The sequence below is a fragment of the Cupressus sempervirens genome, chromosome 10 (assembly GCF_028749045.1).
Source record: "Cupressus sempervirens isolate cs-2001-9-10 chromosome 10, ASM2874904v1, whole genome shotgun sequence".
Classification (NCBI taxonomy): domain Eukaryota; kingdom Viridiplantae; phylum Streptophyta; class Pinopsida; order Cupressales; family Cupressaceae; genus Cupressus; species Cupressus sempervirens.
This window is the reverse complement of record NC_143127.1, coordinates 466802794-466874882: the sequence shown is the minus strand read 5'-3', so window position 1 is coordinate 466874882 and position 72089 is coordinate 466802794. Positions and strand designations below refer to the sequence as shown.

The window sequence follows — 72089 nt, the reverse complement described above, 5'->3', positions numbered from 1 at the left end:
TTTGTGCGAATACTTGTTGTCCTACTACTTCTTCATGTAGCTTTGTCCAAGTTCTCATGCAAACAGTTGCACATCTCCATGCGAGATCTTTATGCTATCCAAGTTAACCTTGCACTACTTTGCGTGGCCTAAAGCACATCCTCGTGTGAAATCTTTATGCTATCTTGAGTCTTTGCATGGCCCTGTGTACTTTCTCATGTGCTTCTCAGAGGATCTTCATGTGAAATCTTGAGTCTAAACTATCAAATTAGTTTGTTAGAGCTATCTATGCTCTGTACCAAGTTTATTCCTTGCATCAGTTTACTGTTTTTCTGTCTGCAAACATTCCTCAAATAGTGGCATCTCGCTTAGCTAATGATTTTTGATCCATACTTTAACTAGTCTTGTCTCTCAGTTATCTTGCTCTTGTCCTTTAGTGCTTGTTGTACTCCATGTTATGATAGTCATAATATTTGGCTGTTCTAGCCTTCAAATCAGACTATTAATGCCTTACTATACAACACTCTTATCTTGTCCCATTGAGACTAAGTTCTAGTGTGGTCCTTGTCTAAGCTTTTGCTTTTTGTCATTATCTATGACTGTGGCAACTTGACTTATGTTCTAAAACTTGGCTGTCACAACTTGAAACATAGTACATCAAAATGGATAACAACAAATTTGTTAAATCCAATATTCCTAGTGAGGAAGAAGGGATTCTAATTGCAAACATGAAGCAACAAATCCAATCAATGACAGCTCAACTTCAAAAGCTAAAGGAGGAAGATGAAATATCATCGAACAAATTCTCCTTGAGAGAAAATGTCCCTTCCTTCTATGACGACCAAAAATCACATTCTTGTGATCTTGAATCCAAGATATTTGAGAACACTTCACAAACACCCAAGAAATCTAGAAATATCTTTGAAGAAAAACCTTGGGAACCTAAACCAAAGCATGATTTCACACCTTTGGGAAAATCTTATGAATTAACCTTGGAAGAAAAACTCATTACTTTACCTAAGCTCACTTTGGCGGGAGTTTCCTTTATGAGTAACTATTGTGCCTATCATAGACATAATTTACATAAAACTTCACATTGTAAGGAGCTGAAAAAAAAGATTCAAGATCTCTCTGATAATGGCATAATTCAAAAATCTAAGCTCTCAGCTACTAAAGATTCTACTCTCAAGAAGGATCAACCTCATGAAACCATGTCTAGTAATGGTTCAAACACAACTTCTATTGCCTCCAACATACATCCACCTTCTAAATTGCCCAATCTTTCCAACACATATGTACCAAAAGAACTCACTACTCTCCTAGTTGACTATGTGTACCCTCAAGGACTACCTTTAAAGGAAACTCAAGCTAACCTTGACTTAGCTGCAAACCTCTCCCATACTACTCAAACCAAAGATCCAAAACCTCCATGTGTTGCTCCTCCTATTATCCCCACTCCAACTATTCCTCCATTGTCCCTTCAAGAGCTTGTTATGGAGACTCTAGAAATATATTTGAGTACAGATTCAGATACTCACTCATCCTTGGATTTGGTTTCATGTCAAGAGGACTGCTTAAATGATGAAGAAACAAGTGTTGATCAAGACCAAGATTCCTTCATCCCCTTTCAAATCTTCCAAGATCTTGTGCCTCCATCTCAAGAGCCACATAGTCCTCCATCTCCCATGTCATGCACCTCTACTAAGCAAGATCAAGATATTCCTTCCACCATCCTTAAGGAGATTATAAAAGACCAAGAGAAGGATACTTTTCCTATGTTACCTAAAATTCCTTTTGAAGAGAAAAGTGTTCCCTCACTCTCTTATTCTACCTCGCTACATTCACTTCCAAACTATGCTCAAGCTTTAAATACTCCTATCAAAGGTATTGCTCCTATAACAGTTACTCATAAATCTATTGATGACTTTAGTCATATTGCTCACTCTAAAGATGCTGATATCCATACTCATGGTCTGTTCACATCTTCTAAATCTATCCTTGGTCCCTACCCATCTAAGCTAAAACCTTCAAGTCTTCCATCCATATTGGGACTTTATGTTTGTCTATCTCCGACTGCCACTATCAGCTCATTACACATTCCTCCTACCCTACCACAAGATCAACAAAGATACACATACTTGAACTCTTCACGTTCACCTTTCCATCTAAACCAGTCATGTTTGCCTCACTCATCCACAAGTCCTAAGTCCTTTGGAAGCAATTTGGATGATCAACTCAAACACAAGTGCATGAATCCATCCTCAAAAGTTCACTATGTCTCCCCTAATCAACATGTGAATGTCAAGAAGGAAAATATGCAAAAGAGACCGCAAAGGTCCACTATTCAAAGAGCTCAACCAAAGAAAGTATGGATTCTTAAATCTGTTATTGAAGAAATGCATTCCAAAGCATCTAATGAAAAATCAAAAGCTATATGGATTCCCAAGTCTCTTTTGAAGGACTTGAATATCGAAAAAAAATCAAAGTTGACATTCAAGCTTCCAAAGGCTTCCACTCCATCTTCTTCCCAACATCTTCCTAAAAAGGTTTCAAAACCTTCTACTCCACCCCTCTCCAAAATGGCTTTTCTACCTCATATATCTAAGCCTCAGTCTATTTCATCCATATTTCCTCCATCATTCCACTACCCCTCAAGGTGTGTGTCAATGTTGATCTTTCCTAATATCTCATCCACCCTCATGAGATTCTCTAAATCTTATGCCTGCTTGTCATCCTTGCTTGTTTCAGTCTTCCAAAACCAACAACCGTATCCTCCATCTACCTCTCATTTTCCTATCTCCCTCCATTACCTTATCAGCATCTTTGAGCATACCTTGCTATGGTCTTGGCTTATCATAACTTATCTTTCTTATAGGAGCACTATTCAAATTGAAGAAGGCTTGAATTCTTTCCAAAAACTCTAAAAATCCAAAAAAAAAAAAAAAATGAAAAAGTGCCTTGGTGAAAACCACTTCTTGTGGCACCTTGGTAGCAAAAATAAAGAAAAATAAATTCGTCCTATGGTGAAAACCACTTCTTGTGGCACCTTGGACAAGTACCATGATGAAAACCTGGTAAACAGGCATCATGCATAATTCTTCCATCCATGACATCCTATCATGATCTGGCTTATCCTTCAGACGTTCTCATTCCTGAAGTCATTCACTCATAACCTCCATAACAAACTTTTCTATCCTGTTTGGTTAACCCTTTGGTCTTGATCAACGAAAGAAACAAGAAAATTTAGTTCTTAGCAATCTCTTGACATGGTCACTTTCTTGGATTACCTACATGACACCCTTCACTACACCATGAGCTTATATTGTTATCCTTTTCCCCAGCTTGGGTAATCTTGTGAAGACTTTCCTTGAGGGTAACATTCACCACTTCATACTCCTTGTCTTTCCATCTCTGCTTATCCACCAGCTTGCTACTACATCTCGTCCTACACCTTGCTATACACTGGAACAAAATCAAGGTGATTCTTCTTGAGAGCTAGTAATCTCTGAAAAAATCTAAAAATTGGAAAAAGTCCTGAAAAAAATTGTTACCTTGGTGAAAACCTAGCAATAGGCGTCTTGGTAACACCAAAAAAATTGAAAGATCTCAAAAAAATACAAAAAAAGAGAAAAAAGAGAAAAATACAAAAAAAATTGAAAAATAGAAAAGTGCCATTGGTGAAAACTTGGAAACAGGCATCATGGTAGCAAAAAAAGAAAATCTTGCCAAGAAGGTGAAAACTTGGTAAACAGGCGCCTGTTGTTCCCAATGCTCCATCTTGCAGCGCATCTTCTAGCTATTCTGTACAGTCACTTTCACGCTTTTTCTTTCCTGCTTTTCCTGCTCATGTATCCATGGATTGAGTCTTGTCCCAGCTCGGGGGCATCCCCCCTTAGTGTCACTCTTTTCAAGGTTCTCCTCATAGAATCTCTTTCGTGACAATCACCAGTTGTTTCAAACTGCGTCTGCCTACTGTCGCTAGTGTCATGCTTTTCGAGATTCTCCTCATAGAATCTCTTTCGCAACAGTCACCAGTTGTTTCAGCTGTGTCTGCCTACTGTTGCTTAGGTCACATCTCCAGCTTCATTTATGGAAGATCTCTATTGCGTCAGTCACCGATCATTCTAGTTGTGTCTGTCTACTGTCGCCCAGTCCTCTTTAGGTTCTTCATCGTGAAGATTCCTCTTTGACATCAGTCACCAGTCATTCTGACTATGTCTTCCTACTGTTGTCACCCTACTAAAGAGATTTCTTTCGAATGTATTTTGGACATTAGCACTTGACATCAATCCCAAAACATTGAACTCAAAACTGATATACTTGTTTGGATATGCTGAGCATTTTCTTTGTTTTCTTTGTTTTGCTTTATCATATCTCCTCGAGCAACTTGATGATGTCATCTTTGACTAGAGAAGTAATGACTGGGGGCATGATCTTTTTCTTTGCTTGGTGTTTGCGGTTTAGTTCCAATAAGTTGATCTACTCCTATAAAAGGGGTGTCCACTATAAGAGCCTCCATCTCATATTGGATGGTCGTGTGTACCTCGACTCTTTTTATAAGAATACATCAATAACGTTGGTGCTTCTCCTTGTTTGTTGGAGTGAACTCTTCATGCTACAATAAATACTAATACTCATCCCGCTAAGTGAATGTACGGGTCACTGCGAGTATATTTAGCACACTTATGTCTCAAGTTACGAACGCAAGGGTTTTTGCGGACAGAATGAATACTGAATGCTTAGCATAAGAGGGATCTCCTGTGTGTTTGGTGTGCTTGTCATGCAAGCAACATTTTGGTCATCCTAGCATTTATGCTTTGATGCTTATGTTAACTTGCTACATTAAAAGGGACAAATGTTTTGGTCATTCTGGCTTCTTGTGCCTCGAATGCTTACATTTAATCCCGACAAACCAATAAGGTATGTTATATTCATATTTTCATGATTGCAATGTCAGTGGGAATTGTATGACCTATGAGCTTTGTTCTATATCCGATGATGATTAAATATTGAGGCTTGGTAACCAGACCTAGAGTTGCATTTAACAGAGTCTCGCATTGCATACTTCACTTGTATAAGCATGCGATTCAATTGTGAATCTACTTTCACTTTCTCTGATGAGGGATTGTTGATCTCTTCAAAGTATCATGTTCTTCACGACTACACAAATGATCGATTAATCACTCTTTTGGCTACTTTGGCTGCTTAGAACCCTTTTTTTTGGGGATCAAATTCGAAATCTAACACACTTAAGTGGCTCAAAAATGCATTTTAGAATTTTGGGCAATCCAAATTCTTTTGATACTTTGCAATTCTTAGAATCTTTTCAAATCAAACTTGGAATTTTGGACCTCAAAATCACTTTGGATCAACTTCCACATTTCTTCAGATCGTTCTGATCTCTTCAATTTCTTCTGATCATTCTGATCTCCTCATCTTTCTTTAGATTGTTCTAATTTCTTCTACATTCTGTTGAATCTCAAAATTGATATACTGCTTCACATCATATTTTTGGTGTGTCATCTTTCGATTTCGCTCCCAAGGGGGCGGGATGATTACATCATTGAATACTTATTGCTCGGGGCATCTCGTTCCCATCTGATGTCCTCGTCACTTGGGGCATCTCATCACTCGGGGCATCTTGTTCCCTTCTATCTGGCATCTTTGCTATCTATCTTATTTTTTTCATCAATTGATCAACCTTATAATAGCTCCTCTCAGAGTTCGATGGACAAGTATTGGGACAGTCTAAACCCCGACTCCTGAGGATCAAGCCTTGTTCTGGGGATGATCCTACGACTCATGATTAGACTTTGTTATCTTTTAGCAATCTCAAGTATCTAGGTATTCTATCTGGATCCTTGAAGGTTAAGCTCCGTTCTGGAGATAATCTTCTAAATACTTTCAATCTCAGGTATCTAGGTGTTCTATCTAGATCCTTGAAGGTTAAGCTACGTTCTGGAGATAATCTTCTAAATGCTTTCAATCTCAAGTATCTAGGTGTTCTATCTGGATCCTTGAAGGTTAAGCTCGGTTCTGGAGATAATCTTCTAAATGCTTTCAATCTTAGGTATCTAGGTGTTCTATCTAGATCCTTGAAGGTTAAGCTTCGTTCTGGAGATAATCTTCTAAATGCTTTCAATCTCAGGTATCTAGGTGTTCTATCTGGATCATTGAAGGTTAAGCTTCGTTCTGGAGATAATCTTCTAAATGCTTTCAATCTCAGGTATCTAGGTGTTCTATCTGGATCCTTGAAGGTTAAGCTCCGTTCTAGAGATAATCTTCTAAATGCTTTCAATCTCAGGTATCTAGGTGTTCTATCTGGATCCTTGAAGGTTAAGCTCTGTTCTGGAGATAATCTTCTAAATGCTTTCAATCTCAGGTATCTAGGTGTTCTATCTAGATCCTTGAAGGTTAAGCTCCGTTCTGGAGATAATCTTCTAAATGCTTTCAATCTCAGGTATCAGATAATCTTCTAAATGCTTTCAATCTCAGGTATCTAGGTGTTCTATCTAGATCCTTGAAGGTTAAGCTCCGTTCTGGAGATAATCTTCTAAATGCTTTCAATCTCAGGTATCTAGGTGTTCTATCTGGATCCTTGAAGGCTAAGCTCCATTCTGGAGATAATCTTCTAAATGCTTTCAATCTTAGGTATCTAGGTGCTCTGCCTAGATTCCTTGGGATTAAGCTCTGTTCTAGAGATAGTCCTTAAAAGCTTAGCAATTGGTCTTCATATCATCAACTTCGAAACCAATCCTTAAATTAAATCACTTTTAATAAATACGCCTATCTTGATTAATTAAATGTAATTATTTAATTAAATGAGGAAGGTATCTTCATAGTTGCACTTGTGACTAGTGATGATTGTGTGATTTTTTTGATGTCCGTTAATAATGGCCCAATAATGAAAATGAGTTCTTTACATTCTCTAATGAATGATGAACACAAAATCCTATGTTATAGTTACTCTTTTGCAAGTACACCATTTCATTTTCATGTAGCTTGCATTATTAGACTTCATGTTAGTTTGCATTTTTAGGCTACATTATGAGTTTGAGAGGGTTCTCCCTTCATCTTTATTGTGGACTTTTAATCAACTGTGGTCATGTTTTGATCTTCATTTCCTTATCTTCTTTCATGATCTCAATCAAAATTTCTATCTTAAACAGTTGATTGATTTTGGGGCATTTTCTTTTCTTCTTTCTATTTTCTTTCCATATCTTTCAAACTCCTATCTTCCATTTTCTTTATCCCCCACTTCTTTTCTTCTAAAATCACCTTTGGGGCATAATATTTCATGCTTGATAATCTACCTTGGTTCAATGATTCTTATATCTTTGATCTTACATCAAGAACCTTATCTTTTGTTCGATTTGATCAAATTTATCAATTTGTTGTCTCTCCTCTATCTCATTTCGATTTCGATCATGAGGGGGCAATAATTATTAACTTCAATCTTTGATTCAATTTCTTTCTTTGACTACATGTGTTCCCAAATCGATCACACATTAGTCAAAGAGGGGCAAATGTATACACCCTAAAATGGTCGCCTAGACTATGGGCCCCCATTATTCAATTTATCAATTTATCAAATTTCTTGAATCAATGGGTTGCAATATTTTATTAAATCAATTCAAATCAATCAAATTCGATTATTTTATTTCTAAGGTTGATCATTTTATCCTAAGTCTTATTTAATTAAAAGAAAATCTCCTCTTTTAATTAAATAAAATAAGTCCCCATTTAATTAAAAGGAAACCTCTCTTTTAATTAAATAATTCATCCGTATTTAATTAATTAAGAGAAAAACCCCTCTTTTAATTTAATTAAATATCTCCTATTTAATTAAAAGAACTTTCTCGCTTTTAATTAAATAAAAATCCCACTTAAATATCTCTTGTTGATGAAAGGGAAATAAAATAAATTCTTTTATTTAATTTCTACACTTAAATGCACATATTTCTAAGTGGGACTTATCTTTTCACTTTCTTCTCAACCACGCCTCTTTTCTCATTGGTGGAGTTTCGTCTCACATGGATCAAACTCTATTATCCCATATTGGTTGTGAGAAGCTCACCTCCATAATTTCCTTTATAAGGAAGAGCCCTCTCCTCATTTTAGACACGGATGATGTTATTGTTATGCTGCAGGTTTGGAGAGCAATTTTTGAAGGAGTTTTTGAATGCTAAAGCTTTTTGTGGAGAACTTCTATCTTCTTGTCTCATTCTCTCTTGCACCCATGGCTTTCATCATGGGCTTTTATCATTGCATTTGCATGTTAGTTTAGAGTCATATTTTCTTTCATAAGATTAGATCTTGCTTTCATAGATTAGATTTTGCATTGTTCTTGCATTGTTATCATATAGATTAGTTTTCATCTCCATTTGCATGAATTTTGGATCTTTGAATCTCTCATTTCATGGTGTACTTGCATGGGAATGAACTAGGTCAAACTGAGGGCCTCCATTGCAAAACCCTTGCACTCCATGACTAGAGAGCTATGAGTCGCCATTTGAGACCTCATTCTTGAGTAATCTTGAATATAATGATTCATAGAAGTGTGCTCACATTTTAGGCATACAATAGTTAATCAACTAATGTTGACTAGTCAATATTCAAATGACTTTGACTCTCATTGAATTTTTTGCATTTTATGGAGATTGTTGATGTGGCATTGGTTTTGAAGGGGCGGTCTTTACAGTTATTAAGAAAAAAAATCTCCTTTGTGCATGACTTTATAGTAGCAAATAATAAAATGTTGTGCAATCATGCACTTAATTATATGAAAGGAATTCACTAACCCTATAAATGGGAAGCCTCCATGCATAAAGAATACAAATTGTTTCACAAAATGTTTCCATAAGAAGTGTTTTCATGGATAGATTTGTTGAGTCTTTAATGAGTTCTTTAAAATGTAGGAGCAGATTTAATGGTTGTTATCATTGACATCAGTTAATAGAAAAGAGAGGGAGATCGAAACTCCTTTCATCATGTTCAAATTTTTATTTTGTGTTTTCCATCGTATAGTATTCTCCACTAGTTGTGTTTGGCAGCTCCATAAGCTAGTGGTTCCATGAATTTTAGAGTGAAAGTAGGTAAGAAAGTCATAAGCTTGTGCGGCTATTTCTAGACCCATCCTATTTTCACATGTTTAAATTGAGAAGGTTACAAAGTTGGAGGTTCTATTTTGTAGGAAAAGACTTTGAATAAACTTTTACCTTGAGGCTGCATAAATGCAAATTCTACTTACTTTTAAGCAGGGGGTGTTCCCATGCAAAGATTTAATTAGTGGAAAAGGATAAATTAGAATCTTTTACTATTTTCGTGGAGCTATTACTTACAAATGAAAAATAAGCTCAAAATGACATGGGGTCTGAAATAAGCAGTAGCTGCTTATTGAGAAAAAATAGGACAAAATCAAACGTGGCATCACAAATTGATTTCCCTCTTTTTTCTTCCTATTTTTCTCTTTAAATTTTATTTTTGAATTGTATTATCAAAAAAATTATTTTTGAATAGTATTATAAATAATTTTATTCAAACATGTTATTTGTGATGTCTCCTACAAAAATAAACAACAAAATATAATGACTATGGGGCCATTAGCTTCATAATTTGCTCCTAGCCACATGGGTACCTGCTCTTAGAGCATGTCCCCATGCGACTACTTAGTTTATTTTTGTTAGCAGTAGTTGCTCATTGTTTTGTGGCACAATTTGTGGAGCTAGTGGCCCCATGGATTATGATATTTGCTACAGAATTTTAAGCAGTCTTCTAAATATTATTTTTAAATTAATTCTTTATCATTTCTCTTACAAATAATTCTGAAAACTAAAATATAGGCAAATAAAAAGGATATGAAAAAATGTGGTCAAAACATGTGTCACTTTTTTCAATAAGCAGTCGCTACTTATTTCTAGCCCCCCTCTTTTCCCACAACTTATTTTCATTTGCTAAAAAATTGTCACTCCTCAAAAATAGGAAAAGATTCTAAATTTTCCTTTTGGTACAATTTTTATCTTACATGGGAACACTTTACTACTTAAATTTAAGCAACAGCATGGGGACATTGTGTTAGCCCCCGTAAAAATTATCATGTTACCTCTCACTCCACAAAAATAGAGCTCGCTCTACCTTAGTTCATGCAAATTTCATATTATATATATTATATTTAAGCTGATAGGCTTAGAAATTTGTGTTTTTGGCTGAAATGTTGCAAGACTTCCTAGATTTTTTTATTTTCCCAATGATTTTATGATGATGTAAAAAACTCATTGTTAAGAGTTTCTAATATTTCTTTCTTATTGACAAGTTTCTATTTTTTATCGTATTTCTATAAAATGTTAAAGAGAGTTATTAGAGATGTTATACTTTCATATTATTGTAGCAAAGATCTAAGTGGAACCATTTATTTTGTTGTGGCTTTATGAATTCAATAAAAGAATAAATGAGAATTTTTTTGATGGTGTTTCATCTCCCACCAATGACAACTTTTCCATGAAAAGTTTTAATTCCCTTTATCTTTATTAAATGCAATATATTACTTCCCACGTCATAATTTCAAATAGATATTTCTTAAATGCTAACATGTGTATTCATTTTCCTCTTTTAATCTAGCAATACACTTTTAACCTAACATTAATTTGGAACAAAAATTGCAGCTATGACAGAAAAGAAATTCATCACCTATGGCATTCTATAGGTGTAGCATTAAGGGCTTATAGGGCACTCTTTATGCCCACTCCCTCTACCAATTCTACTATCACGGTGATATCCACAACACCATTGACTTCATCTTTGGGAATGTGGTAGTGGTTCTTCGAAAATGTGATCTCATGGCACGTAGACTAGTAACAAAGAAAAAAATAGTGTACACTAAGCTCAATTTTGGGAATTCACATTTATTTTGTATGTTCGGTTGTATCTACTTGCTACAAGAAGCACTAATGAAATGAAATTCAATAAAAAAGGGTTGTTTTGCAATTATGAAGTAATTGTATTGTTGAGAGACTATGTGGATATACAGTTATGCCAAAAAGTGTTATGAGAATTTGAAAAATAATAAAATCCAAATCGTAGTCCTTTAAGCTAAAAAAATGACACCTATAAATCTATATGTAGAAAATTTTGATTATTGTGTTCACATAATTTGTCTTGTCAAAGTGTTAAAAATACGACAGATTTATTTACAAGGTTTATTGTTGTAGAAGAGGTGCATAGGTTCATTTATTTTATTCCTATGCCAATAAAAAGGAGTGCATGAAATTCATTAAAAAGATGAAAGTTTATATTTCAATTATACACTTTTAAATTGCATGTATATAAGAAATAGATATTTTATTATCTATTGTCAAAATATGTTTTAAAAGTTCATGACTTATGCATCCATTAGATACAAATAGGTAATTAAATCAAACACCTTTTATTTTAATTGAGTTGCATTCATTTCTATTGTCTAATTATTGCACATACATAAATGTGCAACTCCTAGTAATATAAGATTTTAAAATAGAATATATTTCCTTATATGAACTTAGATGTTTAGTTAATTAAATTTTTTAAATGTTTATAATAAGATTATCATCTTAAGATAAAATTTGATTTAAAATATTTTCAAGATAGAATATAGTTGTAAACTATTGCTTGGTATGAATTGAGAATGTTACTAGATTTAAGATTTTTGTATATATTGTTAATTTGCCATTGATTAATTTTATAGAATTAATAATTTTCTTAAAACATCAAATAAAGGTGTTGAAATGACCAAACCATCACTAAAAACAATTAGATGAAATCAAATTTCAAACTTACGTCCACCCATCCCCATGAATTCTTTTTCCACCTTTAACTTAGCATTCTTCTATCCCAATTCATTAGCATGGGCATAAGATTGATCTCATACCCACAAATATGAGCTATGCTATTAAAGAATTAGACTTAATTTTTTTTGTAAAGTCTCACCATTCTTTTCCTACTAGTTCAACAAAAATGATGTTTGTACAATTTATTGTCATATTCTTGTAATCAAAGGCTTTCAATTGCATTCATTTATCATAATTGAACATTTTTTTTAAATAGTAAAGGCACACACTAAGAACACTTGAATGCATGTCCTTAATAACATTGATAGTTTATGCAACCCTTGGAATTAGATGGTGGGTATAATTCGATTGACTATCTCTGTTATGAGCAAGTGATGCCAAGTAATGCATGAATATATGTTATTGATTTTTTAAATGTAATTTTGTCTCTTTTCATTGAATTTTTTGTCCATCCTTCTAAGTGTTCATGGCAAGACAAAACATCTAACTTCATGATCTAGCAACACTATAAAGGTATTATTAAATCCTCCTGGTTCTCCTAACAAAGTATATAATAAATCATGTGAAACAAGAAAAAGAATGCTCGAGTACCATGCACACAACACATTATGACATCCACACCATAGGATTGTTGCATTCAAGTACAACTTTTGACATCATCAACACCATTTTCAATAAATTGTGTTCTAGAGGAGAGACATATCAACATGCTTTGAGTATCTTGTATCAAACTCATTACAATCCAAATAAATGAAATGAGATGCATTATCCCCTTTTCATTACAAGAATCCTAATTCTCAACCTCCTTTGTCTCTGTGTATTTTAGCCTAGCGTACCACTGGATAGAATTTACTTTATTTTGCTAAAAAAATCTCACAATTTGAATGTATATTGGTGTTCCACATCTTGTTGATTTTAGCATTCATGGATACAATGACCTTTAAAATGCAGCTATTAAATTGAAATACTGAGTTTATCTTCATTGGAGCTCAATTGTTTTTATTCGTAGCCTCCATCTCATCTTCATCTTCTCCTTCAAAATTGTCATCCCCCTCTTCTCATAATTAATCATCTTCCACTTTGATATTATATTTTCGTTCTCCATCTCAATTGTTTATTTCATCAATCATTGTCGCTCTCATCCTCGCTATTTTCTTCATCTTACTCATCTATGAGAAAGCATGTATAATTTCCTCCCAAGTTCTTTGACCTAGAGAAAATGGCATGCCCTTGATTCATCTTCATAATGCCATGAAATCTGCTAAGGCTCAATGGCCTTACTACTTAGGTCACTACATGAAACTTTATAGTTTGAAAATCATGCTTTCAGGTAATTGTTTCCACACGAGACAAAAATATAGCTTGATGCAAGGTAGATCTAAACATTTCCTTTCACATTTAAAAGAAAACATAAAAAAGTAAAACTCAATTTTTGCGACAAGTTGCAAGAGACGACACATTTTATTTGACTATTCTATGAAGAGAATAGAACCTGAAAATTTGACTTTTCTATCCCTAGTTTTGCACTAAATGTTGAAACATATATATTCATAGGGTCCACTTTTCATGGCCGAAAAGAGCAGAATGGAGTAGAGACCTAGTTCCAATATAAAACAACTCAATACCTAATATCATTTACTACATAAATTATCCATACAATCTAAACCCATAATATCATATATCTAGGTACATAGCAATTAGTGAACAGAACTACTAGTTTAAAATGACATGTAAAAAATAGACACATCCATCACTCCTTTATCCTTACTAAGTCACTAAATACAACTGATTACTTTCAGTATTTCTTTCATTCACCAATTACATTTTTGTTTGGTCAATATTCCAGAATGGTATGCTTTTGGTAGTCGTGGGCGAGTACTTAAAAAGAGTAATAAACACAGATGCTTGAAATATCAAGAAAACAAGGTTTGCATTACACATGCTACATGGACACCCGTCATCACTATTCAATTTGCTGCAGAAGTTTTGTTGAGGATGTAATATAATAATCTAAAGTACTATGCTATAATCATGTTTTTGCATCTTCAAAAATTAACTTCCACTCAACCATGTTCTATGAAAAGTTCACTGCCAAACATGAGATAATAATGAGCAGCAAAAACAAGAAAATCCCTAAGAGTTTCTCTGTAAATATTGGTCACTCAAAAATATTATCTTTACATATTTTTTTGATAAAAGGATATGTTACACTGGAAAAATTGTTGTCAATAATTAATGATATCTTTTAAGACAGAGAACTCTGCTGGTCATTCTCCATTCTGATCCACCATTGTAGTATCATAAATTGACTGCAATTGAATAGTAAATCCCATGTGTACCTTAAATGCCACCACTAAATTCTCAGAAATCATCCAAAGAAGAAGATAATAGCATTAGAATTACAACCATGATTTTCAACTTCATCCTAGTCCTACAAATATGGGAAAAGGATGAATCTAATAATGCGTATCATGCATAAGGGGGCACATAAATCTTTTTGTACTGTAATAAAGGTGCTCATAACAGTCTCCACAAGCTTACTCAAATCTTCATGTATTCGCTTGCCTTACTTCATTAACCTTCCAATTTGTATTAAACAATATGCACATTGCATGTATTTGAAAGTCGTTCGAAAATATCATCTTTTAGATCAATCCTCCTCAATTTCACCTTCTTCAATCACTTCATCTTTTATCTGTTCCTGCAGACTGTTTCCATCAAAAAGCTCCTTGCTTGCCTCAGCCAAAAATGCTGCAGCAGCAGCAGCAACAGATTGTCCTCCAGATAAATCAGTTTTTCTCTTCTTTTTGTTACCACAAGCCTCCTGGGACTTTTTCCTAAATCCATCTCCTCTGCTTATTTCGCGCATCTCACTTTTTTGCTCTATTATCAATTATGCAAAAAAAATAGATAGTTTAATCATAAAATTGAAACAAAATATACAGAACAATCTCAATGCATGTACTTGATAGGCCGAATTGGCAGCCAGAAATAACTTACGTGGGGTCAAATCAGGTAAAGAATGCTCAAGAAAACGAGTTGCTGCTTGCGCATTTATCTTGGTTTTAGGACGGGCTGTCAAAACACAAATAAAACAGAACCAAGCAGTCAAAAAGTGAAAGAAAGATGCTTATTGTATGTAATGCAAAAACAATGCACAATTGGAATCTGCAAATTACTTTGAATAGCAAGCCCATAACAAATATCATTTATTTTGGCTATTTCGCTATCATTAGCATACAAGACATTGTTTTCCCTCCATATAAGTACATGTAAAAGAAATACACATCTACCTAGCCTGTCATATACTTATGATTTTATTTGCAATAAGAAAGGCTGTAGCTTTTCAAGGATTTTGGGGAGATGCAATTAATGTACATAGGTTCACAGACCTGGGCTTCCTTTCACATAGGTTCACAGACCTGGGCTTCATTTCACAGGCAAGGCACCTTGTAGTGACCAAAGGGATTCCTTGAGGTGAGGATCCAAAATATGCCAATACATGGACCAAAGCCTACCCCTATGTATTGACATGAAGGTGCCTTCAGCGTAAGTTAGGTGTCAACATATTCAGCATCCAAACCCAACCCAATTTTCTCAATAAGTTCTATCCCAATATTTAATCTAACATTCAGGTTTAGGATGAGTGGTATGGAATGATGAGTTTCACACCATAGACCAAGTTCCACTCCCAAAAGAAGGGTAACTCAAGGGAGCACATTGAGATAGAGGTTGAACTTATACCACTGCATGAATCTAGCACCACACCAATACGATACCTTTGCGATACCTTTGGGACAACTTGAGGTACAATTGTAAGTGATTGTATTATATATCCAATCCCAACACCATGCTCACTATGAGCTCCAGAGTTTGCTAATATTTTTCAAATGGTACATCAGCTTTCAGGCTAGAGACCCATGTTCAAAAGAATCAAAACCCTAGAAGATGTGTTACATATTAAAATTTAAAAAGGTAAAGTCCAATCTGATTAACTACAACATCCAATTGTGGTTGTGCTGTACCAAGAGATAAAGACACACGCAAGTCCTCTGCAAAATTGACAAAAGAGATACCCAAGTTGTGGCACCTAAGTTGAAAGCCACCCTACAAAGGGATATATTAAAAATTAAAACCTAAGATGTATTAAACTATTGAATGGTAATAAAGGATGATGATGTGCATTTAATTAATGCCTAGCATCTAGGTTGTGCCAGGTCAAATTGGCACACCTTCAAATGGTCAAGTACAAGTGTTTTTGAAAAAATATGGCTTATAAACTCATACTTTTCCTTTCTTTTAATACTCTAGTTTTTCAGCTTTTATGGTTTAATTATTGTTGTTTTTTGTCACTTTGAACCTCTGCAATTGAATTCAATTTACACTTTCAGTTTGCCATCTCAATGCCACATAATTGCAATGCTACTATGATTAAAATTTAATACCATAACTATTCAAATTTATAAATATTATACACGGACAGTCACCATTAAATGTACTCCTCTGATTGGTTTTGGTATGGTTTATGTCTGGAGTTTTGAGTATTGCATAAATTTGTACAAGATTTTCAGGTCTCAATAAAATTGTAGGCATCCCTCCTAAAAATAATAATCAATGATCATACAGTTATTCACGATATGAACATGGTTCCAATAGATAGGAATTAACTTATCAGTGCACTTATTGCAGTACATATCTTTGGTTCCAACCTATTTAATAATACCAAATAAACATGTTTACAGTGTCAAAATGTATACTCTAAAAGTTGGCATCCATTGCAAATACCAGAAAAGAAACCCGTCTCTAATTGGTCTCCCTTACTATCCATTACTCTCTTACAATAAGACACATCCTCCAAATCTCCTTATATGTATGTAGCAGGAGATGCCTGGAAATGCAGGCACATCTCTGAGTCATCTCTCTTGCATCCTCCAATGTCTTACAAAGATGAATCACAGATAAACTATTAATGTACCACAAAGGAATAAAAGAGAGTTTTACCGAGTCATGAACAAAAGAAAAACTGTATAAAAGTTAGAAAAAATTAAAACAAAATTACAATATCAAATTGAAACATTAAATGTGTAACTATGTGTATGTGTCCATAGCAGTCTTTGCCAACAGAAGTTTTAAATATGAAGGGCAGACAAGGGGGAAAATGGTCCCAAATAAGTGTAAACTCTAAAGAAATTTTTTTGCATCAATGGGATTTATTTCCTTTGACAATCACCAGAAAGCTGAAAACTCAAATTTAACCACCAAGGGGGGCAAAATAATCAAACTTCAACTCTTCTGCAAATTAGAAGATTCAAGCATGCCTTTCAAAATTATTCCTATTTGGGAAGCTGGACAAAAAAGAGGAAAGCACACTTGGAGAAAATTTCTTTACCAATATTTTGATATCCCTCTCTTCTTTATACCTATTGAATTTTGAATGACTATCATTTTTTAATCTTTACCATTGTTGCATCTCAACCATTTCCATAGATAAATAATGGTAAGTACACCAGTTAACTGATGTTGATTTTGAATTTTGAAATACATACCTTCTATATGCTAATACTTCTATACCAAATCTGATAAGTACTATTATTATACACATGTACTTTATCACCCAACCATGCCCAAAGTTCCAAAATTGTCTACAAAGTAGAGTTAATGTGCACTCTCATACCTTGTTACCTATACTAGGAATACAATTTGCCTTGTCACCCATAAATCTGAGCACTATCAAATATGTCAACCATAAAGAACTCTTGCAGATGAAATACTCATTTAAATGGCAACAAAATGCAGAAAATACTGGTCACCATGGTTTAACTCTTGCAGATAAAATAGTTACTTGAATGGAAAGAAAATGCTGAAAATGCCGGTCACTATGGGATTAGATTTCCTGCATAGAAATTCTGAAATATTTAACAGTAACTCATGGATAATTTGAGATGCAATTTACTCTTTGATGCTAGCAACTTCTTCCCAAAACCCATGAAACAAGATAAGAATGTTACTTCCACCATATGATAAAGAGACAGATGATCAAAGCATCGGTATATTTTTAGCAAAAAGTTATGTCATAAGCGTGCTTAGAAGATACGTAAGCAAAATTACCAAAATGTGTGTGAGATTGGTAACTTCCACACTTGCAAACTCTTATCAAGTATTACATAGATGAAAACATGTTGCACAACAACTGCAAGAGAAAACTAAAAATAATTAAAAATTTAAGGTTTTGCAAGGCTAAACTAATGCTTTGAAGGTAAGGAAGACAAAAAACTGTGAAGCTCAAAGCATCCTGTGTCAATGTAATCTACTGGATTCAAACGGAAAAGGAAGACCATGAAAAAGAGTCCTAATTTAGGGATAAGTCCAATACTGAAGTGGTACTAACATCTTTGGCTACTATCATGACATTGGAAGCTGTGCACTTCAGTTGGTGCATTACAACAAGATCTTCTTGTAAGTTAACAACCAATCTGTCCATTTGGGGCCAGTTCTGTGGTTCCATAAGAAGTTATTCACGTGCAAGAGGCAAAAGAGCTGATGAGAAAATATCATACAAAACTGATTGGTAGTACAGTAGCACACGCTTCAAAAAAAAACAAATCTTGCGCACAAGCCTCCAGGCTGTGTCAGACCAGGGCAGCATTCATACTGACATAAATTTGGCCTGAGTCAATAACCTTAGCCTCTCAGAATGTTATTCGCTATCATGAAATGTTTCATCTAGCCTTCTCTTTCACATCTCAGCTAATCAGGATATGAACCAGCATGAGTTAGATCAGTATTCAGACACTAGCTTAGTGCATAATCCCAGGGATCTTGGCATTCAAAAATTTCTACTTAAGTCTGCACCAGATTTACATTTGCACTTGAAAGCAATTTGAAACTCAACTATTCTTCAAGACTTTTGCATTTCTCCAATTTTCCAGCTGTAAAGGTCTAGACTAAATGCATACAGAAATCGAACCCAGAAAGACTCCAACAGCATATAATTTTCCTTTTTATCATCTTTATGCAAACATGCCAATTGAAACAGAAATCACTAGCCTATTACAATGCAACAGACACCCCCAGCATGACTGACTCCCTTGATGATCCTAGAGCCCCTGTAACATGCTAAACTGAAGCCTATTGATTCAGAACACTTTACACAACTCTGCTATCACCCTGCACTGCTGGCTATTTCTTGAGGGTTTTCATCCCCGAAAGAACAAGATGATACACCTGAAATTTCTGTCCTAAACGCTAAAGCTGTTGTAGCAGCAGTACCTCCATAAAAGTGATATTTTTCTGTTAATTCTCAAAAAAGTTGTCACTCTCTTTACCCCTCAGCACTTTCTTATTGTCCCTGTTTCCTGAAATCCACAACCATGGGAAGTTATCCCTTAAACAGTGACATCTAACCGACCCATCTATCCCTCAATAGCAGGGGGGGTAACTAAACAGTCTGCTCACTCAGTAGTAGGTAGTTAACTCACCAAAACTGAAGACTGTTGACTAAACAGACTTAAGGGGTCAACCTCTTTCTAGAGGCTGAATCGGCAGTTTGTTAACTGATAGGCACAGCTGCCTTAAGCCATTTCAACTGCATTCTTCCAATTTCCAACTATATGATATAAAAACTACAATTGCCTATTCAGCACTATACGTCTTCTGACAGAGCACTCACTTCCTATCTAACCAATGCAGTCTACTCAGTGCTGCAGAAGAAGGGTTAAGTATAAATCAACCTTATTCTCTAGGGTTGGTTCCTAAAGCACTCTGTGACAATCTTGTTCCTTACTTTCTTCTCCCATATGTCAATAATGGCATATGGAACAAATTAATTTTCCGCTCTTGCCATCAACATGCTTCTCCATCAGTCCAAGAACCACAACAGGGTCCAGGCTTCTTCCATAGCTATGAAGGATATCTGTTTAGAGCATTGCAACTGCTGCTCAAAGTAGATCAACCACAACCTTATTTACTGCCACTCCTTGATTGAGATGTTTTAAAATGATTGAATGTGCAGAATGATCCACTGGTAGAACTTGGTGAGCAAGCTGAATCTGCACTGAGAATGTTAAGAATGTAACACAAAGTTTCTCCAACAACCTTTTGATCAGTAAAACTTAATCATCAATTTCCAAAAGGCTATGCAGAATGCTGATCATTGGTAGACCAGCATCAACACCTGCCTCATTAGTGTAGTGTGCATAGGATCTACTTTGAAGATCCCTCAATCTTAGGTTGTCGTTAAGCAGTCCTCGCACTTGCATCTTTGTTTGGAATGACTATGAACAATCCATTACCATTTGTAGTAGTTCTTAACAACATCTAAAATCTATCATACAATCTACTATGACAATATTCATCATAAAAAATTTTATAAGAAAAACAGGTTTTGAAGGGAATCTAAAACCCTTTACAAATCATGAAACTTTCAAAGAAGCCCAAACCAAACAAAACTAGAGTCCAAAGGTGTAACAAGTCACCCAACATGACACAGTGACCAAGGTGGCATCATAGATAACACAGTACTCATCAACCATACAAACAGGTTTTGACCGGGCACCTAAAACCCCTAACAGGTTTTTAAGGGTGCCTATAACCCTACACAAAACAACAACTCAAGGTGGAATAGGTCACCAAACAAAAGGTGACCAAGGTGGCAACACATATAAAACAAAACACTACAGCCACAAAAATATGTTTTGACCGGGCTCCTAAAACCCCATGGTGAGACACACTACAAAGAACCATAGGCCAAAAGAGCCAGGGGACACTACAGACGACAATAGGCCAAAAGTCAGGAGATCCAAAAAAGGACAGCCACTTCAAACTTTCCCTTTTGACCCCTTCTTTTTGGACCGTAATGCCATATAAAAGAGGGATTGGAGGGCTTGACCTTTTTTCCTTTTACTGTAGTCCATCCATCCTCCACCAAACCAGCAGCCTTTTGCCATTGAAAATCAGCACCATCACAGCCAGAACCTGAAACCCCTGAAGTCGGGGAAAAGGCTGCAGCAAAGGAAGTGACAGCAGAACCTGAGACGGAGCAACAACACCCTAAAAAGGAACCATAGTAGAAGCCACCTTAGAAACACCAGAAAACGGGACAGCAGTATCCAGAGACGGACCAGATAGCACCATAGGAGCCAAAGGCGAATCCACCATCAATATGCCAAGAGTGGACAGAATAACAGAGACAGCAGCCAAGTTCATACCAGAAATTGGGAGAGACGGACCAACTGCCAACACAAAAGGAGCCAAAGGAGTGGACGGACTAACAAAAATAGCAGCAGAATCTACACCTAAAACTGGGACTGCAGAATCCAAAGACAAACCAAAAGCCAGGGCAGGAGAGACAACAGTATTATCCACCACCATAGGGGAGACATGTGGAACAACAAAAGAATCCACCTTCAAAGTATCCTGAGAAGAAACACCCAACCCATCCCCAACAAAGGGAGCTTTCTAAACAAAGTAGTGATCATCCAAAACCCCCTTCCACCAAGAAGGTGACTTATTCAATCTAACCTTTCCAGTGGAGCATCTCATTACGAGGTGGCCAGTCTTTTGGCATATCCGACATCTGAATGGGATACCCTCATAATCAAGAAGCTGATTCCAAGAGCCACTGGGAGAGAACAATTTAATCATTTCTGGGAGCCCCTTAGATACATCTATCTCCACAAGGATGCATGCATATATCCTCTAAAACACATTGCAAGACACAAAGTCAACCATCAAAAAATCCCCTAGGGCATCCCCCACGGCCTCTAGAACTAACTTGATCCATAAGTGAAGGGGAAGGTTAGGCAACCTTACCCACAGAGGAATCTTGTTAAATGATTCAATAGATGGATCAAAACCCGCAAACCAAGGTTTAGCCATCAAGGGGAACCTCTCCTCCCAAGAGAAACCATGCCTTAGGATGGCATTTTGATCCTCCATAGAAGTAAATTTCATAATGAAAAAGCCCTTTGCCATAGGGAAAATCTGGACAATACCTAAAACTAAAGGCTCCCAAAATTTGGAAATCCAAGCATGCAGATCCAACAGAGAGGGCCAAAAACCCCTAAAACGAAATATGGCAGCAGTAGAGGAGTAGTCCTCCACTTGAGTAGAAATCTCATCAACAATATCTAAGTCAAGAATAATCACAAGGTTACTGTAACAAGGACAACAGCACGAGTCCCTGGACGCACAGCCTGACCACCAAGACCAACCTCATAGGCAGCCACATCAACATAGAAAATGGCCGAACCACCCACAGCTCCTAGGGAACGAATATCCCCACCAGGAATAGGAGAAGCCCTAGCCCGAAAAGCCACAGCGAAAACCACATCAGGATCGGAAGCCAGAGCTACCACCATAAAGTCAAACGCAAGAGCCGAAGCCAGACGTAGGAGCCAGATGCTGAATATTAATTCATCATAAAGTTGCTTCCATACACATGCTGAATATTAATCTCTAGATTAAAAAAGTCAAATTTTTAGAATTTTTTATGATCAAGAAATCTACCCAAAAAAAACCTAGTTGCAAATTACAGTACAGGTGCTAGTACTAGATGCAAGTTTGGGTATGGCGATAGAGCAATGTTTCCCAAGTACGGATACCACTATGGATACATGCACACGCGCGCGCACACGCACACAAAAATTATTAATATATGATGTATAGATAATAAATTGATTTACTATGTCCAAACTCCTTATTATGCACAGTAAATTGTATGCTATATATTATGCAAGATATATCATTCACTCATCATGTAAATTTATCTCCTTTCTTGCTTTATAGCAATACTACAAAGCTCAGTTAAAAACAATATTTATATATTATGAATATTGGACGGAGGCAATCCTCGTGATAGATTATTATGCATAAGAAATTGTATGCTATATATTATAATGGAGGTTTAATAATATAGAGATTGCAGGTGGAGGCAATTGTCATGAAATGAGGAAGAAGGCCAAAGGAAAACGGAAGACATTTTTGTTTATCCAATGCTGAACAGGTCATTGACCCAAACCCAGATCAAACTTGGCCCAAGTTCTAGCCTCAAACTATCAAACCCAATAATGGGCCAAGAACAAATGCCTATGACCTAGTCACAAATTCACATGAACCAAATAAAGGTATTCTATATTCAATATTATGAGTCAAGTTACAATGCGTAGCATACATATATACAGACTTTTTGGATACATGAATCAAAGAGATCACATACAAGAGGTATGAGTTAACTCTTAATCTCTCAATCAAGAGGAAAGTTAAATTTGTCTATCTGAGACAAAGGTGGCCTTGACTAAATACAAGTGGCACCCAGCTACCATCAATCGAGGATTAATGAAAAATAGTGATGCCAATTTTTTACCTCAAGTCAACGTACACACATCATTATTAGCTACTTGTGTGAATAAATAAATATCACACACTTAGGAAAGAGTCTCTTCAAGGTGAACAAAATATTACAACCCTCCCTTCCCCCCCTCCCCTTCATAAGCGCAACTTTTGAGAAATGAGAAATGGGTTCCAACAACTAAGACTAACCAAGAACCCATATACAACTATATAAAACCCCCCAAACTAGGGAGAAAACCTAGAAAGAATAAACTTGATCCCTAGGAGAGAATGATGAATCAATCTAAAAGTTCCCAGAGTGTCTCGATGCTGATGCTGAATTATTGATTAAAACCGACAGGAAGGAACCGTAAGAAATCGGGAAAAAGAATCATAATGAATGGCTCTCAATTTGAGATGTGATCTGGTGCAAATTAAATACAAGATTCAAGATCAATTACAACAGCTCTCAAACTAAAATGTGAAACAATTGGATGCAAGATTCAAGAATGTTTACCATTGAGGCTCTCCATTAAGAAAAGAAATTGTGAACTAATGAGAATCAAATTGAAGATTCAAGAACATTGACCAATGACAAATGGCTCCCCAATGGAGATGTGAACCACTGTGAGTCAAGATGTGTCAAATTGTAAGAAAAATGTGCAAAGAGAGAATTAGAAGATCCAAAATAGCTAATGCAACTCAACATGAGATTTGATCAAGAAGGTAAAATCATAGTGCATGTCACTCAACAACACTCACATATCTTATTATGTCCTATTGTGAAGAAACATTGGAAGCCTATGCATGAGGCACCCCAAGATGAAACTTTATTGTAGTTTATAATTACAAAATGGCCACGTGTAAGTCCCCCCAAACAGCAAGCGTATGATGTGATGCCACTTTATAGCTTGAGTTCCACATGTTAATTGATCTGATAGATCCACGTGAGGATCCACCGTACCCTATTACTGTTCTTCTCTGTTTTACCAAAAACTGATACACAGAACTTCATAACTCGAACACAACCTAAAATTAGACCCCACAAATCTGGAATAAGATAGATTATACCTTCATGAGTCTCCCTCTAGGTTTGCACCTCAACATACGAAACTGGGTGTCTGTACCGGACCATATACCAAAACCTGTCAAGGGCTCTGTCTACTGTCACACTCGGCCAAATCTTCATCAAAACCAAAATATGCCATGCATATCATGTACCCCTATATTAGAAGTTGGCAAGTGGGCCAAGTAACCCTATAATACCTCATGCCCCCCAAGTACACACACTTCTAAAAACAATTGTATGATTTTTTGTCATAGCTTTTTCTTTTTTCAAACTTTTTATTTTCCTTAAATCAAAATGTTCTTTAAAAGCAACAATGTAAAAAATCATTTTTCCTATACCTACCTATCTTAGCCTCTATAGGCAGTCATACAACTTTGGAAACAAAACAAGAAATGCCTCATCATGCAACTTTGTCCAAATTGGACAAATTTTATATGAATATGGGGGTTGTCAAATCTTTTGGATACAATGTCAAGGTCTAATTTAACCTCGGAATATCCTAAAAGATCAAACACCCACTAGATTCAACATGCTCCTCCATAGAGAGACCCTTTATAGATCTAGCTTCTAGTGTCCAACAAGGGCAAAATGAAAGGTTAGATTGAATGTCACATATGCTTTGAGCTCAATGATGGGCTTAGATTTTCTCTAGGAATCTCTCACTGAAAGTTAAAATTGAAATTGAAAAACTACAAAGAGGAACCCCCCCCCCCCCCCAACCAAAATCTGATATATTTGCTCTCAGAATCCCAGAATACTCTTATACCATGTTAGAATTTATTGATTAACAAATCTAACCAAGACTACATGCATATAAGCTAATCATAATTACACATGAACCCGTGTTGTGAAACAAGTAAAATTATATAAGCCTCTCGAATACACGAACTAAGGAGATGACAAGTCCAAGAGGTATGCCTTAACTCTCAATCAAGAGATGAGATAACTCAATCTAACTAGGATAAAGGTGGCCATGACAAAATAGAAGTGGCACCCAACTACTACCAAATCAAGAATTAATAAGGCAATGGTGGCAGTTGTTTACCTCAAGGCAATGTATACACATGAACTCTCAATCAATAGGTGAGTTAACTCAATCTAACTAGGGCAAAGGCGGTCTTGACCAAATAGAGGTGGCACCTATTAGAATAATATTGTATCATTTACCTCATAATGGTCATTAAGTCACTTGATGTATCTGATCACTTCATTAAATCAATCATCATTTCATGGTATCAGAACTCAAATGTTAGTTTTCATAGCTTCATACCTAGAATTAAATTCCAGAAAATTTTAACATTTTTTTACGAAATATTGTGTACAATCCTAGAAAAAGATCTTCAAAATTTTTAGAAGTATTTTTTCAAATTTTCTTACAAAATATGTTTCAAGAACAAGGTTTTTGGGATGACAAATTTTTTAAAATTTTGAACATTTTCTTTGCAGATTTTGAAGGGTTTTCTACCGAGGTTGAGGGTTTTCTATCTCAGATCTGCATTTTTGGATATTTCATTTGCCATATTTGAGTGTTTCCATGTTAGCTTATGGGAGGAGTGATTTTTGGTTTTTCCCCAAAAAAATCATAATGGACTTTCTGATTTTTCTCCACAAATCAAGGGAGGTTTTCTTCTTTTACTCCACAAAAAAAACCATGATGGGTTTACTGATTTTCTCTGCAAAAAAAAAATATGACAGGTTTCCTAATTTTTTTCCACAAAAAATGATGGGTTTTCTTCTTTTACTCCACAAAAAAATCATGATGGGCTTTTCCTTTTCTTCCAAAAAAAATTTTATTTCCTTTTTGGGTTTTGCTCAATTTTTTTCACAAAAATCATGATGTTCTGTAAAAGGCTTTTTCCTTGATTTTTTCCAAAAAGTGTGGTTTCTTTGCCGTAGGGTTTTTTTTAACACGTTTTCCAATTTTTCCTCAGAATGAAGATTTTTGACCAATTTTTTACATAAATCGTGGCTTTCCATCTTTGACAAGATTTTCTAGCGATTTTTTCTTTTAAAAGCTTTGCTTAGTGTTTTGGGTCGTACCTAAGGCTTCAAGAGTGAATATCACTCCTACAAATGTACCGGTGTTTGCGGGTGTTGTTGCTTCTAAGGATTTTTGGCAAAATCACCATTTTCAAAGTTATGAAGTTTTTTTAAGCTGATCTTGGTATCTTTATATAGAGGGATAGCTTTGTTGCACAACATAATGCTAGAAGGCTTATGGTAAACTTGGTCATACCCAAAAGTTCAATATCACCATGGAGAGTCTCAACAAAAGGCTCATGTTGTAGAGCATTCTGATGAGAAAAGGCAGCGTTCTATATATTCATCGCCAAATGACTTTCAGATTCAGTCTTTTGTCGGGTAGTTAGTTAATAAATTGACCATGAATGAAGGATATTAGAATTATATTGTATTGTTTACCTTATATTGTTAGAGCATGCATATTTGTTGCATTAAGCATACTTTTGCAAATGTTTCATTAATTAATTGTGTACATGCTCAAAAATATTCTCATGCATATTATTATAATATTATGCATAATTGATCACATGTTCGCACATTCATGCTCTGGCTTAAGTTCACTAAGTTGAGCCTAAATTTTGGTTAGTATAGTCTAGTTAGGCTCTAGTTTGCGTGTCTAGCTCTAGTTTGCATATCTACCTCTAGTTTCTATTAGATTTTGGATATTCAATATTGTTGTTATCTATAAAGAAAGTCATTGTCCAAGGAATTTTATCTTAGTTGGTTGAAGCAAAGAGTTCTCATTGTGGACACACTAGTACAAATTCCAAGAGGGACATCTTTGTGGAACTCTAAGTTGTGAGTCTTGGTCCTCCATTGGTTTGTATTTGTCTTATTGTAAAAGGTGGATGCTAAGTTGTGACTCTTGGTCTTCCAATTGTTGTTTCTAGTGTGGTAGCTTGTAAGGACCTTGTATTTGTCTTAGTTTGATGATTAAGTAAGCTTGTAATGGTTTCATGTTGTTGCTCGAATGAGTCAAAGAATTGTAAACGATCTATAATAAAAAATTAAGCAACTCATTCCTTCATTGTAATTGTATCCCAATTCATTATTTGTGCAATGAATACAAAATTCTAGGGTTGTCTATAGGTGTACTATCTTGGCTTGATCTCTATAGTGATAGCTGTTTCGCTTGCACATATCCTTGCATCTTATGGTTGGCCACAAAAATAGTCATTTAGGTCATTTTGTTGAGAATATATGGCATTTTTGTTGATGTTCGGTAGCTTCAGTTTGATAAACCTATGAATATATATAATTATATATGAGATATAAATTTATTATTATATGAGAAATTAATATAATAATGATGTATGACTATAATTAAATTTGTTATTATATTTATTATCTAATTAATGAATAGACATGCCCCATAAAGGGACATGTCTCTTCATGGCTTATGCTCATTATAAATACAAGAGGTTGCTGCATTTGGAAAACACATATCAAAAGGATAGTGCCATTACATTTGCAGCGATCTTCATTCCTTAATATGGTATCAAAGCTAGACTGCATATGTAATGAAATTAATATATAGGAGAAAATCAAAGGTCGGGACTCATTAATATTGCCAACCTCAAAGATCCATTGAAGATGGTGACCCACTTGGTGTACATAAAAGTAATTGAAAGAAGGTACAGACGTAAGTACGTCAATTCGCAATCTATAAATTAAGAATTGGGAAAACAAACGGAAGTACGATCATTCATGCGGCACACAATATCATTGCATAAGGCCCATGAGTCAGCAATTTGCCCGTGTTTTTTTAGCAAAGATTGCCATTCTCAACCAAGGGCATCCTTTCTAGTCAAACAAAAGGGGCCATGCCAAGCCTCTGTAATGGGGTTGTTTGAAAAGTTGAAGTGGCATTTTATTTTTTGCTTTTTTTAGAAGCGAAACCCTTAATTTGGGGCAAGCACTGTTAGCGTGGCCAAGCTAGTATATTGGAGATGTGCATTCATTAGCACTAGTAATAAGAAAGAGCTTGTGATTTAGCATGGGAATGCCATGTGTATGAAGGTTTTGATGTTCTCAAATAGAGCCTACGAATATTCTCAATGAAAACTCAAGTGGGGACCACAAGAGACATTATATCAAGATGGTACCAAGCAGGTATCCAACCCAAAATTACATATGTAAATTTGTACATGTCAAAGACCAAGTAGTATTTTAAGAAATACAAAATAAATACAAAGGCGGCTCTTACAATTGGCTCGACCCATTAAACCAAGTCTCATTCATGGACAAGAATGATAGAACGATGATAGGCCCACCAAATTCAAGTGTAGTTATTGTGTCTTACCAACGACATTGTCTCATTGGCTTATGCACAGTGACATCAGCGGAAAAAACATTCAACACTTTTACAAGCACTTAATGGAACTTCATAGCATTGTCGACCTCTTAGGTTTGAAGGGATTTATATATATGTTAACAAGGTGAATCGCATGTTTTAAGGGGATATTCTCCTATATAAACACAACCAAGGTATGTAGAACTATGTGAATGTCTTTCATTTTTTAATAATTTAATTTATTAGTGATATCATGAATTTCTAATATTCCCATTAGAAATATAGATGAAATGAAATGAAATTTAAATATAATTATAAATATTGAACTTCTAGGAGAATATGTCATCTAAAGGAAAGTCATATACATAAAAATTAAGTGTTGTGTCATCTTAATTCTATTATTGAAAATAAAGAGAGACATTATAATCACTTATGTTGTTAGTAATGGAGATGAGTTAAATTACTAACACTCTAATTAATGTTGACATTCTTACTTATACAATATAAGAGACATTTGCCTTGATCTTTTCCGAGAATGTTATTGCAGGAAAAGGGAGATTGATTTCAGACTCAAAGGGAGTTTGACACTTCTTCAAAAGCAACTTTGGATGAGGAGTTCAGATGATTTATATTGAGAGGGAGTCTGACACATCCGTCTGAAGGAGTGGATAGAGGATATGTTTCAGTTGATCTTTGAAGATCTTGATCATATCAAAATCAGATGGAGTTTTGACTTCATGTAAACTTTTGGTATCATGTCTGTGACTGCATGATTTAATGGGCCTACCCACTATGTACATCATAAGGAAGTGACGACTTCCAAATGATCATCACTTGTATGTGCAGAAGTTATTGGAAGGTGACAATCTTACAATAACTTAAGTCATGATATAAATTTTATGTAAATGTTGAAAAAAATCATGATGGATTATATCTTATAAATCAATAACTAAGTGTTAGATATCATTCATTTGACGGTCTATGAGTTGTTTGTATAGATATATAATAGGTATTTGGTGAATATCGTGTGTTGATCTTCTGTAGACCATTACCTTGTTGAGTACTTGGTGAGTATCATGTGTTGATAATCTGATAGGCCAATACTCCTAATATCAAATGCGATACCAAAATGGTGGATATCTTTTGATCAAAGATATCCTTAAAATTTGTCATTCCTAATATTACCAATGGTGTAATATATATCTTGTGTTTATCCTCCCTAGCTAAGAGGGAGTGTTGATGTTTGGTAGCTTCAGTCAAATAAACCTAAGAATATATATAATTATATATGAGATATAATTTATATATGTGTGTTCATTATATTTGAGATATAAGTTTATTATTATATGGGAGAAATTAATATAATAATGATATATATATATATATAACTATAATTAAATTTGTTATTATATTAATTATCTAGTTATATTTGGAAAACACATATTAAAAGGACAGTGCCATTAAATTTGCAGCAGTCCTCATTCCTTAGCAATTTTGTCATTGATGTCAAAAACTGCGATCCACAATGTTGTTCTGGATGATGAGTCTCATTGATTTATCCTATACAGTGTGTTGTGATGATGCATAGTGTACATTTCATCCTTGATCTAGATATGGTAGTACTTCTTTTTTGGACAAATGGAAGATAGTGAGGAATAATGAAAATTAAACCTTTGATATTGGTTATAGTGTTCAAAGCTTATTCTGGGTGTCTTTGCTATCTAGACATTCATGCAGTACATTACATGATTTTGATATGTCACTTCCTTTCAATAAATGATGTTAATTTCGTTACTTCGGTAGGTACTAAATTTAATTGATATCAAGACTTGGTCTTGGTTGTGGCGTTCCAATCAGCTCCGGAATGCATCTTACATGCTTCAAAGTTCTTTATCCTTCGATAATTAGGCTATATAATGAATCTATCTTTGTATGACCTATTTATGGGTCTTGTGGTAGCGTGGAAAGAAGATCTTTATGTGCAATATATCCTCTGGGTCTGGTAATAGCATGTTGAGCCTTGATGATTATTTCAAATACTGAGTCAACATATGTGCTAGGCCAACTTATTCTATATATATATAACATTGTTCTGGGTCCAAGCATTACGATGTGTGCATGAACTGAAAAAGGGATGTGAAGGATGAGGAAGTAATGCAACAATGAATAAATAAGCAAGTGGAAGGAAGAGATATGTGACTATAATATGAAGCAGTAAACTCTTTTGCAGAGCTTGTGTGAAGTCAGTGGATGTAGACAGAAGATTCCTAACCAGATCTGTTGCAGACAATTATTGTGCTCTTAACCAAAACTGACTTCATGCATATGTACATGCAGCTCCATCAATTCATGTTTGACGGTGAGACTATTTTGTAATTAATTGTTTTTGTATTGTTTGTGATGGTTGGGCAATGAGCCTACCTCTAGTGAGCAACTTGGCACTGAGTCACCCTTTGTAAAAATCACCTTAACAAGTGGTTCATAATTGAGAATTAGTGTTCTCTGTGGTTTTTCGGTTTCCCATCTTGGGTTTTCCATGTAGAATATGGTGTCATTATCTATAATGTTCTTATATGCTCTCACTTTCATATTTGTTTTATTCATCTGAAGTATTTAAGATTGTTTTGAATTAATTAAGATTAATAAAATTATTTTATAATAATTGATTCAACCCCCATCTAAGTTATTCGGATTGTTGAACAATGGATAGCAAAGCTTGGTCCCTTGCAGATAGAGCTTAACTGCTTGAGGGAGATCTTGACACATTGAACAAATGGCAGGAGAATATTACCTCAATGAAAGACTGGAGATAATGTTAGATGATATGGAAAGCATAGAAACTGAAAATGAAGAATTAAAAGAAAACATCAAGCAGGCAAATGATTGTATCCCCAAGTTATGGAAGCAAATCCGGAAATTCAAAGCAAGACACAAAGACGTCAGCTAGGAATCAAAGGAATCAAAAGAAAATGTCGTTGATGTGAAGCTACGATTGGAAGAATGCAATAAGACTGAGGGAAATCTCAAAGATACCATTATACGGAAATTGAGAAGTTACATCAAGAGTTATGGAAGCTAAAATCAGGAGCAAGAGTATGTGAGTAGCATAATTCTTGATCAACATTGGTCCCTGCAAAAATGCCACAAGGATAAGGAAGGCCTAGATTTCTCTGGTGAAAGCTCAAATCAGAACATCAAGGGTAAAGATAAAGTAGTTGAAGCTGAAGCAAGATCTGAAGTAACAAGAAAGGTTCGGAATTCTGGAACACCTACAAAAAGACCTTCGGTCAGGCAACCAAATCCTCGAAGGCCCTTATCATTCAAAGGTTCTTATTTTCAATGCATAAAAATTGGACATAAGGCTGCAGCAAGAAGGAGCAGAATATTCAACGCTTTAACTGTCACAAGTTTGGTCACAAAGCAAGTGATTGCAAAAGTCAATTATCTAATCCCGCTAGAATGAATGGAATGAATAATCTCTTTCTCAGTCATTGCTATTTATGGCATGGTCATGGAAAAAAGCTGATCAGTGCAGATCTAGAGTTCACTCAGTAAAATCAGGACAGAGAAATATCAAATGTTACAAGTGCAGTCAATCTGAACATTATGCTAAAACATGCAGATATGTAGCTACTTCGGAAAAGTCTGAGAATGAAAAGAAAGTTGTGGAATCAGATGAATCTAAGAAGAAGACAGTAATGGTGTGGAAGAACAAGGAAACATGTGAAGGGAACTCGTCTGTGGCACCAGCAATGGGTGCATGTACTTCCAGAATCTGAGCCAACTACCTTGGCTCAAGGGAAGTTTTGCAAAGCATATCCTATTGGTTCCCCCTCTCCGAAGTAATGTAAGATGTGTCTTTGGCATGACTAACTTTGATTCAGTTGATTAAAACACAAAGTACAGTTTCACAGAATCAGATGAATCTAAGAAGAAGACGGTCATGTGTGGAAGAACAAGGAAACGTGTGAAGGGGACTCGTCTGTGGCACCGGCCCTCGATGCAGGTACTTCCGGAATCTGAGCCAACTGCCTTGGCTCAAGGGGATATTTGCAAAGCATATCCTATTGGTCCTCTCCGAAGTGATGGATGATGTGTCTTTGGCATGACTAAATTTCATTCAGTTGATTAAAAATGTGAAGTACAATTTTGCGAATCAGATGAATCTAAGAACACAGTCAGGGTGTGGAACAACAAGGAAACATGTGAAGGGAACTCGTCTATGGCACTGGCTCTCAGTGCATGTACTTCCGGAATCTCAGCCAACTGCCTTGGCTAAAGGGGAGTTTTGCAAAGCATATCCTATTGATTCCCCCTCTCCAAAGTGATATATGATGTGTCTTTGGCATGACTAAAATTGATTTGGTTGAATCAAACACAAAGTACAATTGTTGGCGTCATCAAATTAAGCACTTTTTGGCGACAAAATTATCATGAACAATTAAGGATAAAATGGTAGGGTTTCAAATCATTTCTCACAATTTGAGAAGAAAAAAAGTGTTGCAGAGCGTAAAAGGATTGAAGAAGTTACATCAAGCACGAATATTGAATCCAAGTTAGTTATTAGAGAATCCAGTGACAATATTCCGTAGAGACTGAATAGGGCCAATGTGGATGAATTCGATCATCAGTAGATAAAGGAAATGGAACTATGGTTGAATACTAATGTTGCAAAACATTAGAACCCTGGGAATGGATCTGTGGGGAAAATTTCCCTTGTTTCTTGACAAATAATCTATCTGAATTCTATTGAGTTGTTTTAAGGATGGTAGCATCATTCTGCCTATCTGATCACTAACAAAGCCATGGAAGCTATTACTAGTTTGTGCAACTTTGGTGACCTCCCTAGGAAGAAAAAGGTGAAATACAAAGATGTTGAGGAACTTACTGGGATCGACAAAAACCCCTGATTTTTACTGATATATCACCATTATCAATCCTGCAGTTAGATATCTTGATTACGGTATCACTCACAGAATCTTTTTTCAAAATCATGAAGGTTCTACATCTATTATTGTTGTCTATCTTGCCCATAGGATTGTGAAGGAAAATTAACAGCTTGACTTGTGTAGTCCGATAATGGAGAATCTATTTGAGAATATCAAAATGTCTTTGGCTGAAGGCTATTATCTCTGGTTTGAGTCTCTGCTCAAGTGTTTAGTATTTTACTTTATAAATCTATTACCATCAAAAAAAGATGTTATGTGGAAATCCAGCATCACTGTTTAAAAGCAAGTTTACAGATATTTAGATTATATGGAAGATCACGCAAATGCATGCAAAGTTTATTTCTCACCCTTGCAGATGGATCTATGCTCTGATTTGGTATTTTCTAGTGCTATGCCTATCAGCAGTTTTGAGGAAGGTTCCTCCTCCAGCAAGAAGGGAATTGGTAGTTCCCCTCCATAACCTCAAAGGAGGAAGACAAGCACAAAGGGAAAAGATGTTATCACTAAAATCTCAGAAGAGAAGAAGGAAGAAGTGCCTTTCGTCTGGATCTGACTCTTTTGATTTAGATGAGATTCATTCTATGTTGAATGAGGGTGATCTAAAAAATTTGGTGAAAAGTGGCATGCCTGCTCTCTAGTCTGGAGGCCTACTATTGAAGATGCTTTAATCCATTATTTTCTCAAAACATAGAATGTTGTTTCTACTATTTCTAACTCATTATCGAATGATTTGGTATAAGTTATTATAGAAAGGTTGCTGCAGGAAAGATCTAAAGGACATAAAATCAAAGCTATGATTGAGACTGATGCCAAATAAAAATTGTTTAAACACATTGGTGAGACAAAATAATGCATTAAGGAGATGTCGAACATCTATGGGTACTGTATCTGGTGGCCTGCTGTTGTTGATAACTTCAAAAGTAAAATTGAAGCTATTGAATTCAAACTAAATGATATTTGGAAGTGTTTTGACTTTTTCAAAGATAAAGATGGAAAACAAAGAATGTGAGTCGATGCTTTACAAGCTGAGCTTTTGTCTATTCAAAGATAGAGAGAAGATTTGGTCAGGATTTCTAGTTGGTTAAAGAATTTATCAAGATTAGATTGGATCATCTCTCCAGGGTTCTTTCTAATGCAGAGAATGGTGAACAACAGTGTCGTCTCCACCTAATCTTGCTCTGCTATCTTCATTTGATTTGTTGGTTCTACATGACAATATGCGTGCTATAATGATTTCTACAACGCAAGCTTGGAAGACGATTCTTCAATTTGTGGAAGAAAGGTACAAGAAATTTTTTCTTGTGACAAGTGTCATTTTTACTTGATTCCCTTTGAATGTTCTTATTTGGCCCTTTGCCTTTGATGGCAAATAGAAGAAAAAATGTAGAGAAAATAAAAAAGGAATAAAAGGAATTGCTTGTCAAAGGGGGAGTTTTTCGAATTCTTGGCAGTTTGAGATTTTTCGAGTGTTTTTGTTGTTCTGTCATCAATGCCTAAGGGGGAGATTGTTAAGAAGCTATGGCATTGTCTCATTGATGTCAAAACTGTGATCCAGAATGTTGTGCTCTGAATGATGGACAACATTGATTTATCCTATATTGGTTGCTATGATGATGAGTAGTGTGGATTTCATCCTTGATCTGAATATGGCAGTGCATCATTTTGGCAAAACAGTGCAAGATAATTCGTGCAGAATAATGAGGATTAAACCTTTGATACGGTTGCAGTGTTCAAAGCTTATTTCAAGTTTCTTTGCTATCTGGACATTCATGCAGCATTTTACAGCATTTTACAAGTTTTTGGGTATATCAGTTCCATTCAACAGATGTTATTAATTGTGTTCCTAAGGTAGGTTCTAAATTTCATGGATATCAAGAGTTGGTCTTGGTTTTGGCGTTCCAATCAGCTCCGGAATATATCTTACATACTTCAAAGTTCAAAGTTCTTTATTCTTCAGTAATTTTTATACAAAACAAAACCTATCATATTTATGATCTATTTATGGGTTTTGTCTAAGTTATCAGATCTGATTTGGGTTCAAAGTCGAGTTTGAGATTCAGGTTCAAAATTCCTTCAAATTTTTTAGGGGGTGGGTTCGGGTTTGTTTTGGGTTCGTCCGTCCAAAAACATATGTTTTTTAAAATACATATATGTGTGTGTATATTTGCAGCAGCAAATAAGTTCATACACCACTATACTAATAGTAAAGCAACATAGCAAAATACACTACCATATCTATGTTTCAGTTCAATTTGACTTAGAAAGCCAAGATAGGTTATCGGGGGTTAGAATACTATAGACATACTGAATCTTAAAATTTGGTTGAGACTGGAACTTTTTTAAAACCCCAAAATCTAGAGTTTGCATCTTAACTCCTGTGAAGTTGAAACCTATCTCAAACATCCTAACAGCATTTATATGAATATAACGGAAAGTATAAGAAAGGAAATAAATGAAATGTTATATTTGTATAAATCCTCCGCCTCCTGAGCTGAAAATGATGGAGTGTTGAATTGCAGAGTTTGCAAGCAAATTTCCAAACTAGGTCAGACTTTGCCCCTCTTTGGAAAATAATTCCCAACTTCACCTAATTTCCGCCCCCTCCAATCAAACCTTCAAGACATAGCATGACAACGAACTTTGAGATTTGAGTGAAATAGCATGGGATGGGCAGATTGAATGATTTTAAGTACTTCGCAAAATTTCAGGTTGTGACTGAAATTACCCAAGTAGGGGTGGAATCCACCCCATCTTCGGTATTAATACCCATCATCATGAAAATTCCCCTGAACTTCAAATCGGCCTCAATGCATAACTTGAATCTTAAAATTGCAAATTTGGAGTGAAATAATGTGGAAAAGGGGGCAGATCTAAGAGTTTGGCACTTTGAAATCTCTGTGAGATAACTGAGAATACCCAAGTAGGGGTGGAATCCACCCCCGTCTTGGGTAATTTTACCCAAAAATCAAAGATTTTGACCCCCTTTATTTTGATATATCTTTTGGTGCCATAAAGTTTGTTCATGATTTCACCAAATTTGAGAGGAAATAGCTAGTGGGATGGGAAATTTTATAAGAATGACTGATGTGTTGACTGAGAATACCCAAGTAGGGGTGCAATCCACCCCTTCTTGGGTAATTTTACCCAAAGGTGAGTGGAATGTACCTGTCTTGAGTAATTTTACCCAAAAACATAAGATTTGCACCCTAGGTCTAGGCTTGTAGTTTATGATTCAGATTGAAGTACAAGAGGGAAATGAGTAAAGTTTTGGAGCCAAAATCTCATTGAATAGTGGATTGGATAAGTTCATGTTGGAGGCATTACCCAAGTAGGAGTGGAATCCACTCCACCTTGGGTATTAATACCCAAACTTGTCCAATTTCTACCCCCCTTAACCATACAAATTTTTACTCTATAGATCATTCTTTCTGAAGGTGGGGGGCATGATGAGTTGATAGTCACCAAGTTGGGCATCTTGGGGCATGTTTTCTCTTGGCAACCAAGGCATTACCCATAAGAAGGCGAAATCCACCCTCTCCTAGGTATTCTTACCTAAATTTTGACGATTTCTGCCCAATGATAGAGCATGAGCCAGGTCAGCCAGCAAGGAGGGGGCCAACGCATTTAATTTTGGTCATCTAAACGGCCTGGTTGGCCTTCTAGGGAGATGTGTATTTTGGCCCCAGCAATCGCCAATATAACAAAGGCCTTGCAAATCATTTCACAACCAATTCATACCTCTTATTATCTGCTGAGCAAGGCAGCGAATCAATTTGTTAAGCAGTGAATTTCCCAAATATTGGCAGCAATTTTGATCTCTAATAGGACAGCCACTTTGTCAACATCAAGAGAACCAGCGATCTGCCTTTGACAAGCCGTGAATTCCTCTGTTTTGAATGGCAAATTCTTCCTTCATACTAAGTGGTGATTGCATGGAGTAACTTTAACAAGGAAAAAGACAAAATTCTGAGTTTTTTCTAAGGCAAATCTCTCTGAAGGAATGAGAGATAACAAAGGAAGAGAGGAGTAAACTCTCGAGTGTGATGTATCGAACTTAATCATTCTTTTCCAGATTTTAGCATGATACTATTTTATCTCAGATTTATAATGCAAAATCAAAAATTCAGGTGTTTAATTTCCTAACTTTCTTAGGCCAAGATAATTAACATTTTACATGGAAAGAAATTAGGATTGTATTTAGATCTAAATGTAAAATACTGAGACTCCTTTTGCATCATCTTTGTGAACTCTGTGCCTCTTTTCTCTTTTTTTGCAAGGTAGGAATCCGAGTGGATGCTACAGAGGGCTGGCTTCTGCTTGAAGGTTACAAGTGAGAGGGAATATCCAACATTAAGAACACCAAGTGCAGATTTAGATCAAGATCAAAGTACAATTCCAATCATGAGGGCTTCAAGCAATTCAATCAAGTTTACAAATGCACATTAGAGTTTGAAAATGAGGATTAGAAGGTTCAAGTTTGCAAAGCCAAGTCAGGCCATGACGAAAATTACAAAGGGATGAAGAAGATTTGAAAGATGAAACAATTTGAAAGCAAGAGACATCACAATCATCCTCAAGAAGTTGACAAACTTCAAAGAGTTAATCAAAGTTACTTTCTAACAATCGTGCAAGACATATTTGCAGGTTTAACAAGCTGTTGATGTGAGTTTGATTCCGCTACAACATGCAAAATCAAACACCCGATGTTCCAAGATGAAACATCAATTACTCAATCGTCTCTTGATATAAGGTCATCTCTCATGCTAAGCTTGCAAAGTAAGATCATGAAATGACTCCAAGGTTCCTTTAATGGTGGGTACTTGCTCAATGAAATAATGTGATTTGTCAGTAATCACTTAGAGGACTTACGCTATTCATTCAACAGATATCAACTCTTGCACTTTGAAAGACTTGGCTTCACAATGTGTAACGAAAATATACTTTTGATCTTCCAACTTTCCACTTCAACTTAACTTATACTACTTCTAACTATGAATGCAAGGAATCGTGGATGACTTGGACTCTACTAGATGCAATTGCATCAACAAATTCACCCATCAAGTACAAGCTTCTAAGCAACACTCAAACAGTTTTCAAATTGATATATGCTCCCCAATCCCATCAAACGGATGCAAACTAAAGAATCAACACCAATTAAAGTTAAGTGCATTCAATCATTGGCTTACTACACAAGGCACTCCTACCATCAGCAAGAGGCTAGTGGCCTGGATTTGTTCGAGTCAAGGAAGAAAACATCCACAACTTTCATCCAACTAACTACTTGAATAGGAAAAGAAATCCAATCCAAGTAAAAGATTAAGGAAACCATGCAGCACTCTGAAGCAGTTTTGAGTAATCCACCATGAAAAAACAAAAATGAGTTATCCATTACTTAAATTGTAATAGATTTCCACAATCCATGCTATTCAATATTTATGCTTCTGGATGAGATTGTGTGTAAGTTTGACAGCATCAACATTTCGGATCATACTCAATGATCCATCATCAGGATGAGAGAGCTAAGAGAAAAAACATAATAGGTTGCAGACTCGGGCAAAATAAAAAGAGAGAAGGAGAGGGGGGGGCAAAGAGGGTAGCACATTGGTCAAGGAGACACATGATTAAGAAAGAAGGGGAACAAAGATAGAGGGGAGAGCTAAGATAAAGCAAAACAAGAAAATGAATGAATAAATATAAGAAAAAAGGTTATAATAATAAAATTCATTATAACAATAGTAGAGAGAGAATAATTTAAGAAAAATAAGTTGAAAAGTATCAAGTTAAAGCCAAAATTGATAATAATAATAATATTAGAATAATAATAATAAATAAATATGTAACCTAAAAGAAAAGAAACTCATATATATATATATACAATAAAATTAATAGATGAATTAATAAATAGAATGACAAAATAAGAGATAATAATAAGTGAATATATGTACGTATGCATATATGTGAATAAAATACGAGCATATATACATACATACATACAAATATGAAAAGGACAAATTAAAAAATTAAAGATAAATAGATTAATAATAATAATAGATATACTAATATATATATATGAACAAAAAAATAAGAAATAAGTGAATGTACGAACGTGTGCATATATACATACATACAAAAAATATGAAGAGGAAAAACTCTCAAATCCTAGCTAAAGAAAACAATTACTATAAGAGAAAGATGAAGGAGGCGATTGAAATATTTAACCACCCCACCAATCTCAAACGAGATGAAGGATGGGCCCTCAACCTAGCCTGGCATCCGCTCTTATCCTCCATCAAGAGACCCCATCATCCCTTTGTTTAACCTTCTCAACCCTCTGCTCCACTTGTCTCTTCTCTTCTCTTAACTCTTTTCTCCTCGTCTTTGCCGCCCTTCCCCTACCATCGCCCGCTTCCCCTTCTATCTCTCCCCCCTCCCAACTCTTGCTTTTAGTTTTTTGTTCTTCTAATCTTTTCTTTTCATTTTTATTTTTATTTTAATTAATTAATTATTTATTTATTTATTTATTATTACATATACGTTTATATATTTACATATGTGCTTAAATGCACATATTATCATTTTTATTTCAGTTAATTGTTTCATTAATTCTTTTATTTTTCTATTTATGTCTTTATCTTAACTTACTTTTTTATTATTATTATCATCTTCTCTTTCTTTTGCATTACAATTATGTATATATGTAGGAATGTACGTATATACTATATACACTCCTATATACATACATACAGCCCTATATATATATGCATGTATTCGTTCATATATCAGTATATTTATTATTATTAATTTTTTTATTTTTTTATTTTATTTTTATTTTATTCCTTTTCATACCATTTTTATGTAGGTATGTGTATATCCTTGTATATATATTTACATATATACATACATACAGACATTTAATTTTTTATTATTTCTATTATGTTAATCTTTTCATTATTCGTTTATTATTCTTTTCTTGTTTATATATGTGTGTGTGTGTTTCTTTTCTTTAAGGCTACTCTTTTATTTATTATTCTTGTGAATTTAACTTAAGGCATTTTAATTTATTATCGTCTTTTCATTTATTTTTCCTTTTGTCTTTATATTATTATTATCTTCTCCATTTTTGTGGCAATTATGTATATATATAGGAATGTACGTATATACACACACCTATATACATACATATAGCCCCATATATATATATATATATATATATATATATATATATATATAGATATTAGTATATTTATTATTATTATTAATCTATTTTAATTTTTCCTCTTCATATTTTTTGTATGTATGTATATATGCTCATATATATATATATGCACACATTCGTACATTCACTTATTTCTTTTTTTTTGTTCATATATATATATATATATATATATATATATATATATATATATTAGTATATCTATTATTATTATTAATCTATTTATCTTTAATTTCTTTATTTGTCCTTTTCATATTTGTATGTATGTATGTATGTAGATATGCTCGTATTTTATTCACATATATGCATACGTACATACATTCACTTATTATTATCTCTTATTTTGTCATTTTATTTATTAATTCATCTATTAATATTATTGTATATATATATTAGTATGAGTTTCTTTTCTTTTAGGTTACTTATTTATTTATTTTTATTATTCTAATATTATTATTATTATCAATTTTGGCTTTAACTTAATACTTTTCAACTTATTTTTCTTAAATTATTATCTCTCTACTATTGTTATAATGGATTTTATTATTACAACCTTTTTTCTTATATTTATTCATTCATTTTCCTGTTTTGCTTTATCTTAGCTCTCCTCTCTATATTTTTTCCCCTTCTTTCTTAATCATGTGTCTCCTTGACCTACGTGCTACCCTCTTTGCACCCCCCCCCCCCCCCACCCCCCACCTCTCCTTCTCTCTTTTTACTTTGCCTGAGTCTGCAACCTATAGCTCTCTCATCCTAATGATGGATCATTGAGTATGATCCGAAACATTGATGCTGTCAAACTTACACACAATCTCACCCAGAAGCATAAATATTGAATATCCATTACTTTGATAGACAATTTGATCAAGTCTCTCCTTGAGCCGGCCTACTCTAAACTACTTCTAGCTCTCTAATCCAACCTTCTACTGCCTCTAATGAATCTAACCCTTTACAAGTGACAAGGTATTCACCTTCAATAGATGCTCAAATACAATTAAGTATCAAGATTGATTGAAGATCAAGGGTCAAGATTCATCCCAACAAACCCTAGTTAGAGTTGCCAAATTTACAATGAATTACGAGGACACCACATCGTGGGCCAATAAGAAAATTACAAAAGCTTTTCCCAACCAACAAGAAGACTGGACAATTGGCATAATGTGATTCCCTGTGCTTGAAATGGGCCACCTCATCACTATTACCTTGTAGACTTAATTAATCCTTTGATGGAGAGAAAATGTCTCTTGATAGTCAAAATTCCAACCTTTGATTAACTCTTCCAAAAGTCAATTCCTTGAGGATGATTGTGATGTCTCATACTCCAAAATTGCTTCTTCTTCTTGAATCTTCAAAAAATATTTCCCTCTTCAGAACTTTCTCATGTCATGACTTGAATTACCACTTGCATCTTTGGGAACTTGATTAATCTTGAATTCTTGAAGATGCCTTCATGTGGTTAGACTCCTTCAAGGCAAACTTGTTGGACTTCATCTTGATCTCAGCTTGAATTTTCCCTGGATCCTTGACATGGACTTTCCTTCTCAAATACAGTCCTCAAGCTTGAATTTGATGTCTCCACTTGAAGTCTCCGTCCTCCAGCTCCTCCTTATTAGATTGTCACCTTGCAAAATGAAGAAAAGAGGGCATTACATTTGACAAGCAAAAGAGAGCAAATCTGCATGTTAATGAATAAGAGGAATAGCAGCATAATCCATGACAGATAATTCATAGATCTGGAAGATTTTCTGTTTGTGAAGGCATTTTCAAGTCTTGAGATGACACTGCACTCATATGGCTTGGGGATCTTATGGTTTTGTTAATGATAAGGTTTCCAATGAATTAAGACTCATGTTGTCATTTTTCACTGGTGTATCTGTTATACAGATACAAAAAAACCATACAAAAGGAGTGGACACAGTCTTACTGCTTCCATAAGCTCCCTATTACCTAGCTATTCGACATTTGAATTCCTAATATAGATATGAAAACAAAGGAAGGAAAACTAGTACCTAAAAGCATAGAAAGATCTTGCAAGAACCAAAGGAATGCAAAATGAACTAAATGAATTATGCTGCTATTCCTCTTATGGATTTTGTTTTGCAAGGTTATCTTATTTCTGATATAAAAAATTGAACAAAAATCACATTACTGATATCAGCGTAAAGACCTAAATTTAATGTGTACATAAATTCAACCCAGAATAACTCAACATAGCTTTTTTTATTGTTCTTTATACAAAGAGTTGCACTTAAATGGAAATCACCAGTCTATTGCAATTCATTGGACAAGCCCATCCTGCAGTATTTACTCAACTGGTACTCCTAGAGCCTCTGTAACATGCTAAACTGAATGGCTATTGATGCAAAACACTTTACACACTTTTTCTGTTGCCTTAGGCCACTGACTATTCCCTGAAGGTTTACATCCCCAGAAGAACAAGCTGATACACTTAAGGTTTCTGTACCAAGTGCCCAGACAGCTGTAGCAGCATCACCTTTGTGAAATAGAGTATTCATTTTTTCATTTTCAAAAAATGTCCTCTTTACCCCCACAACGCTTCCTTTTAATCCTCGTTTCATGTGATGCACAATATAGGCAGTTATCGCATAAATGGTGGCAGCTAACCAATCAGTCTATCATTCAGTTGCAGATAGTTAACAAGCCGTTCTACTCCCTCAACAGCAGGTAGTTAACTAGCCAGGCTGAAGGGATTTGTCTACCTCTTTCTAACTGCATAAGCAGCTGTGTATACAAATGACAGTCACAGACCCCTTATTCCCATTTTCAACTGGCTTATTCCAACTAAGAGACATTCGAATAACTACGACCATCATAATCCATTATTCAGCCCTGTACTTCTGCTGAATAATTACCATTACACCAGCACTATCAGTTACATCTTTTGAGTAGTTTTAAATTCTTTAGTTTTGATCAAGTAAAAACAGGTTTTAAAGGACCCGAAACCTTTTGCATCAGCACCAAAAAACAGGACTAACTAAGACCATAAGTCTTAAAACAAACAGCAGGACAAGACAACAAAAAGAAAGCAAAAAACCAGCAAAAAGACAGCGTCAGGGTCTTCAGTATATCAGCAACCTGATCTGCAAGGATATTCATGTTAACCACAGAGGCCTTCAGATCATCCATTTCTTTGGCTTCCATGACCTCAGTCTTCCTAGAGTTAGCCCTGGTTTGTTTGTCGAGGCCATGTTCCTCTTTCAAGTCTTTTAAGCCTTGAACTCTCCCCTGTTCCAGTTTGTCCAGCAGAGTGTTAATTTTGTCTGCTACAGTCTTCAAGATGGAGCAACTATGATCAGCAATTTTCTTAACTACCTTCTCAGTGTTGATCACTCTGTTATCCATGCCATCTAGCCTTTTTTGCAAATCCTTCATCTTATGTTCCATAGCTCTATTATTGGCTTCCAAGGGTGGAATTCTCTTCATAAGATTCTTAACCTCTTTTGCACTACCAATCACCTCATAAAGTCTATCGAGATGTTGACTAAGAGTTCTCTCACCTCTGGTGGTCCTGCTTAACTAATCAAACTCTCTCCTAATGTCCTTCATCTACTTCTACATTCTACTGATATCCCTTTTCATCAAACCCAGATTACCAATCATACCCTTCCAATACCCCTGTTCATCATAGTCCTTGTCATTAGCCAGGTAATCCTCATCCCTTTCCATATTGTCTCTTTTAGAATCCTCCTCCTTAGTACCTTTGTCATCAGCCCTCCCTTGAGAAAGCAAATTCTTACCTTTCCGCTCCATCCTCTTGATCAAAGGTTCATCATCAGAGGGAATGTTTGAAACCCTATCACTTTTCTTCCCCTTGTTTCTGGTAGCAATACCAGAAATACTAGTGGTTTTCTTCCCTATACCCCCCTCCGGCTCCTCTTCAGATTTCATGTCCATCTCAAGATCCACGTCCTTAGTCTTCCTTTTCTTTGCAAATGAGCTCCTAGGAGCAAGCTTTTCCTCTTCTTAACCTCCATCTCATCATCTTCCTCCTTCATGTACTCATCATTGCCCTCATCCTATTCACTCCCCTCAATTTCACACTCCAAAGTTTTCTTACTAAAATGGGGTCTGTCCACTTTCTTTTCTTTAAGAAGATTCATAATCAGAACCATCAAGCCTTCATGGTCACCCTCAGGATTGTTTTGTATACCTAGAATGGTGTTACCCAACAACTGCCTGAGGTAGAAGGGGATATTAAGTCTAACCCTATGCCTGAAATGGTTAACCAACATAAAATGATGCCCAAAAATCTTAGTAAAACGACCATCCAGGGTTAGGTATTCAATCACCACAAACATGACAAACCTCCAAGGACGAGAAATGAAGCTAGGGCTAAAATTGGCATTGGCAATTTTAACCAACCTGTTATGCTCCTTAGTCGTCTCCATTAACTCTTCAACAGCACGATCTGACAGCTTCCTATCCCTGTAGAAGTTGATACCCTCTGTATCAAGACCAGTAGCTCCTGCTATAATGTCCTTCATGACATCCATTCTCTAGTTTCCATGTAATGTCCCCTATTTAGTTCGACATGACATTGATCATGGATTTTGCCTATTCCAGACTCTCGTAGGCAAATGGTGTGGAGAGAGAGTCAATTCTGCGGATCAGATGGTCATATCTTGCTCTTGAAGAAGTGTTAAGAGGTTATATTTTATTATTATGTGTCACTGGGGCCTACATGTTATAATTTTAAGTTGAGTTGCACTTTTTATTTTATAAAATTACTTTATTATAAAAAGTGCATTATAATGAGATTTTATAAAAGATGTTTCTAGAAGTTCTAGAAAAAGTGCATTATAATGAGATTTTATAAAGGATGTTTCTAGAAGTTCTAGCAACTTCTTAGAAAAGTGAATAAATAGAGGGCTGGGCCTCTCATTTTGGACATGCTTGGATTTGAGATTTCTTCTACTTCTTCCATTGTGGAGCAAATTTGTAGTCTCTTGGGTCTGCAAATTATTATTTGATCTTTGGGAACGAATCACTCCCTTGGATTGGCGACTTTGAGGGTGTGAAATATCACCTGAATTGTTGCATTTGAGGAGTTGGTAATTCAGCCATCTCATTTGGACTTCATTGAGATTCAGTTATAAGGGTTTACTTTGGTTGGAATAAGGGTTTCAGTTGTGCCCTAGCATTTGTGGATTGATTAACAGGGTTTGAAGACACAGTTGTGCATTATTTTCAAACTGCCAGTCGAGGGTTTGGACCCACGTTTTTGCTCATAACTCCTAATTGGCTTGACGGATGAATTTCATATTTTAGGGGGTTATTCAGCAACCCTAGGCGCCCAGATTTATTGCTTTTGGAGTGACAAAAAAACGCTGCAATATTTTTATCTAGCAGCCGTACTAGGCCATACCTGTACGGCCCTGTCAGTTGGGCAACAGCAGCAATTTTGTGAGTCGGTTTGGGGCAAATTGTGAGGTCTTCGTGTGGCATTAATTCAGCATTCATAACCGGCAAAATTGGAGCTATTTCAGTCCAGTTTGAGGGTTTCAATGGCCTTTATAGTAAGGGTCATTACATTCCACCCAGAATACTACCATCCTTCCAGGTCCTAATAAATTGGCGAATAATTGAAGGATTGCTACCCTTTAACTTCTCCATAAAGCCCGTGAAATGACCCTGTTCCAAAATATCCCAAATATCTGTCTTCTTCTTCCATTCCTTGTAGCTTGTTGGCTCGACCCTCTTTCTCTTGCCTCCCATTTTCCTCAAATTGCAGCAAATTCTCCTAGTCATAACAGAGACAGACATTAAGGAAAACTTGGGGTCGATATCGCAACAAAGATTTTTGTTATACATAAAGACCCACAATCTGTGTGGCAATGAATGAATAGTCCCTTCAAAACTAATCATAGCCCACAACTCCCCATTCCTACCCAATTCATAATTATTCCTAAATGTTGTGTTCATCATTATTAAAGCTTTTTTGCAAACTTCTAACCTTGTCGTACTCTATCAAGGATAGCCCATCGATGGAGATGTTGTCACCATGATTCCAAATCATCTTTGCATGACTATTGCATGCCACATTCGCAGCCAAGTCAGCAACTTGGTTTGTTTCTCTGTAGTTGTGAGTGATAACACAATCCTCAAAAGAATTTATAAGATTAATAGCCTTGCATATAATATTATGGATAGTCCAAGAGGAATTATTAGTTTTATCAAGACAATTAATAATATTAAGGGAATCCTCCTCAAGCCAAATTTTCTTCAAATTCATAACCTTGGCAAAAATAAGACCATGGAGAGCTGCAATAGCTTCCGCAACATGGTTAGTTTGCTCCCCAATAGGAATAAACATAATACCCAAACTATCCACGTTCATATTTCTGATAATGACACTACAGCCCGCAAACCCTGGGTTGCCCTTTGAGGCCCCATCAAAATTAATCTTACACCAGCCTTGTGGTGGACAGTCCCACCTAGCCAAAATCATAAGATTATAATCATTCTAAGAGACTCTTAACCCTTCTAAATTCCAATTCTGAATCACTTTGCCTTCCCATTCATTTCGAGGTTCATGACCTTTCCTGAAAATCATAATATTCTCAATCACTATATGCTTAATCTTATGAAATAACTGAACAGAATTAGTCTCCTTACCTCTTCACAACCTATCATTTCTTTCCTTCCACACACCTCAGCAAAGAAACGAGAGGATGAACTCCCATAACTTCATAATCAAAGTATTACAACAAGGAGACTTCCATGCTAGGAATAACTCTTGAATACTGAGGGGGAAAACCCAACCCATATCTAGCATTCCACAGATCCTTTCCCATAACCTTCTAGTGTAAGAGCAATGAATAGTCAAATGATTATCCGACTCTAGTGTAAGAGCAATGAATAGTCAAATGATTATCCAACTCTTCCTCTTCCTTGCAAAGATAACACCTACTGACAAGACACATACCTTTCTTCAGTAAATTATCAATGGTAAGAATTTTATCTTACAAAAGAATCCAAAAAAATATGTTAAACTTTAGGGGTCAAGCCTTTAAACCAAGCTTCAGCCCAGCAAGGCACTTGATAGTCTTTGAAAGCATTGCCATACAGAGATAAAACAAAGAACAACCCATTAGGATTATACTTCCATATTAAAGTATACTCCTCTTGAACTATAAAGACAACATTCAGAATTTTGTTAAGTTCATTAAGGTTCTCATCCACTCTATTAAGGGTCACCCATTTATCCTCTTCCCAATAATCAGCAATAGAATTACCAAAAAAGTTCTTGCATTGATCCATATACCCATTCCACCTCTGATCAGAACTCAAGGCATGATCAAGAATCCAAATGTCCTCCCAAAAATGAATAGTCCTACCATTACCAACCTTCCATCCAACCCCTTTTTGATCAACTACTTGTTTTTCTAAGCATGCTTCCAAATTACAGATCCCCCCTAAGTGACCTCACTACAAAGGAAGAGATTAAACGCTTGATCCTCCCTGTTATATTTATCATTCCATATATCTTTCCATTCACCCTCCTCTTTATACCCTCTCCATATTAGCTTGGCAAGTAAAGAATCGTTCACACTATTGATCTTTCTTAGTCCTAGTCTTCCTTTTTTTATTGGCATGCAAACTTTATCCCGGGCAATCAAAGCCTTTCTTTTCTTCTTTTCTATACCCATCCATAAGAAATGTTTCTAAATTTTTTCAATGGCCCAGGCATATTTCCTAGGAATCTTAAAACCACTCAAAGCATACAGAGGCATATTCTGTAAAGTGGATTTAAGAATACTAATCTTACCTGCCTGGGTAAGGAGGGAACCTTTCCAACCAGCTCACTTTGAGTGGATTATGTATATCAAAGAACTCCAGAAGGACTCAGGAGGATCAAGACAAAGAGGAAGACCAAGATAAGATCCTGGAAGACTACCAACCTCACAACCAATGATTCTTTTGATTCTGTTTTGCCTATTCTCATTAACATTGATAAAGTAAATCAAGCTTTTGTTCCAGTTAATAATTTGTCCAGTAGCCTACCCATAATCCTCAAGAGCCTTCTTGATAATTCTCGCATTTTTGACTGAGGCTTCTCCCACCACAATTGAGTCATCAACAAATTGTTGATGAGAGCAAGTTAAATTCTTAGAATAAGGTTTTAGACCCACGAAATCCCCCTTAAGAACCATTTTTTCCACATATCTACCTAAACATTCAGCCATGAGAATGAATAGGATAGGAGATAGCGGGTCCCCTTGTCTTAAGCCACAAGAAGCCCGGAAGAAAGAAGTCGGAGAACTATCGACAAGAGTAGAAAAGGTGGTAGAGGAGACCAGCATAAGGACCAATTCCAAAAATCTTTTATTAAACCCAGAAGCTTCCAGCCCTCATTTCAAAAACTCCCAATCTACCCTATCATAAGCTTTGGATAAGTCAAGCTTTAATAAGAACCCCTCTTTCTTGGATTTAGCAAGGGAGTGAATATTTTCATGCACCGTAATGTTAGAATCCAAAATTTGCCTGCTTGGAACAAACCCATTTTATTGTCTCGAAATCAAAGAAGGTAATAAAGATAAAATCCTAAGAGTAAGAACTTTGGATATGATTTTATAAAAAGAGTTACAAAGACTTATTGGTCTAAACTGGTCCATACAATCAGCACCAAGCTTTTTGGGGATCAAAGCCAAAAAAGTACCATTCAACTCCTTAAGGAGTTTTCTAGACCCAAAGAACTCTTTAACACCATTAAAAACATCCTCTTGAATTATATGCCAATAAGTATGAAAAAGAGGAAGGGAAAACCATCCAGACCAAGAGCTTTATTTCCCTCAAAGGAAAAAACAGCCTTAGTAATTTCATCATTGGTAGGGATGGCAGTGAGTTATTTATTCTGATCATCTGAGATGCTTTTAGGGATACACTCCAGATACTCCTTTTGCTTATCCTTATCCAGATTGGGTTCACTCTCTGGCAAACCACTAAAAAAATTCATGGCTTCCCTTTTAATAGCCTCATCGTCATTAGTAAAAAGACCATGAGCATTGAGTCTAGAGATCTTATTAACCATTCTATGCTTCAAAGTAGTCATATGGAAAAATTTAGTATTCCTATCCCCCTCTTTTAAAAAAAATTCTAGACTGTTGTCTCTAGTACATCTCCTCCATGGTAATAATATCATGCATCTCAATCAGCTTCAAATCTTCCTCCTTCCTAGACACGTACTCATAACACTCAAACTGAATGCTATCCTGAATCTCCTTTAATTCCTCAAGAATCCTCCTTTTTCTGTCACAAATGTTCCTAAAGGTTTCCTTGTTCCATCTTTTGATATTATATTTAACATTCCTCAATTTTTTAGCAACTTTAAACATGGTTGTTCCCTCCACTTGAATACCCCACCAAACCTTAAAAAGGTTTTCCAACCCAGGATGGAGAGTCCACATTTTTTCAAATCGAAAGGGATAGTGCTTCTTAGTAGTGATTGGGTCAGCCAAAAGAAAAGTGAGGTAATGGTCAGAGCCCACTCAGATGAGCAGATAGAGAGCATTTATCATACAAAAACCAATTATTACTAATAAGGGCTCTATCCAACCTCACTTGGATAAGGTCTTTCCCAGACCTTCTATTTGTCCAAGTATAGTCAACACCATGCAGAGCCATGTCATGCAGAAAATGGCTATCAATAAACTCCATCAAATCCAACCTATTGTCCAAGTTGGTCTGATTGCCCTCCATCTTCTCATTTTCTTTCAGAGGCATATTAAAGTCGCCCATAATAGCCCAATTCTCATCCACAAAATTCTTTCTCTGATTACAAAGATCAACCCAAAGATCTTTCCTACTCCATTTAGTGTTAGGTGCATAAATATTAGTTAACACCCATGAAGTGCCATCCTTAGTATTAGAAAATCTAATATTCATCATATTTCTATTCTATGAAACAAGTTCCCCACAAATAAATCTATCATTCCAAAAAAAGCCATACCTCCTGAGGCCCCATCAGCATCACCCCCTAGAATCTTGCCACTTTTAAACAACAACAGACTTTCAACTTTATCTTTAAGCATCTTACTTTCCTGCAAAAGAGCAATATCCAGCTTATTATCTCTAATCATGTTACTCACTATATCTTACTTATAAGGATTATTTAATCCTGTAATATTCCATGAAATAAACTTCATTTCTTATGGAAAGATTTTGAACCCAAGATAGTCTTCTGACTACCATCCGCTATACTTTTGTTGGTCTCCACAATTCCTTTCTACACATTAGAAGGTCTCCCTGCAAAAATAGGGGTTTGGCCAACATACCCGGATTTGATACCCTTCCCAACTAGGGTAAGGGGTTGACAGCCATCCCTAGCTTTGTCTTTCCAAACGCATCCGAAAGCTTGTGGTTGGCTTTCGGCCAGCTTCCGAACGCATCCGTGGGCCCAACAGCCAAAACAAATATAAAAACCCCAAAAACAACTTAAGTTGCCCAATATGCACATGTTGTAATTGTTTTTTTAGGTTGGTTTTGCTATGAAACCCAAAAACAACCCTAAAGGTGAATGTTGAAGCATTCACAACTCATTTTGGAATTTTGTTTATACCTATGGCCACTTCTCATTTGGTCTCTAGTTTGCATTGCCATTATGACGCCAAGTTCAACATTTTCGAAGAGTATCGATCAAAGGGCAAGAGATAGCTTTCTCAAATGAGTTTAAATCATTCAAGGTAAACAATCAATCCCATTCTTGAGTATTTTGATGAATTTTTCCAAGTTCTTGAAGAAATTTTTCAAAAAAAAATTCAAATTTTTTTTTGAAAGATATATAGAAGTAAGTTTGGGTATCTATTTTAGTAGTTTTTTCTCACTTCTTTCCACTTCTATGCATGATATTCATAGTTGTTAGGACCTAATTAAAATTTATTTATTTTCTTATAGAATAGGTTGCAAAAAACTAGGCAAGAATGGATACCGATGGTAGTGCTAGTCAAAGTTCAGTTGGGGGCCATGGAGGGCAAGGCACTGATAATTTTAAAACTAATATAGGTTCTCCTTTGTGGAGACATATAACACAGAGATCACAAGTTGCAGGAGGTGGCTCATACTATTGGAAGTGCAATTATTGTCAAAGTAACAAAGGAAAACCTTTCAATAGCTCATATTCTAGGGTGAAGCTTCATTTCATGGGCCCTGCTAGCAAAGGATTTGGAATGTGCACAGGCAAAAATGGTACTGGAATGACAAGTGCAGAAATACTTTCATTTGTAAGAGAACAAGAAGTTGTTGATACATTGATCAATAGATCAAAAAAAAGCTACTATCAAGGTCCATCCTCAAAGAGCAAGATGCATGCACCCACTGAAACAATTGCATCCTCCCAACACCCATTCTTGCAAGTATCTGTGCCAGAAGAGGATAAGGAAGAAGCAGGAATTTCAACCCGCAAAAGAGGCCCATTGCACACCGCATTTAAAACGGAGGCAAGAGACCGTGCTAATGAAGCTACTGCGCGTTGCCTCTATGCAAATGGGCTTCCTTTCAACTTGGTGAGATCACCATATTGAAAGGAAATGGTGGCAGCAATCAAAGAATCACCAGCTGACTACACAGGCCTGGGGTATGAAAAGGTGTACGACTCTATTGCAACAAGAGAAGACACATATAATGAAGCTGATCCAAATATTTATCTCAAAAGATATAATGAACTTATGTTGATCCTTGTTCTTTATGTTGATAATCTCTTTATTACAAGAGACGATTAAATGATTGTCAAATGCAAAAAGGATTTAACTTCCGAATTTGAAATGAAAGATCTAGGTTTAATGCACTACTTCCTTGGTCTAGAAATTTGGCAACAATCTAATGAGATCATTACTAATCAAGGTAAACATGCTCTAGACATCCTTAAGAGATTTGGTATGCTTGATTGCAAGCCAAATGTGACTCCTATGGAATCTAATTTGAAGAAACTTCAAGTAGTTTCAGCTGATTCAGAATTAATTGATTGTACTCCTTGCAGGCAGCTTATTGGTTCTCTCATGTATCTTGTCAATATGAGGCCTTATATTTGCTTTGTTGTTAATACTTTCAATCAGTTTATTAGTGAGCCAAGAAAATATCATTTCATTGCAGCTAAACATATTTTGAGATATGTCAGAGGGACCTTACAATATGGATTGAGCTTCTCTTGTTCTAATGATTTGCAACTTCATAGTTTCTCAGATTTTGATTAGGCTGGTTGTATCGTGGACAGAGAGAGTACCTCAGGTTTTTGTTTCAGCCATGATTGCTTGGTGCAGTAGGAAGCAAAAATGTGTAGCTCAAAGCACTGTTGAAGCTGAATATGTGGCAGCCTGCTCACTCAGCAACTCGAGAAGTTGTTTGGCTTCGAAAACTTGTAAGTGGATTATTTAGAAAATCCCCTGAATCTACTACAATTTTCTGTGATAACAAGAGTTGCATAAAGATTTCTATAAATCCAGTTTTCCATGACAAGTCAAAGCATATAGAAATCAAGTATCATTATTTAAGGGACATGGTACTTCGAAAAACTGTAGAGCTGAAGTATATCAGCACTGATGATCAAACTGTTGATATTCTCACTAAGCCTCTTTCTAAGGTGAAATTTCATTATTTTAGAGATAAGCTAGGTATGGTAAATCTTAAGACTTTAAAGGAACAAAATCTAGTTTTGTAAAATTTATCTATAACCATTTTTGATGTGTGAACTAATAAATATTGTAAGATCAGCTATGACAACTCTTTTACTATGTGATAGTAAATATCATGTTGAGCGAGTCCATGATATTATCACATTGAGAAATTTCGTGATAAGAGTTGGATGTCATCTTGAGAGATTCCATGACTATTCATGTTGAGAGAGTTCATGAGTAAAGGCTTAGTTGTGAGTCTTATAAATTTCTTATGTTGAGCAATTCCATGATTATTAGTTATGAATAAATTATTTTTCGTGTGAGCTATTCCATGATTATAAATAATTGGGTTACTGTGTTAAGCATAGGAATGCATACTCATCTAGTTTCTAAATTTCATATCAGCTAAGAGTGAGCGTCAAATATTTTAGCTTTATATGAAATTCTAGATATTACGATTTATAAATGGAAAATTTGTATTAACATATATCTAGAGGAATTTGTTTGTGTATCCGAACAGGTGTCTCATTTTTCATATCTCGTTTCATTATGGGTCCCACATAGTTGTTGGCAATGGTTATTTTCTCCTTTCCGTTACATATTGCAAAGGGGGTTATCGCATAAAGGTAATTTGATACATTCATGAAATAGTAATCAACGTGGGTATTTTCTCTCTCTTGTCACCACTTGCATCTCGTCGCCATTCAATCCTCGAGTAATGATTGAATCAGGAGCAGTTATATAATCTTTTGTATTACCTCACGGCTACCAATTTATTGATGAGCGATTTTTGGAGAGCTTTCTTCAGGTGATTGGCATTATATAATCTGCTCCCTCTTCATACACATTTTTGGAGATCTATCAATTACACTCTCTCAGATTTCCATCTTTCATCTTAGTTGTGTTCAAGTTCTCTAAAGTTTTGGTATTGTATTTAATATTTTTTGATGTGTTCAATATCATCGATTTTACTTGCCTTCATCAGAGGTGTCTGAAAGGATTATTTGTTCATGTATTCATAGAGCAGTAGCTATGACTTTTGTAATAAAGTTTTCTACATAAATAAAAGGATTCATTTTTGGGGCTAGGTGGTTTCGTCATCTTAGAGGGTTTTTCCTAGGATATATGGAGATGTTTGATTTACAGTTTCTAGTCCAGATTTAACACTTCTCACTGGAAGAAATGCATGAAAAAGTGAGGGTAGAATTTGGGTTGTTTGCTTCGGGATTAAAGCATTCTCCATTTGCACTAAAGGAACAAAACAGAATGGGATCTATCACATGGTGGTACATGTATGGTCAACCTTTCAAGTATCTTCAACCTCTTGCAATCAAGGTCCTATCACAAGTAAGTTTTTAATTTTGTTTTGTCTTAAACTTTTATGTTTACACTTGCATTCTATAATTTAGTGTTTCACACATTCTTTAAAATTAATTTTCTTTTAATTTGTATGTTTTGTGACAACTATCTAGATTGTTAGTTCTTCTGTCGTTGAAAGGAACTGGAGTACATACTCCTTTATCCATTTAGTGAAGTGCAACCGTTTGGAAACCAAGAAAGTTGAGGATTTGGTCTTTGTCCACACCAGCGTGCATCTTTTGTCACGTAAGAATGATCATTACAAGGAAGGGGCAACAAAGCTTTGGGATGTAGCCCTTGAGTGTGTGGATTTGGATGCAGCAATTCATGATCTTACTATAGTCGGAGATGGTGATGAGGATAGCGTGGCACGTGGTGAATCTAGCATAAGTTGAACCATGTTTGGTTCAAATGATCTTTCAGCGGTTGGAGATGATGATGAGAATGTGGATTTTCTTGTGAATCCCTATGATTCAGACTCTAATGCATATTTGTTGATTGAATCTTCAATCATTAACTAAGTTTTCATTTTGTTGGAATCTTGAACATGACCTATTTGAACTTATTGTCTAAGACTAAACTCTAATGTTGGACAAGCACATATTGATATATCATATGAATTTTGAAATATCATGAATTTTGATAAAGGGTCAAGTATCATAGTCATACTATCAAATGATTTGTTTTTGTATATTTCTTGCATTTCTTTGCACACATATATATGTGTGTGTGTGTGTGTGTGTGTGTGTGTGTGTGTTTCCTCCCACATCCACATCCAAAAATAAATAAATAAATCCCTGCATCTGAATCAGTAACTTAGCCACAATCCAATAATAGTTTTTACATTTGTATCAAAACTATAAATCACAATTTCTTACTTCCATTATTCTGTTCCAACAAACTGTCCCCTGGTAACTCTCTAGTTAATGTAAAAGGAAAACTTTTTCAAGCATTGCCCCTAGGCTTCAAAGCAGCATCCCAAGGATTTGTGTTGTGTCATATTGTCCTAGGAATTGTACCCAAAGTTGTTGAAGTGTTGCCCACACCAGCATTGCAATTAGGTAAACAATGGAGATTGAAATCACATCAAGAATTTCATTAGTCATTAATTTAAATACATATATTTAGAAAATTTATATTAATATATTAAAATTTGATTTCAAGGTTGGCATCTACGTCGCTTCTATGTTGATTTAAGTTGATTAGGTGGATTACCTGGTTTCTACGTTGAATATGTTAAATGGAGAGGAGGTCCCCTTGTGACTTCCAACATCGTACGGGGCTTTTAAAAAAATGGCTTAAGGCTCTACTCCGAACTCACAACTCAAAAGCAAATGCATTTCAATAGCGATGCGACAATGAATATTGAAACAAACAAAGAAAATAAAGGAACATTGTGACAAAACTTGGTTATGTGGTCCGAACCTGAACTCATATCCATATAATATTCCACTTTGCTTGTATACATCTCCAATCTCTCCTGGCAAAACCACAACATTAATTCTTACTAGTTCTAAAATGCTTGATATTTCTTGTTACTGAAAACCTTCCCACCGAAATCATTCAAAATTGAACTAGACTGACTCAACACAATCCAGAAAGACTAAGGGATTCCTCAATCTTACCATCTCCTTCTTGAAAGGATGATCCTCCACTGATTCTCCAACGAACTGTAGTTGCACTGCCAAAACAAACACCATATTCAATTAACAAAAATAGGCAATATCTGAAAACCCTAATTTTAAATTAAAAACTTAAGGATTTGTGGAAGCAAATAGAGTTTAAGGTTTGAAAAAGAGAACCCACAGCTTTGAATGTATCAAAAACATTTGGGACTCGGATAAGAAACACAGTCAAAGTCGCTATCAGATGCTTCTTATCAGCTAAATTAATAATAAATATAGATTCCAAGACACCCTTTAGAAAATTTAGAGCGTAGTAGGCAATATGCAGAATGAATTAGTACCAAATGTCTTGAACAAAGCTTACTAGCATATAGTGTAGCGGCTGCCTTTGCCAAAGTCAGAAAGAGATAGGCACGATCAAGAGGGGGTATTTCAGCCAAAACATCTGGATCACAGACTGCCAATACATCTCTTACGTTGGACTCCACCTCCTCACAGTGACTACTTACGCTTTCAAGGGATTCAATTATATCTACTGGGACTCCCCGGCTCGCCATTTGAAAAAAAATCACAAAAAAGAGTATTTTATCCTTCTAAGTTATAAACTCACATCCCGTTCATGGCTCTCTGAGAGCTTCGAAAGAAATTGTTGATGTTACAGCGTCGTTGCACAGGAAAGAAACAAATACAGCCTTATTTCATGGTAGTTCCAGTTTGGCCGAGGTAACATGTACTAAAACAAGAGACGCGATACGTCAGAGTTCCGGCCTAACGCATAATGATTGTAGAGATGTAGATGAGTGAAAATAAGGTTAAATAGTTCTAAATTAACATTGTGAATGTATTAATTTTTGCTTAGAAATGCACTTGTGATATGATAGAATAACTAATATTTTGTTATTAAGTTTTCGTGTTATATTATTATATATTTGGGTATTTAAGTCTAAGAATAAGAGACCAACGTACCCAATATGGCACTAACCACCTAATATCATACTACGATCAATATATATGCTTTAGACAAATTTGCACTTTCTACATTGACAACTTAAAATATGTGCAATGAGAAAAGTTATCCATACCAATATTTGAATTATAGAACTTGAAGAAGTGATGAAGCATTTGGAATATCACATTATATGTTTAAGCATGTTATGCATGCTACTAGAGAAACATAAGTTGTTGGAAAAACTTCCTCAACGATTAATACATATAAATTTGATGTTGATGAATAAATATGATGTAATAAATAAAAAATAGAATATAACTATTTAATTTTAATACATAGTTTATAAAAATTTAATAATAATTTACATATCTTTTAGAATTGAATTTTTTTTTTTTGTGATTATTTTTTTTAGTATGTTTTTTTATGTAAAATATAATTATTAATTTAATATTAAAATATATATTTAAGTTTTAAATATATTTAAACTAAATGATAAATTGTTTAAATATAAATTATTAATAATAATAAATGATATAATTTACAAATTTTAACACTTATCAATTATACATATTACAAACACTATTATAAAATATAATTAAAAAATAATATTGTTTAATTTATTTTTACAAAAGTAAAATAATAGTAATAATTCAACTACATTTATTAAAAAATCAAAGTTTTAAAAAAATTAGAAATTCAAATACAAAGATATAACATATTGAAATTATATTGTTAGTAAGAATTAATATTGATTAGACATTTTGTCTGAGGTGGAAGATAAAATGATTGAAAAAAAAAATCTTATCAACAAATGTGGAAAAGATAAAGTTGTAATTAATGCATTCATTAATACAAAATGAAGTTAGAAAATATTTGTATTTTTGTGGAAGAAAATTAATTTTCTCCCACACCAAAAATAGTATGGATCAATAGAATGGATGAAAAATGTGATTTATAAAATAATGAAAAATTAGAAAATGATATAAACATTTGAAATTTCATATAATGTTTTTAATTCTTTGATTTGATTGGTCAGTGTTAATGTCATATTAGGAGTGACATGAATGCATAAGTATTCCTGCCTATGGTAGGAACTAAAAACAATACTACCAAATTATATGTTTTAGATTTAGGAGTTCAATGAGATTAGAGAGATAACATCGACCCAAAAAAAACAATATTATTATTATTAGTCGCGGAACTAATGATTTGAGTGGTCTCTTTCAATTTATTTTTAATAGCACTTGTTCCTATAGGCCCAAGGGTTGGCCCATTTTTTATTTATTCATTATATGGATCATTTACTATAATTTACATAACTAATGATATAAGTAGTCAATTTAAAGGAACAAATGATAATGTTAGATATTTAAACAAAGTCATCAAATTTTGGAAATTTTGAAAATTCAGATTTGTAGCTAACTTATATGATATTGGTAGAGTGTATCTATAGTTTGCAAACCACAACATTTTTTCTACAAATGGAATATTCTAAGTCTTAGCAATCTTTTATGTTGCTCTACCTAAGTCCTTTCATAATTTAATGTGAAAGTGATAACTACCTAGCTAGAGCCAATTTAACAAGTTATATTTAAACAATACAGAAGTCCATCTTGATCATGTATCTAGGGATTGAGATTTAATATGCAAATAAAAAGTACACATGAAACTAAATTTCTCACAAATTTAAGTGAGAAACTTAAAACAGTTGAAAAAGGCTAATACCTTAAAATTTGAAAAATGAAAAAAAAATCTTTTATAATTTGAAACCAAATAGAGAAGAAAAAATTATCACTTTAATTTATGGCACATCCCAAAACATTTTTTTTCTTGGTCATGAAAATTGAAGTTCTCAACCTAATGAAGATGGGGAGCATTTTCCTCATGTAGTTAACTTAACAGATGCATCTCCCTTGTAGTCACTAAACTATTCTTTGTCAAAAAAAAATTACAAGTTATCCTGGTCTTTTGTGAAAATCTCCCCAAGTTTTAGAATTGTAGTCCAAAATTTTAATTTTAACACAACAAATAGAATTCAACTCTAGCATGATGAATTAGAATTATGGTCCAAACTTTAAATTCTAACACAACAAATAAAATCTAGCTCAAGCATGATGAATTGCACCATGATATTCTATTTAACTTTGTGGAAAAGCCCGTGGAAGCATGGGCAGGCCCCATGAAGGTGAGTGAAACATGATTGATTCATATCTTTCTTTCCTTTATATTGTTAATTGTGTTTCAGTAGTATTGCTTCCCTTATAGGGTGCATAACTCTTGCCCAACTTTGACTCTAAGCCCCCACAATTATCAAGATATGTTATGTGGAATTCAACAACTATTGTGGCCTATAACCCAAGGTGAACACAACTGTCACTAACTACAGTCCATGCTATCACTATCCATAAATCATAGGGAATTACACTAAATAGAACCACCATTAATATAGGTAAAATTTGAAAGGCAAGGGCTCACCTTTAAAGTGGTCTCCAATGTCAAGTCCCAAGAATGCTTCACATTGAACCCACCTTCTCTTTCAAACATTGTTGCAAAATGGAAAAGAATCCAGACAACATTATTAGAAATATACTTTACTACAGTTGCTCTTGCATTGTGCTCAAGTATTTTCTATCTACTACACAACCACTTTGATAGTTTTAAGGTTCATGTCATTCATGCCTTTATCTTCAGCTACATTTCTACTTCTAATCCCTTTAACTTTTACATCTTCTATAGGTTAAACCCAATGATGAAGACTAAGGAACCAAGTGAATTATTGTGTTCCAAACATTTTGTTGCTATATTTCTTTTGATAAATCTACCAAAGCAATATTTCATTACACCACTACCATATAAATTCATCTTGATTGGATGTTTCTCTCTACAATACTACTTTCTACAATTAAAAAGTGTTGTTTTGCAATGTAATGTTTCCATTATAAAATAAATAATAAATCAAAATTTTGTAACAGGTTGATTAATTTAATGTATCTCGGACCCCTTTTTTTTTTTTTCCGTAGTTTGTGTCGCCGTCAGCTATCTTTGTACACCCTCAGAAAGTTTTCCGACAGGTATTTAAGTACGACTTGTAAGTTGTGGTTGGTATGCATTTTGGATTACCTCTTTATACTATGAACTCATGTTTAGGGTACTCTATTGTTCGCCATTTTGGAAGTGAATGATCTTCCCTATTTGGCTTATTATACTTTTTGGTGGGATTCAACCCTCACCCTATTTCGTCAGGTGTTGCACTTCGCTCAGATCTAGCAAATCGGAGCACCATCTTTCGACATATATTGAAAAAATTATTTGTATTCAAGTTTCTAATCTTGTATCTAATCTACTTGTGTTGTGTATGAATGAATTTCGGATTCATTTCTGTAACGTGTGGCATCTGGACATTTTTGTACGGCTTCCTCTTTACCCATATGAATTCCATCACTCCCTACCCATACACTCTAACACTGTATGACCCTCACCCCCCTCCAGCATTACCACATGGCCTCCAGCATGATCCCTAATAGCCTCTAGCATTGTCCCTACTCCCCTCCAACATTACCGTGCAACCTCCAGCATCATCCCTACTCCCCACCAGCATTACGTAGGGCCTCTAGCATCGTCCCTACTCCCTTCCAGCATTATCGAACAACCTCCAGCATTGTCCCTACTCCCCTCCAGCATTACTGTATGACCTCCAGCATCATCCCTACTCTCCTCCAGCATCATCACTAACAACCTCCAGCATTGTCCCTACTCCCCTCCAGCATTATCGTACGGCCTCCAGCATCATCCCTACTCCCCCCAGCATTATTGTATAGCCCCAATTTTAGTATCCATACTTTGTGTTACATACCCAAAAAAAATTAGGAATCATATTCTTCTTTGTCACACGCATACAAAGGTCAAGAACATTATAGTGGTATCAGAGCTTTTGATCTTGCCTGCTTGTGGAAGTGAATGCAAGTTTATACTCAGAGGAGAAAATAAAATAACCCTATTGATAGAATGGAAAATCATCAGGATCCTACGACAAAACTCATGAATCTTTTAAGAGAGATGAATAGAAATCAAATGCAAATCAATGAAACCCAAAGGCTTACGCAGGAAACTCTACAAAAATTGGTCGAGGGAAAGACTACAAGAGAACAAAATGGGCATAGGGACAATTATGTTTTCAGAAGGACAAACTTTCAACCCTCTTGCTCTCGACCCTCGATACCCATCTTCCTTCCAAAGATGGAAGCACCACATAAAGGAAGAGAGGCCACTTTTGAGGAAATGCAAGAAAAACTTTAGGAAGATTGGTTGAACACAAATATGGAAGGAGATATATCTTATAGAGACTATGTTGATCTAAGAATGAGATATTCTAGCATAGGAAATTGCAGTTATTTTAATGATGATCTCAGGAGAAAGATCGGAAAGGTGAACTTATCACCATTTGATGGATCTGGAGTCATTACCGCACAATCATGGGTCCTAAAGGTAGATACCTATTTCCAACTCAATCCAATGCCCGAAGAGGAAGCAATCAAGTTCGCAGCACTTCATTTGGAAGGAGTGGTGCATGAGTGGTGGCATCATGGACTGGTCACTCTCGGTCATGACTAAGTGACCTCTTATGTTGAGTTTATTGAGAGACTCATTGATCATTTTGCTGGGAAGGATCTTGAGCTAAACTTCAAAGATCTGGCTTAGTTAAAGAAAATGGGCATGGTAGACAACTATGTCACTGAGTTCCAAAGGCTATCCGTATTAGTCACAAACATCTCTGAAAAATGTCGAATTGTGTTATTCATGGATGAGTTGAGAGAGCCTTTGAGAGGCTAGATCAGAGGGTTCAACCCGAGTACACTCAACAAAGCAATTAAGAAGGTGCATTACATGGTTGTATCTTCCTCCAAAACTCACACAATTACACCAACACCATCCCCACAAGAAGACAAAGACAAGGAGCCAATTCAGAAAAAACCTCAGTTAGATGAAGAATCTTGGCAAGGACTCCAGAGGAAAAAGCTTTATTTCACATGCAAAGAACCATGGGGTCTTGGTCATTGCTGCCTCGGGAAGGGAAAGATTTATTACATTGAGGTTATGCCTAATGACGATGAAGAACAAATACCTACAACGACTAACGAAGAAATTACCCAACAAGAGAGAATAAATATCCTGATACAAAAGGGGGTTCCATTGCTATCCTCACTATACTGACCGGAGGTGGTATCTTCAAAGTTCATGGCACACTTTACAGAAAACGAGTCCCAATCATGATTGATAGTGATGCCACACTCAATTTCATCAAATTATTTTTTGTCACTAGTAAAGGCCTACATACAATTGAGCACAGAGGATTTGAGGTTAAGGTTGTAGGAGGAACCTTGTTACCTTGCACTGATGTGATCCCATGGCTACAAATTTCCATGGGAAACTATACCCTGGTAGATGATTTCTTTGTCATAGATTTGGTTGATACTGATATCATTGTGGGCATCCAGTGGTTGGAAAGTCTTGACCAGTACACTCAAAGTTTCAAAAGGATGGACTTTTCATTCAAGACAGATGACAAGAAGGTGTTGCTAAGAGGAATGACAAATAAAGGATCGAGGGAAGTTACAATCAAGAAAATAGAGGCAATTTTTCAACAGGAGTTGGCCCTAGATGCTGCAAATAAAAACAGATAGTCAACACCTCATCGCATTCCTTGGATAAGTGGCGGGCTCATCTATTGGCTGAGTATTCCAAGAACACTTTTGCATGTGAGTTGATGGATGGTTATGTACATGATGAAAAATACAAGGTTATTGATGACATCATTTACTTCAACAGGAAGATCTACTTAGTGCTTGACTTAGAACTGAAGGAACTGATGACAAAAGGTTTCTTAGAACTAGGTTTGCATTTGCTTGAGGACAAGCAAATTTTGGGACGGGAGGACTGTAATGTTCCTATTACAACATAAATAATAAATCAAAATTTTGTAACGGGTCAACTGGTTTAATGTATCTCAAACCCATTTTTATTTTTGTTTCCATAGTTTGTGTCACTGTCGGCTATCTTTGTACACCCTTGAAAATTTTCTCGACGGGTATTTAAGCACAGCTTGTAGGTTGTGGTTGGTATGTGATTTGGATTATTTCTCTTGTATTAAAAATTCTAGTTGGGATTCTCTATTGTTCACCATTTTGGAAGTGAAAGATCTTCCCTATCGCCTCTTCCAGTTTCGGTGGGATTCAACCCTCACCCTATTCCGTCACGTGTTGCACTTCGCTCAGATCTGGAAAATCAGAGCACCATCTTTTGGCATATATTGAAGAAATTATTTGTATTCAAAATTCTAATCTTATATCTGATCTACTTGTGTTGTGTATGAACAAATTTTTCATTCATTGTTGTAACGTGTGGCATCCAGACATTTTTATATGGCTTTCTCTTTACCCGTATAGCTTCCATCACTCCCTGCCCATACACTTTGACATTGTATGACCCTCACCCCCCTCTAGCATTACCGCATGACCTCCAACATCATCCCTAACGACCTCTAGCATCGTCCCTACTCCCCTCCAGCATTACCGTATGGCCTCCAGCATCATCCCTACTTCCCTCCAACATTATCGAATGACCTCCAGCATCGTCCCTACTCCTCTCTAGCATTACCGAATGGCCTCTAGCATCATCCCTACTCCCCTCCAGCATTACCGTGTGGCCTCTAGCATCATCCCTACTCCCCACTAGCATTACATATGGCCTCCAACATTGTCCCTACTCCCCTCCAACATTACCATACGACCTCCAGCATCATTCCTACTCCCCTCCAGCATTACTATACAGCCTCCAGCATCGTCCCTACTTCCCTCCAACATTATTGAATGGCCTCCAGAATTGTCTCTACTCTCCTCCAACATTATTGTATGGCCCCAATTTTAGTATTTATATTTCATGTTACATACCCAACAGAAATCAAGAACCATATTCTTGTTTGTCACACACAAACAGAGAACAAGAAAATTACATGCAAATAGGATAATTTTTTAGACTACAAATACAATCCACATTTTAACCATCACAAAATATATTTCGTTTGTGGCTATATTTCCTCTCCTTCAAGTACTGAGTTGCATCTGTGAATTTTGTCATTTAATTTGAAAACTGAATATTAAGGTTTGTCATCTTCATTGATTTATAAACTCAAGTAATTATGTATTATTTTATTGTTTTTCAATATTAGTTTGTACTATGTGAGTTGTACTTTCCTTGCTACCGCAATTTGTTGCATTACATATTTCTTATATTCTATATATCGCTTCTGCTATTTGTGGATACTAATGGTGGAATATGTAAAACTAAAATGCATTTAGTATGCAACTATTTAGACCCAATGAAATGAAAAATAACTATGCTTCCTTTGTGCAAGATTCAAATTAATTTCCATCCATTATTGTTCAAAAAGCAACATTGGTTTCCTACTTTCCACATTTTGCACTTGTTACATTTGTGTTTATATATACAACATTTTAAATGTGTTAGAATCACTTGAAACGGTAAAAATGACACTTACACAATACCATATTTTGGTGAATGTTGCTTTCACTTCTATGACCTATCAGCATACTCCTTGCACCTTTTCCTAGTGCAAGTGCTAGTCTTAATATTATTTGATAGATAATGGATTATCAATAACTTTTTATTATTAATTAATGAGATCGATTATTATGTATTAAGGTGGAATAGAGTCAAACCAAAGACCAATTCACAATTTCTACATAGCCACTAATTCTACTTGGCGGGACTTGTGTATGATTTACTAATAACCATTCTATCAAGTAGAATTGGTAAGATGGGATGTTGATATTAATTAATTGAATGTTGTTCATAGTTATCGGCTCCACTAGGTAATATGGCCACAAAAATATGGTGGCAATTTTATCGATATGATGGAATCTAATAATTTGTATTTCTTATATTAAATTCAACTTCGTACAAGGGTTGGTCCACAACAATTTTCAAATAGAGACTTTTTACTCCAACACACGGATTATTCTAATTTTTTTTATGAATAGAAACCTTGGGAATGTCATGAAATTAATTTTCCTAAGCTTGTGAACAACAATAAGAAGTAGGTACTAGAGAATCTCAATGCTTTGTTGGAGCACAACTTTGACCCACTTAAAAATAAGATAATGTTTTGAATACAACACATCTTTGACCCACTTGAAAACAAGACTAAGTCTCAAAGGTAGTGGGTCGATTGTTGACTAATTTATTTAAAACAAGATCAAAAGTATTTTGATCAATAAAAAACAAGGCATAATTTGTAGTAGCATTTTCTTGCCACTCATTCCCTAGGACTGGCAACCGACAGTCAGAGATAGGTAACCAGTAACTAGAAACAAGACGACTAAAACTATGGTGCAACTTATATGCACCTCTTTTGAGTGTATTTCACTTGTATATGAAGGACTTGAGACTATTAAACACTAGTCTAGGTGTATATAAGATATAAGTTCCATGATAGCATGTTCCATAAATAGAGGGGAGTACACAACAGTGGGGACGAATAGATAAGGCATTAGAATCAGTCAAGTCTTGAACCATTTCAAAGAATAACACTTCTCAATGTCATGGTCATTTTGACAATGGTATTGAGAAAAAGCTTTAGGATCAAAAGATTTAGATGCAACCATAGTGGCTAAAAGAGGTTCATTAGGAGGTAAAGAAATCATATTAGTAGTTAATAATCTATTCATAATAGAATATAAAGATTCATAGAGAGGAGTAAACCTAAGATTCAAACGAAAAGCAGTGGATGTAGAAGTAGCATTGTGAGATGCAACAAAAACTTGATCAACAACTACATTATCTTGTTTTTTTATCTTGGCATAGTTGTTAGGCTTTTGAGATTTGTTTAGATTAGGAGCAACATCACTCATATTAACTGGAATAGGAGCCATTGCAGTGTTTTCTTTCAAACAGGCTCACTTGTAATTGATAATGATGAAGTGTTGCACAAAGTTGTTGAAAATAGGTAAATTCAGTAAGAAGAATATTATTTAGGAAATCAGGAAGTCTAATGAGATTCATCTAAAAAATTCAAATGTATACATTGCATTGAAATCTACACTTTCAAACTATAAGATTAATTATTTTTCAAAAAAGGGCTAGTAGTTTAGAAATCACATTCAATGTCCTAGAGACGTTCAACTTTAGTTCATTGGGATAGGATATCTTTGTAAAATACTGCAAAGTTTGGTAAACATCTAAAAATATTTGATGCCTCTATACATATGAAGGCAGAAATGCATATATTTGCAAAGTTCATAAGAGTTGTACCAGATTATTGCTGGTCTATGCTGACTTTGGACGATTTCACACTGATTTTGGTGAATTCTCCCTAAATCTTAGCTAATTTTCTGAAGATATTTGATGTGTCTATAGATTTGAACACAAATATTTGCAAAGATCAAAAAAATTGAAAATTAATCCTTTTTTGAACAATCACTGCAATCTGGGCATTCCATTGGATGAAGTTCTAAACTTATGACATTGTTATGTTGGAAATATAGGAGTAATTAAGGGGGGTGAATCAGTTACTACTAAAATAAATCCCAGATCCCTTGGATGTCAACAATAAAAACTGATTTTTGTTGTTATTCGGTAAACACACAAAAATGTTGTAACTTGATAAATGCAGAGTGTGATTTACTTTTAGCTTATATTAAAATATTAATAGTGATTAATTTGCAAGCATAAGAGAAATAACATGAACACATGAGACACTGAGATTTAACGTGGAAATCTAATATGGGAAAAACCACCAATGTAACTAGTTACTATTTTCACTCTTTTGAAGTGAGCCTTGTTAGGAGCCAACTTGGTTACAGGTTACAAAACAGATTGTTAGGTGTGCCCTTGTTAGAGGATTTAATCACCCTGTTAGCAGTGACCTTACAAGAGGTCTTAAAAAAATTCAATGGAACTGTCACCTTGTTAGAGGATTTACAACTGGTTGTTAAACCAACTCTGTTAAGAGATTTTAGATCACTACTACAATGGTTAAAGAGTAACAATGAAATGACCTGATTGGGATGCAATTGAATTGTTGATTACAGATCTCTATTCTGCTTCATCCTTGATCCTTCTTGATCAAATAACACTTTTCTACTCCACAAGGATACTTACTTATCCTTCAAGTTCACTCTCACTCTTTCTTTCTCAATTCAATGAACACACTTGCACACACACACTAAAAATCTCAACTTGACCTTTCATCTATACCATCTAGATTGTCAAGTTGGCTCAACTACAAATTACAATAACCAATAATCATCACCATAGTCAACTAGAAACAATACTTAAAATAAATAAGCTTCTTATGCTAAAACAACAAAATCCTTCATTGGTTGACCCTACTTGGTAAATATTGGTTTTGAGACGATTTCCTGTGCTAACCAACAGAAGCTTGGTTAACACTATGAACTTGCGAAAATCCTTTAGCAACCAAGTGAACTTGGTGAACACTGACTATGTCCAATTTTCCTTCACTAAGTAGGAGAACTTAGTTAAGACTGTTTCCTGCTTGAATTCCTTTGACACCCGAGTGAGCTAGGTAGACACTCACTTCAAAGAGTAATCTTCAGGAATGCTCGGTAGACAAGGAAAATGGTCTTGCTGACCAAGTGAGCTCGATAAGCACTGACTGACAACTGATATGACATTTGTGTAACATGAAAGACAACACACAATTAGACAATTATATCCAACATGTTATTGTTATGATAGTGGAGCTGTGTACAACTAGCCCTATGTGTGTAATATCCTACCTTTATAGTGTGTTTTAGTTATAAATTATATATATCTTGAAGACCGAAAATTGATAACTATGACCTTACTTGAACACGATTTATTCTAAAGATTGTACAATTTGGTCTATGTATCAACATAGACAAGCACATAAATCTAGAAGATGAAATAAGGCTCTGAGCCTAGAGCACGAATACTGAGGCATATGGTCCTAACAAGTAGTGAAGGCATCAAAGCGTTATGGCGGATTCACCCCTTTTTGAAAAAATTTACTAACTCCCAACTCTTCTAAAAATAAGAAGTCGATCCACAGTCAATTTATTATGTGTGTTCCATGGTGACATGTCCCATTTCAATTCATCTATTGGCCAATTTGTAGAACCGCTAGTAGAGAAAACAAGTGGTGTTAGCTTTATATCAGAACTATGTGGAGGAGCTTTCAATTTACTTGAATCTTATGCCAAGGGTTTAAACTATAGACAACCTACTTAGGTTAGGAGATTCAGATACAATATCCTTACTTCAATCATGCTTTAGTGTTTTGACATAAAAGTAAATGATTATGAAATCAAATAATAAATGGCATCGTGTCATTGGAGGAGAGATTCTTATCATGATAAATGACACCATCATTGGACGAGAGAGAATAATGAAAAAGGGCACCAACATTTTTGCATTTCCTTAATCTGTGAATCCTTAGACATTTCCCACTTCTTTTTCCTCCATTTCTAAAGATTTGTAATCGAGATATCTGATCAATTTAAATTTGACTAGTATAAGCTTGCAACTTGATAGTGAAAAAAATGATGTTTCACATTCAGATGGTTATTTGATGAACTCAAATTATTTTTTCAAAACTAATTGAAGAGAATTTCCATCATCATCAATATCAATTTCTCATCTCGTTTGGAACAATTAGTTTTCTCATCTTGTTAGACACAATTGGCTCTATAATTAAGTTATATGCAATTGTTCCATGTAACACATATTTTAGCTTCTTATTAAATTTGATTGGGGGTCACATAGATGCAAGCCCCCTCTATCAAAAATTATGATGTGCACTCTCCATAGTGGGAGATGCTGGGTAGAGCCCCCTTCCATGTGCAATGAAGGTGATCTCCCTAGGCCATCAACCTTATTGATCACTGGTTGACCACACCTAGGTAACTATGCTTTAAATAATGTCCTCTCCTCTTTCTTATACTCCCTCTTCTCCCTTGTTACTTTCTCCTCATGCATGTGGGATCAATAAGACCACCCCTATATAAGTACTTCTTCTACTAGATAAAAATAAGTGAAAAAGAATAACTTACATTTTTGAGACTCAAACCCTAGTCTCTCAGAGAGTAATGGCTTTGAAAAATGAAAGTGTCTCACCCTGAGCCATTCAACTAGAAACAAAGATCAATTTGGTACTGTACTTCAAAACCAAAACTAAAATACACATGGTCAATTGTGAGGAATTACGTAATTCTCACTCAACATATGAAAATTATCACTAATGAAAAGTATTCATGATAATGATGCTTTAGTACACATTTAGAAGAAAGATTTCAAAGCAAGAATTGGATCTTTGAATCGATTGAATGAAAAATTGTATTTTGAAAGACTTACCATCTTGACAAAGTTGATAGTTAATTGTGGGAGATGTCTAATGGTGCAAGAAGTAGTAGATTTTCAATTACTAGTGTAAGAGAACCTAATTAGTGGTGTTTGGAGATGGTTGATTCAAGATCCACCAAATTTCAAATCTCCAGTGGAAGAGAACCAAATAACTTGTTCTGGCTGAGGACAGATACCCCTTAGTGACCTCTAGTCAGCTTCTCGGTGCCCATATTTTCCCCTTTCCCATTGCCTTTGTGTCAACATTTCGTCGCATCAGAAATTAGATTATATCGGTCAGAAAATAGGATTTCAAACAATTGAACCACTGCTTTGTTTTTCTAGCTTGAATAGGACACTTCCCAGGGAAGGATCCATAGAGAAGTAGCCTATCGGCTAATAATTGAAATTGTTCAATTTTTAAAGTTGGAAAATGGATTTATTTTTAAAGTGATTTTTAATCATTAATTTCTTTTCTGATTTATTAGTATTAATTTTCTAGGACTATTATTATTTTTTCATTTCAAAAAATATCAAAAATAAAATATCTAGAAATTTTTTTTTCTCATTTGTTAGTATTAATTTGTTTTGGAGTATTATTGTTTTTTCAATTCAAAAAAATATCAAAAAAAAAAAATCTAGAAAGTTCCTTGAATTCTTCAACAATATGGGCATGTGAACAAAGTAGCTCTAGTTAAACCTATATCTTTTGTTATTCAAGAGAAGGAAGAAGAGGTAGTTGTTGTTGCACCTCCTCATTCTAGCAACCACACGACATGCACAAGATGAAAATATCTGAGATCAACAGCCCTACTGGCATGCTTTTCCAATCTTCAGTAGTACTTCTTATAAACCCCTAGTAACAATCAACAATCAAAATAATAATAATAATAACATCAAACAGGGCACTTTCTCAAAAGAATATCTTGATCACGCTTTGTTGCTTCTTCATCTTCTTCTTTTTCCATCCTTTTTTATTATCACAAGGTCAATCATGCGTCCATGCCCAAAAATCTTCCTTCCTCTTGCCTAATCAACCCATGCTTATCTAGGTTTGGAAGAAAATACATGCATAAATAGTATGTGTACCCCTTGAAACCACAAAATATCTAGACAAAATACCATCAATTGTGCCCTAAGAACATTATAACCCTTGTCACATTTGAGCAACACAATCTCCTTTTAATTCTACCAATTGTTTGAGATCCATTCTCTCAGTCTAAATGATAAAACATAGGAATACATGTTTGAAGTAAGAACCCCCAATTGTAAAGACAAGATTTAGCTGGTCTCTTATGATACAATGGAGCAAGCAACATGTTCTTTCGATGTCACTACTTATTGTCTGCAAGGACCTCATGCAAAATACAATTCCCCATTTCACTATGTGTTATTCCTTTTGCAACTTCCCTTTCTACTCAACAAATTCGGGAGGCTACAAACAATTATGCTTTTGACCAAATAATATTTTTCTATCTTCCATGTTTGTAATTTTTTTGGGAACTATGCAAATGAATCCATTTACTCTTATGGAGGATTTCTTTAGATATTATAGCTTCTACAATCATGAAACCATGGGCTTGGTGACCTCATGAAGATACTTTCCTAATTTTTGTACTTTCCTAGTTTCTTTTCTTCTTTTATTGACATTTTATTAGTCAATGGTGTCAAATATTGCTTGTTAGCATGGCATCCTTGGAATATAAATAATTAATTGCACACAAAAATTCAACTTTTGGCAATGATTTATTGTTGCTCGGGAGTAGGGACTCTTTCCTTACAACCCTGAACTAAAACACATGTTTCTTGCCAGGGGGACAATTAAGATTTTTTTTAAAGGTTTTAGCCCATACCCTCTTTCCTAAACATCACATGAGCTATTTGTTGAAAATATATTGATACAAGTATGAGAATGTGTCTCAATCATTGTTGTATCACTGATGTCAAACATGCTACTTGCTGGTAAGATAGTTGCTTAGATGATTTGAGTACTATCGTTTGTTTAATTAGTGAAGAGGATTTGATCAAATGAGGTAATAATAGCACCTAGGAGGGTAAGGTTGAGTTATGATATGGAAAAGAAGTACAAAAATCAATTAAGATAGTGACATTATAGTGCATTGATTATCTACTTAAGGTTGCAAAGGATGGATACACTAACAAAGTCTAGAAGAACAAGAAAGAAGAATTGAGTCTGCCAAGCTTGACCAAGTGGACAGTAGGTGCCGAGTAAAGTTAGTGCAAGCCAAGAAAAAAATTAGTTGGAGTTGAGCAAAGTCAAGTTTTAGTGTATGCAGAGTGATACAATGTTAGTCGAGTAAAGTTTAGTTGATGTCGAGGACCAACAAACTTTAGTTCGTGCCAAGTGATTTGATAATGGATGTCAAGCAATGCAGTTTGTGTGGAGCATCAGAAGTAGGTTAATGTTGAGTGTCAACATTATGAGAAAGATC

The 72089-nt window shown here is 35.2% G+C and overlaps 1 protein-coding gene and 1 non-coding gene across 2 annotated transcripts; both read right to left on the bottom strand.

Moving 5' to 3' along the window:
* Positions 1-13955: 13955 nt before the first annotated feature.
* Positions 13956-57074, bottom strand: LOC149534719 (Sas10/Utp3/C1D family). The gene is made up of 5 exons (XM_089804124.1): positions 56653-57074; positions 56289-56344; positions 56089-56143; positions 14802-14876; positions 13956-14684 (listed from the first exon to the last, which is right to left on the bottom strand). Exons 1-5 carry the CDS (start codon positions 56843-56845, stop codon positions 14452-14454), a joined length of 612 nt encoding a protein of 203 aa, XP_089660250.1. The 5' UTR covers positions 56846-57074; the 3' UTR covers positions 13956-14451.
* Positions 57075-69045: 11971 nt separating this feature from the next.
* Positions 69046-69205, bottom strand: LOC149534718 (U1 spliceosomal RNA). The gene has a single exon (XR_016358253.1). It is a non-coding gene; the product is annotated as a U1 spliceosomal RNA (small nuclear RNA).
* Positions 69206-72089: the final 2884 nt, after the last annotated feature.

Bases quoted from the DNA above. Each gene is read 5' to 3' on its own strand.
- LOC149534719 (XM_089804124.1), bottom strand. From the start codon at position 56,845: ATGGCGAGCCGGGGAGTCCCAGTAGATATAATTGAATCCCTTGAAAGC. The intron at 56,144-56,288 runs GTAAGATTGAGG...TGGTTTTGCCAG, and splicing joins ATCCTTTCAAGAAGGAGATG to GAGAGATTGGAGATGTATAC. The intron at 14,877-56,088 runs GTTCGGACCACA...GTGTTTTGACAG, and splicing joins TTATATGGATATGAGTTCAG to CCCGTCCTAAAACCAAGATA.